At 41.9% G+C, this 72,089-nt stretch overlaps 1 protein-coding gene and 1 non-coding gene across 2 annotated transcripts; one reads left to right on the top strand and one right to left on the bottom strand.

The window, feature by feature from the left end:
- Positions 1 to 20,842: 20,842 nt before the first annotated feature.
- OTOL1 (otolin 1) lies at positions 20,843 to 50,500 on the bottom strand. The gene is made up of 7 exons (XM_048864469.2): positions 50,002 to 50,500; positions 46,078 to 46,958; positions 44,881 to 45,040; positions 30,363 to 30,734; positions 27,819 to 27,908; positions 24,158 to 24,229; positions 20,843 to 22,422 (listed from the first exon to the last, which is right to left on the bottom strand). Exons 1-7 carry the CDS (start codon positions 50,498 to 50,500, stop codon positions 21,524 to 21,526), a joined length of 2,973 nt encoding a protein of 990 aa, XP_048720426.1. The 3' UTR covers positions 20,843 to 21,523.
- A 10,150-nt stretch (positions 50,501 to 60,650) lies between these two features.
- On the top strand, positions 60,651 to 60,755 carry LOC125643233 (U6 spliceosomal RNA). The gene has a single exon (XR_007358632.1). It is a non-coding gene; the product is annotated as a U6 spliceosomal RNA (small nuclear RNA).
- Positions 60,756 to 72,089: the final 11,334 nt, after the last annotated feature.

Below are 72,089 nucleotides of genomic sequence, written 5' to 3' on the forward strand. Positions count from 1 at the left end.
GACTAAATGAAATTTTTCCCAAGATGTATCTGCTTTTCTTGAAGATGTTCAGTTGTTGATGGGAAAACCAAAAGCTGAAGTTTTCATTTTTCAGCGAATGAAAAAAAAATTGCCCCCTCTCCACCCCAAAATTCTGACCAACTCCTATAATGAAATTAGTTGTACCTGTGCAATCTAGGAAATAGACTTGCTATAGTTTTCCCAGAGGAGCTAAAGTAGGACAGTCAGATCAGCAAAATAGTCCAGAATACTGGACTATTTTTAGATATGGCTTGCTATTACATACAGCACACTCCTTTCCTTTAGAGTGCCATTTGAGAGCCTATCCCTCCCTCATTGCCAATTGTTGCGTCTGTCAATGGGTGACCAGAAACACGGTGTGCTAAGCCATTTAACAGAGTAATTTTTTGTAAGGAGGAGGCAGCTATGAGCTGTATAAGGCTCACACTAGAGAATCAGAGTACTGGCGTTCAGTTAGAAGCCTGCTGCTGGACTGCCGAGAGCTCTTGTTCTCGTTCTTTAGATAAGGATCCAGATGAACTGCGTGAAAACTATATCTATGGAATTTATTGGGGGAGTGGGGGTTTTATGTTGTGCTGGTTTTTGGATGTGGTAAATACAGCACAGTTTGCGTTAAGCTATCTTTTCATCTGACCAGTAGGTCTTTCAAAGAGCAGTTACTCAAGGAATGAGGTCACACAGACATGCAGCTGAGTTGTCCGAAAAAAGTTATGCCTAGGCCCCCATTCTTCCATCCACTTTTTATAAGAATAGGCACACTGATTAAAAATCTCCAGCTGCCAGCAACATTTCTCAGTTCATTATCCAGGAGCAACACAAGAGCAGCAGAGCTGACCAAGAACTGTCAGCATATTCAGTTCTACTTATGGTCATCTTCTGAAGAACTTCAGTGGCTATTATTAAGATATCCCAGCCCACCTTTGGACTGCATTAGCACACTGCAGAAAGCAAAGAAGCAGAGGCCCCCACATATTACCAGATATTCTCCTATGCGTCAGCAGTGACAAAACTGGGAACCAACAGTCCCTACCTTTTTCCTTCCAATCATTGTTATAGGCAGAAGTTCACATGTGCACCCAGCCACATTTTCCCATTTATTATCCAAGAGAAGCCAAACTAATTAAGTAATCAGCCTCCAACAATCTATTCTTTCAGCATGAGAGAATCACAGCCTCCCATTAACTTTCCATGAAGTACCAGAAAAGCTAAGTGAGAAACCACCAGCCTGAAGATATTTTCTCCTCCAATTTACATTTTAATGAAAGAGAAGAGAACTTATTGCAAAGTGCTAGGAGTTGATAGGGTTGTGTAGACTCTAAGGGTCTGACAAATACATGCACTGACCCACATTTTTACATTTGATAGGACAATGGGGGAAACTGTTGAAGAGCTCATTTGGAGCTGCATTAATTACACTTTCTATGTGAAAATAGCAAAACATGCCACCGAGAGCTAGCTTGCAGGCTGTATTTGTGGGACAGTTTAGACTAACGTTTAGAACAGATAACTGGGTGCCAGAAAGGTCCAAAGCTGCAATGGTGGCTGAGCCACTGATTGTGTGATCATCATGGTCAAGGCGCTTGACTTTCTTGTGCCTTACTCAACTCAGTTGTAAAAGCTATAAAAGCAGCATGACTTCACTGAAAGACAGATGCTGTGTCTGGGTAGAGCTTTCCTGGGTAATTAGATTTCCCCAAGTCATTGTCACTGAAAAACAGAGGAGTTAGTGACAGGTTTTTGGCTGTGGCATTTACTTTCTCTGATTTAGCACAGGCATTAATTAAGGCTACGGTTTGGGATTTCCTATTCTCTTATCACAGATGGAGAACACAGCAGAAGTGAAAAAGTCCTGCACTGCCATTCAGCTGTTTATCTCGTCCACTTTTCTAATAGGACAGTAGCAAAACTATCTGAGAAATTCCAGCTTGTATCCTAGACATGAGAGCACTTTGAATCACTTGCTATAGCAGAGGACTGGCAGAGACATTGATCCCAAGCCCCATAGTTCTGCCTACTTAATATGTAACTGCTGGGGAGTTGCAGCCTCTTATGTTTTGGTTTTATTACAGATCATAACAGTAGATTAAAGAGGAGTCAAGTTTGTCCTTGCTTACACTTACTATGCATGCGTAAGTGGTTGACCCTAACAAAGCTCTTCAAATATCATTGAACAGAATGATCAAAAAGTGCCAAAACTCTGTTCCTCTGTAGGAATTGCACACAGCAGCCTAGGCCTGGATTTATGGTCTCTTTCCTCCCTCCCAGTATGGGAGCTTCAAACATTTTCTTAAAAAAAAAAACTCACCTTCCCTAGATCTATCTAGATATACAGATGGCCCCCACCACTGTAGCATCTGTACAGCACCTCCCACGTTTGCATGGATTTAGCATCACAATACCCCTGTGAGGTAGGGAAATGTTATTGCCATTTGCAGATGGAGGCACAAAGAGACTAAAACATCTGGCAGAGGTCACACAAGAAATCTGTGGCAGAACCAGTAGCTGAATCCACATTTTCTGAATCCCAATTCAGCACCTTTGTTGCTCTCAATGGCAGAGCAGAAAGGCAACTGAAACACACGAGCCTGCTACAGGGCTCTTTTAAATGAGAGAACAATGGACTTGACTATGGTTGGCAGATGGGTAGCCATATTCTCCTGCTCACCTTCTATGGAGTACGAAGTTGAAAAGAAGAGGTAGCCAGCAAATGAATTCACCATTGAGCACTGAATAAGGAAAGCAGCATTGTTTAAGAGAGAGAAATACTTCCTGGATAAGACATCATTTTACCCTCCAGGGAGTAAGTGGCAAAGGCAGTTGTGAAGTGCCTGACCATTCACAAAAAAGAGATGGTGTTCAGAAAAGTAAGCTCAAGACAGTGACAGATATCATCGGCCAGTGATAAAGCAGCCTTGGGTGAATGAATAGCATTTCCCTCTCACTGTCACAGTGAGAACAGCAGAGCATTTAAGACATACAGACATTTTTTTCCCTGCTCATTTTTTAAAATGTGGAAACAGTGGGTCTCCTAAGCAGGCTCCCGTCTCAAGATGTGTGTTCCCTCATATTACAACTTCAGCAAGGCAGCACAAATTGTACTAGCATTAGAGCAGGGCACACCCTGCCTCGACCTCAAGGATATGCTTCCCCTACCTCATCTTGCAGAACCTGATGGATCAGAGCAAAAGAGTAATCCCTGAGCAGGAAGGGAAACTTGGGTAGCAGTAGAGCGCTTTAAGGGCTTTCATAGGAGTCTCTCAGTGTTATCAGGATATGTAGAATCTCGATACTGTAGGTCTTAACCCCAGCACATCACACGGATGAACTAAAGCCACAACTTAGACAAAGTTGAAGGAAAAGTATTCTAAAAGATACAAACAAAAACCAGAACTCACGAAGCATGTGGCTATCACCACCACAAGTACCTGGCTCGTTGATTGGTCCCTTTGCCCACATCCTTCATTTGTTTTTTGTCTGTTCCATTTTCACCAGGACAAGGACCTATCTTCATACACACCTGTAAAGTACCTGTGGGCATGCTCAAACAGTAAATAATAAAGTGGAGAACTTTCCACAGGCTGCCTTCTAGCCACATAGTTCATTATTCTCCTGCATAGCAAACGGACTAGAATTACAACACTCAAATTTCAATCTACCAAAACCAATCCCAAACCACATTAATTTTAAGACATCAGAGTTGTTTCCTTTTTGCAGGGTGGGGGCGGGAGACACAAGAAACCACCAATAAATATTTTGTATAGAGCTTTACATTTTTAAGAATGAGTTCTACAACTTTCCTCTAGTCTTTCCTATTATCCTAGAATTTCCTAATTTAGAAATAATTATGTATGTGCTAGTAACCGTCTGTAGAAATAGTCTGTATGTAATTCCATTAATTAATCAATCCTATATGCCATATCTGAATTGTAAGGGATGAGTTAGAAAAGAATTCTGCCAAGATCATAGGATGTACTGCCCTGAACTTATGGAATAGGTGTTTGTTTCAGGACCAGACGGTGAAGTCTTCCAGTTCAGACATTTCATCTCAGCTGGCTATCGCAGAGAAAGGAGAGCAGCAAGCAGCATCTGACGCCACAAGGGATCATATTCAAAAAGCTCAAACTGATCTGAAGTTCACTAAGAGGGTGGTGAAACACTGGAATGCATTACCTAGGGAGGTGGTAGAATCTCCTTCCTTAGAGGTTTTTAAGGTCAGGCTTGACAAAGCCCTGGCTGGGATGATTTAACTGGGAATTGGTCCTGCTTCGAGCAGGGGGTTGGACTAGATGACGTTCAGGGGTCCCTTCCAACCCTGATATTCTATGATTCTATGTGACTTATCCATTGCCAAGAAGATCTTGGCCTTGGATGTGCTAATAAATAGTGTTTGTTGGATTCTCATTGCAGATGTTTACTTTTTTAAAAAGTTATGTATGTCTGTATGGTTTCTGCAAGTGTTAGATAAAGTTACCTTTTCAAACACCTTAGCCCAAATTTTCAATCTTTATTCATGTTGGTAAGGACTTGTCAGAGTGTTTTTAAAGGGACTTATTGTCTACATATGCCTCATTATGAACAAAGTTGCGCAATGAGGCTGTAGGGAAAGAAGCATATGCCTGAAAGCTCTGATTATTCTATTGTTACTATTCTGTTGTTGCTTGGGCACTTGGAATGAAATCCCGGCCCCTATGAAGTCAATGGGGCGGGGATTTTACATTTATTTTTTGCTCAGTTGCAAGCACAGGTTTACAAGGGCATTCCAGTTCATCCAAACATTGGCCCCAATGATACCATAATGGAGGTGAGGCTGATTCCAGTTTGTGTAAAAGTCAGTTGGATCAAGCGAATATTTTGTCATTACAGAGATGATACCACTCGTTTGACTCAATTACAAATTTCCCATTGACTTTCATGAGAGCAGGATCAGTCCTTTTCTTACTGATAAAGTCACTGTAAGACTGACTGACTATATGTCCTGGTTTTCTGCAAAACGTACATTGCATTATCTTGCTAGTACGTGCGACAGGGCCTCTGAAAACTTGCGGGAAACCATTGACTACATTTTAGCCTATACTTTGCTTTGTGTCTAGTAACGAACTGTTGAAATTCTTGAAGGACAATTCCAATGTATTGGGAGACTTTAATTATTTTAATTTTCTACCCGAACCTCAGGAAAACAACACCTGTAAAGGTCTAGTATACTAGCAATGGAGTTGATTCTACAAAAGTAAAAACAGCTAAAAACTGAAATTTCAGAGTGGGGGTAGTAAATTGGCATATCTGGAAAAAAACATTTTCTGTCGATACTAAAATGTGAGTGGCTTTCAGGAGATGTACTCATGCTTCTTAGAAACATATGATTAGTTTAACAGTATTGTCCAACAACTTACATTTTCACTCATATTATAATACATCAAGATGGATACAGAGCTTTGATATTGTATCTGTAATTATTAGACATGTACTTCCTTGTCTCACCCCATTCTTCATTTACTAAAAAACATTTTAAGAACAGTAAAAAGAAACCTTGAAAATGGACTCTGATCATTTTGTTCACCAGAAATTGCTCTCTGTGGACACAACTTTCATGTTTAGATTTATCAGACTAATTCTATATAACCCCAAATTCACACCTATAAAACCAATTTACAGGTTTGTGATATATAGCTAAATACCAACAGAAAGAGGCTGAGAGTCAGAATGGATAAAACAACAATTTCATTTGTATAAGTAATGTGATTATATTATTCTAACATTTTATTGACTCTTTAAAATGAAATAAACTCTGAGATTAAGAGGGCCATAGACAGACATTTTTATTGACTAGTCTGGTGTCCTTTCAATACCAAATTGATGAGCAATCATGGCAGACAATCTTATTAAGCTAGTTTGCAGATTTATGAAGACCCTGTAGTTTAATAAACTGTTATGGGGCAATGAAAGTTTATGTAGATCACTAGAAATATCAGAAGAGTACTCCAAAAGGCACCATAAAATGGCGCATTACTCGTTTAATTCACGACCTAACTAAAATAAAATCAGTCGTTGTTTTACTAGTTTGTCCTCATCATAGCAAAATCCAGTTTTCCTGCCTAGAGTATCTACTACTTGGTGAACAGACTGGAGCCCTAGTCTGGAGAACAATAAGTTCAAGAGACCTGAATTTCACTTAATGAAAACTGTCTTCTCTTTGCGGGGGTGATAGGACACACTTAAAGTAAGGACAACAGAAAGAAAGATAAAGGTGGATGGGACGCAAGTACAGAGAAAGTAAATGACAACAAAAATTAAGCCGATGATCCCTTCCTCTGTCAGAGAGAAAAGGTACAATGGTTACATCCCCACCGTCTCTTCGGTGCCTTTAAGGAGAGAAGCTAGAGTTATATCCCGCCCCCCATTTTCCACCATCTGAGAGGAAACACATTTACACCTCCCCTTTTTCTATGCCCACCAAACTACATGGAAAGAAAAACAGTTCCTTGCAGTTCTCCCTTCTCCCACATACCCACTCTGCTTCCTTAAAGAGAAATGGGGAACCAGGCACACCTTTTGTACAATCCCATTTCACCCCCCTCCCGCTCTCTCTTCAAATGCTTAAACTGAAAGCTCTTTGGGGCAATGACTGTTTAAAAGACATGTGAATAAAAGTGTCAAGCATGGTGGAGACCTTTAGGTACTGCCACAATACAAATAATATTGTAAAAGTTTAGATTATATTTATGAGTAACAGGAGCTAAGAATAATTCTTTCAAGCTACACAGTATACCAGCTCTTACTTGTTACTCCACCTCCATCTGCTCTGGAATGACATTAACACACAGCTACTCCCCTGTTCCACACCTGACTTGGAAAATGCAGGTCACTTTATCCTCTGGACAGCATAAAACACATGCAAACTCAACTGGAAAATGAGACTAAAGGTTATGGTGAAGGCAGTTACGGCTACCAGAGAGAGAGAGAAAATGATTCTGTAGTCCAGTGGTTAAGGGCTCCAGTCCCCCTACTCCCACCACTCTTTCATTATTTATCCACAGTGGAACAGCTTCAATGGGAGAGACTGAGGAACCCCACATAGGAATTATCTGATAGCAGGGTGGGCAAACTTTTTGGCCTGAAGGCCACATCTGGATATGGAAATTTTATGGCAGGCCATGAATGCTCATGAAATTGGGGGTAGGGATGTGGGAGCAGGTGAGGGCTCCAGCTGGAGGTGCAGGCTCTGGGATGGGGCTGGGGATGAGGGGTTTGAGGTGCAGGAGGGTGCTCCAATCTGGGACCAAGAGGTTCAGAGAGTGGGAGGAGGATCAGTGCTGGGGCAGGGGGTTGGGGCATAGGGGGGAGTGAGGGCTCCGACTGGGGCTGTGGGCTCTGGGGTGGGGCTTACCTGAAGCAGCTCCCTGAAGCAGTGGCATGTCCCCACTCTATCTCCTATGCAGAGGCACAGTCAGACAGCTCTGCATGCTACCCCATCCGCAGGCGCCACCTCCGCAGCTCACTTTGGCTGCAGTTCCGAGCCAATGGGAGCTGCAGGAGCAGATCCTGGGGCTGAAGCAGTGTGTGGAGCCCCCTGGCTGCCCCTACACGTGGGAGCCAGAGAGGGGACATGCTATCTGCTTCCCAGGAGCCACACGGAGTGGGACAAGCCCCTGAGCCTGCTCCCAGGCTAGAGCGCTGGAGCAGAGCAAGGCCCCGACCCCTCTCCCAGGAGGGAGCTCCAGGACTGCATTAAAAGGCCTGACAGGCTATAGCATCCCCACCCCTGTCCCATAGTTCAATGGTTAGAGTACACAGAGTTGGGAGACCCCTGTTCAAGTCCTGTCTCCTCTTCTGGCAGAGAGAGGGAGATCAAACCTGAGTCTCCCACATCCCAGGTGATTGCTCTAACCACTCATCTAAAAGTTATAAGGTGGTCTTTGGGTTCCTATGGGTATGGTACTTGGAGGTAGGGTTAAGATTCCTATGGGTAGGGCTCCCCACACTAGGGTTAGGGTTCTTATGGGTAGGGTACCTGGAGTTAGGGTTCAGGTTCCAATGAGTAGGGTACCTGGAACTAGCCTTAGCGTCCCTATGGGTAGGGTTTCTATGGGTAAGGCTCCCCAAACTAGGATTAGGGTTCACATGGGTAGCTTTCTTCCAGCTACAGTTAGGATTCCTAGAGTAGGGCACCTGGAGCTAGAGTTAGTGTTCCCATGGGTATGGTATTTGGAATTTGGATTAGGGTTCCTATGGGTAGGGCTCCCTGCCATAGGGTTAAGGTTCCTATGGGTAGGGTACCTGGTGCAAGGATTAGGGTTTCTATGGGTAAGGCTCCCCACTCTAGGGTTAGGTTTCATATGAGTAGGTTACCTCCAGCTAGGGTTAAGATTCCTATGAGTAGGACACCTGGAACTAATGTTAGGGTCCCTATAGGTAGAGTGCCTGGTACAAGGTTTAGGGTTTCTATGGATAGGGAACTTGGAGCTAGGTTTAAGGTTCCTATGGAGTAGGGTTCACCACCTTACGGTTACAGTTCCTCTGCATAGGGTACCTGGAGTTAGGGTTTTGGTTCATATGGGTATAGCTCAACTCCTATGGCTAGGGTTCCAATGGATAGGGGACTTGGAATTGGGATCATGGTTCCTATGGGTAGGGCACCTGGAGCTACAGTTACGGTTCCCTTGGATAGGGTCCCAGCCCTAGGGTTAGGGTTCCTATGCATAGGTTACTTACTGAAATGTTTAGGTTTCCTATGGATAGGTTCCTTGGAGCTATGGTTAGGGTTCCTATGGGTAGGGTTCGTGGAGCTAGTGTTAGGGGTCCTATGGGTAAGGTAATTGGAACTAGGTTTATGGTTCTTTGGGATAGGGTAGTTGGAACTGGGGTTAGGGGTCCATTGAGTAAGTCTCCCCACTCTACGGTTCCTATAAGTAGGACTCTCCACTCTATGGTTATTGTTCCTATGGGTAGGGTACCTGGATCTAGCGTTTGGGTTTGTATGGGTAGGACTCAACGCCATAAGGTTAGAGTTCTTATGGGTAGGGCACTTAGAGCTAAATTCAGGGTTCCTATGGGTAGGGCTCCCCGCCCTAGGGTTATGGTTCCTATGGGTAGGGATCCCTGCCCTAGAGATAGGGTTCCTATGGATATGTTACTTGGAGGTAGGGTTTGGATTTTTATAGTTAGGGCTCCCATCCCTAGGGTTACGGTTCCTACGGGTAGGGCTCCCCGCCTTAGCGTTAGGATTCCTATGGTTAGTGTACTTGAAGCTAGAGTTAGGTTTCCTGTGGGTAAGATTCTTGAAGCTAGGGTTAGGGTTCTGATGGTTAGGTTACTTGGAGCTAGGGTTAGGGTTCTTACGGGTAGGGCTCCCCGCCCTCAGGTTGGGGTTCTTATGGGTAGGGTACCTAGAGCAAGAGTTAGGGTTCCTATGAGTAGGGATCCCAACCCTAAGTTTAGGGTTCCTATGGCTAGCATAGTGGGAGCTGGGGTTAGGGTTCCTTTGGGTAGGGTACTTGGAGCTAGGGTTAGGGTTCCTTCCTATGGGTAGGGCTCTCTCCATCCGTTGTATAGGGAGCCTAGCCCCTAATTCAGCTGTATGGATCATAGTATCGTTCCTCGACTTTCTAGGTGCTGTGACACTCAGCGTTGCAACACCAGTGCCTTTGTGGGTCCCACCTCTTCCTATATTTCTCATTAAATTGTTTACTCCCTATTAAGTGCTATGCACGTTACCTAGAAACAATGTGGATAGAAAGATAACTCAGCACCATGTTGTGGCTATGTATTAGAGGGTGTTTGGAGGATGCCACAAGTACTAAGTACTAAGGTGCCACAAGTACTCCTTTTCTTTTTGCGAATACAGACTAACACGGCTGTTCCTCTGAAACCTGTTTGGAGGATATGATTCTTAACTGTGAATTTCCATCCATTTGTTAATACAAGATGAACTTTCTTTTAAACAATAGCTTATCTCACCAACTCTTCTTTTGTAAAAATGTCCTGGTATTGCTTTTGGCTAGGACACGACCCCAGTCTAAAGGTATGAAGAAAACAGATCAGTTAGCAATGCTCTCTTAAATTCAATGTACTGTGGCTTACAACGGGATTCATTAAAATCAGCTTACTGATTTCAAGCTGAAGCAAACTGTAGGTTCCTTTAAAAACTGAAATGCTCCCTGAATTTCAATAGTTCTGTGCTGCATATTTCCTAAAATCATAGGAACAGACCTTCAGCTGGTGTAAACCATGGTAGCACCATTGGCTTCAATGGAGCGATGACAATTTACACCAGCTGAGGATCTGATCTGTAATTTTGTTAGAACCCAGAGAGAGACATAAGAATGAATTAGGGCATTTTAAAATAAGTCATTCAGTCTTTATTCCCTGTTTCTGTTCTCCTAGATAGGAAAAAGCAACAATTTGTATCTCCAAGATAATACCTACATTTGTATAGAAATATTGATTATTGCACTGCTCACAGTGAGCAACTGAGTTAGTTTAGCTGTCTGACAGACCATAAGACCCCAGTGATCAAAAAAATATGTGCCTAAGTGTGTGTGTGCCAAAGTTAGACATATCAATCACGCCTTCCCTCATGACCACCATGGCACACACATAATTGCATGTTTATATTTAGGGCCTGATATAAACCCACTGAAATCAATAGAAGATTCCCATGCACTTCTTTGAAAACAGGGGGTTCATTTTGCGGGAGAGACTGGATCCTCCCCCCACTCCTTAGTTGGTTTTAAGCAATTAGGGGTGGGAATTTCAGAAGTGCTCAGCATTGACCTATATCTGCTCTCATTGGCAATAATTTCAGCAGGAACAGAGTGAGCCCATTGCTGAACACTGAGGTTAGGGATTTGGGAATTTCTATTTGCTGTCATTTTTCACGCAAATGTTTTTTTTAAAAATTAGTTGGCCTGATGTAAATAACTTTATATGGAAAGCTACTCTCTTGCTGAATACCAGATGCATTTCATTTTGGTAAACAGGAATGTTTTCTCATTATTTTGCTTCATTGTGGTTTTTTAAATGTTATTGAAAGTGTTCAACAGTTTGCTTTTAAATAATGTTCACCCAGCTTGTCAAAACATAGAATAAGTAGTTCAAATACCATTACATGCGAGGAATGATATTATAATGCATGAGGTAGGGGAGGGAAGAAATCATTAAAAGAAGATATTTGGACCAAACGCTGTTTCTGTCCAACACTATGTTCTAGCATGTGGCTTTATTGGTCCAGTGGTATATTTAAATATGAAGATTTATCATTTGAATTCCAGCTAATCACTTTCTAATTACCCAATTAAGACCATACTATAATACAAGACCTACTGCATTAGATCAGCAAGTCAATCCCCTACCTGCAAATGAAAGATATAGTCTCCAACAGAAGACTTACTCAATATTAAATTGATACTACACTTGAATTTCGCTAAAGGCTAAGATGTAGCCAAATAATAAGTGCTTCTCATGCAACAGCTCACAGGTATTTTAGGGTTTGATATCTTTATATATCCCTTCCATCAGTCCAGACATAGAAAAAACTGTAGTTACCATAGCAGCACTACTAGCTGAATTGGCAGGAAAGGTCTTACTATCTGGATTAACACACCATCTCCCACAGGACAATGCCAGGAGAAAGAGAGTTTCAGTAGAGTCTTGCAAAACTGGTGCATACAGTTCCCCCACCTGCCACTGTCAATAAAAACAGCAACAGCCCTGAGTAATGGATTGTGAAGTCACATGCAGGGAGATATTCCCATAATTTATATCTAGTCCAAACCACTAGAAATGGAAAGTCCTGAGTATCATGAAGAACAATGAAGTCCTGTGGAACCTGAGACTTTAAACCAGAGACCCCATCAGAAAAGTTTCCCATCAAAATTATAAGATACTATTTTAACCTTTGGGTCAATGTTTTATAGCCTTCCATGCTTGATCTGACTGCCTGATCTCCACAAGCCAGTATCAAGGGCTATGATTCTTTAGCCACCTCTGTCTCTCACTTTCCTGTGTACAAATATGCTTATTTATAGAAAGAAAATCCTAGAAGTGCCAGCATTAGGACTATTAAGCCATTTTCTCTGCATCTTCACATGCTGGGAATTGAGCTAGGTGGGGACAAATTTAAACTGACCCTGATTTTGGTTTTGCAAAACTCAACCAAATGACAAGGATTAGCTAAGAGAAGACAAATTCAGTGTCCGCTCATCTCCAGTTTTATGTGTAATTAATTTGTATGTGAAAACAGTGGACAATACACATTGCTGAATAACGTGAGTAGGGCTTTAAGGACTTCTGCCGCAAGACTGGCTGCAACAGTATATTCAGCCTAGTTCTCCTCTCACACTAACAAAAAAAAAATAAATAGATAAACCCCACCAAGCTAACTTCACTTTCCCTATTTACATGCATTCCATTTTTTCAGACTGCTTGACTTCTTCAAGTTTAATATTACATTAACATTCCTATTTTGCAGAGTAGAGATGTAGACACATTGTAAAAGTATTTTGGGTGTCCTCTGGAGGAAAGGTGATAGATATGTGTATGTGTATATTTACCATCAGAGAGCTGTTGTGTAGTAACAACCTTCAATACCAGCCTTCATTGCAGTGTTTGAACCAGTGATCTAGAAGGAAACATATTATGCCCTATTACCGATAACCTCAGCCATCCTCCTCCCAGCTTCATCTGTACAACTCCTATTTCAGTAAAAAAATATCATTGAAATTGTTAAAGTATGTTGTTGGTGAATCAAAACATTTACTGTGCAAGGTCTCAATTCTGCAAACACTTATGTATGTGCCAACTTTCAAGCTTGTGAGCAGTCCCACTGAGGTTCCATTTTTATAAGTAATATTGAGCATTATGAACTTTGGCATTTTGCCAAAGAAAGCAACAGATCTCAGTGAGACCCACAAAACAAAATGTATTTCTAGCTCACATGCAAGTCATGTTTGCACAAACTTTCCAATCACAATGTATAAAATGAACTAATTTTTTTTCCTCCAGGAATAAATGACAAGAGAGCCACTTACCCAGGGATGAATTTTTCCCAGTTTTACCTATGAGCTGAAACCAAGAATGGAAAATTTCAGCCCAAAAGGAATTACTTGAATGAAGTTAGGAGCAACTCAAAAAGGAGACTAGAATGGAAACAGTTTTCTAGCTTACTGAGAGTGGCCACTGCCATACCTAGTATAAACATACAATGCAGACACCTCTGGATAAAGGGCACAGCAGTTGTTAAACTGAATCCAGCTATACTATACACCAATATGCACATGAGTATTCTGAAATGAAATCATTGCACTGTGGCATGCATTACCATTCCAAAAGGACTTCTTCAAGTAGTATTTCTGGTGCTCTAGTCTCATTCTCAGAGGTACAGCTCTCTGGAAAAGGCACATAAGATTATGGCAGTGCTCTGACCATGAACAAATAATAGTGAATATAGCAAAACAACAGTGCCAACCTCCCCACCATTTGATAAATATTCCCTATTAAGAAGCTTCTCCATTTTACAGACACTTCTGTTTAACTGAATGTGATAGCCCTTGAACACATTTTAATTTACATTGAAAGATTCTTCCCCCCCCGAAAAAAAAAAAAGATTTTTTTGGTCCACACAATTGACATTATAGCAAAGCTACAAATCTTTATGACACGTATCAGTCCTTAAAGTGAGATCATTTTATGGTGTCTTTGAAACCATTATGCATTTATTTCATGAAATCACTGTGCTTTCACTGAAACACATTCATTTTTGTTCAAACTGGTCTACAGCACTTGAGCTGCTTGCTTACCTGGCTGCTTCCTATGCACTTGCTGATTAGTCATGTCCGCCCTGATACGCCTAGAAGAAAGGATGAAAAAAAGGCCCCACTGAGCATGAATGTCTTGCTGATTTGCAGCTTAATGACAATAACAAATGGTATTTCCCAAAGGAGCGTGTGATTGGTGAGAGATTACATCAGCCAGTACATTAAGGAAACACCAGCAGTCAAAGGAGGCAGCTTTGCAGGTGGCCTTGGTCCCAGTGCAAACCAACTGATCAGGCTAGTGGGATGACATGTCTGAATGCAAACCGAATTACCCACAAATACAATCCCCCTGAACAGAGGATAAATGAGCAGCAAAGAACATTAGCAGAACCAAATTATTCAGTGTCACCTGTGAAGCCTCCCCCAGTGTGCAGAACAGAAATTACAATATTGCAGACAGGATATGGTATAACCTGCATATGGGAAAGCTGCATAGGGGCTGGGGTCAAATTCACCCCTCATATAACCCCACTGAAGCTAAAGGGGTCAAACTAGGGGTAAATTTAGCTCTTTGTATGGTGACAAGATTAGTATTGTAATATACATCATAATATTCATATTACCATTAAGTCATTAGGTTGATAACTGATGGGGGGAGGGGAGACTAAGAAGCATAAGCAAGTTAGAAGTAAAACATTTTCAAGTAAGAACTGAAAGAGTTCGGTAATCTCAGCATAGTGGATTGCTGACTCATCAGCATCAAGGGGTGGCATAATCAGGCCCTAACCTGTATACCATTGTAGTTTGTGCTGATGTGAAAGACATTGTATAAAATGAAACTGTTGCACAGAGGCCTGATTCCACAGACACATGAATAAATACAGTAAATGGAAAACTGGACAGTGACATGGACAAGGTCCTGGAGCACACATTCATTTCAAATGATTTAGGGCATTATTAATAGAAGAGCACAGAAATACAACTTGATTTCCATTTATTTTTATAAGTTTCTCTTTTTTAATGATCTAGATGTGCCCCGCTGTGATGATGGGGACTACATGAGAACCCAGTTTAGTTAGTTTAATGGGTATGAATTGTACCTAGCAGGTCCTACAAAACACGTTATGCCTGAGTCTCCACTTCCTTTTACTTCGTGTAATTATTCACATTAACACAAAGTGAGTGCGGAACATTCCCATTCGGCTTTACAAGCACTTGGCACTAGTGTAAATGACTGAACAAGGAGAATCAAGCCCACTGATTTTTTTCCCCTCCTACTGCAGCTTGTTGTAAAAGGCACAGTCATTTAAAAATAGAGACTGAGACATTAAGGATGATTTTCTTTCAGGAGAACTTGCGTTATACTGTGGGATGGTGGCAAGTCTTTGTTGTAAAGAGCCAGGAGTTGGGGTCAGGGTAGTATTCCTTGCTTGTCCTGTCTGCCCTGGGGTGAGACATTTCACCTCTCTCTGTCTGAGTTTACCTCCATTAAAATAGAGAGGATAATGATACCCCCTTCACAGAAGTGGCTTGAGGTCACGTTCACTACTGTCTCTAGAGAACATTGAGGTTCTCAGGTGGAGGGCACTACAGAAATGAAAACGATCATCACTAGAGGTCGTGATAGCCCAGAATCATTTTTCTAGGCTACTGAAAACAACTGCTCCTACATTAGTATACTGAGTACCTATCTTATTTTCTAGGTCAAAGAGTCAAACAGGAACATTTTGACTTAGAAAATAAGATAAGATGTTTCAGTCTGACTAAGTAGCAGCTGTCTTTACTATTTAAAAAATATAGAGAGAATAGAATATTTCACTATGATATGACTGAACTTGATACGCCAAGATGCAATACTACTGACATGTCATGACATAATAAAATGAAAAATTTAATTAACGTTTTGAAATGAAATTTTATTTTCCTAAATGAAATTTCAAAATAAAGAAAAATTCATTTCAAGATGTATGCCCCCATGGGAATTCTTGTCAGTCTACAGATTTGGTTAAAAAAAAAATCTGAAATGGTATTTTCCAGTGGAAAACTGTTTCAGCAAAAAAAGTTTTCTAAGCAGCTCTAATTATTATATATCCAGCCAAAATTCAGCTCTTCATAGAACTCCTCGCTCACCTTATCACAGAAGCAACAGATGTGAATGGGATTTATTTAAGAAAAAGGCAACAAAAAGGATAAAGCCTTGTTCTGCAGCAGATGTAAATAGACCTGCCAAGTGTCACTGATTTGCAGTGTGCAACACACAGCAAGACAGCAAATCTGCATATTTCTTTCCATTTCAGTCCTCCTTCCACTTTGCTTGGTTTAAAGAAATTAAGCCTTTTGATCAGGAAAGTTTTGCACGGCCTCTCAGAGAGAGGAAAATTCTAACAGGGCAAGAGCTCTGTGAATCTCTGCTTACAAAGGGGTGGGGAAGGGGTTAATGTGTGTATTTGTTTGTGTGGAAAATTAAAACTAGTTTGGGGCTATGTATAAGCCGTGCTGTAAGTTGATCTGATCAAAGGCACTTTGACTAATAAACAAACACTTGGTATGACTGAAATAAGAAAGATACTAAATGCAGAACAATACTTTTCAGCACATTGTTGTTAAGGTTATTTTATATTAGATAAGATCATTCCTTTTCTCTTTGAAAAGAGGTTTATTTTTCTCATGGGCCCCAGCTCTGATGAACCCTGACTAAAATCTATCAAGAATCCAGTTAGTTTATCTGAATTAAATCAAGTTTATACAAGGAAAAATAGAACGCACACAAACATGCCTCACACACACTTTTTAAAAGATCACCAAGCAGGCCAGAAGTTCTAAGTTACTTACAAGTATGAAATAGTATCTACCACCTGGCTGTAACTGATACCCAGCCTTTGGGAAAGCAGCTTGCCTTATCAGTGACCCATCCAGTGTTACTCTCTCCCTTTCCAGGAAGTGGTTCATTACAAAATTCATTCCACCTGCATAAAACCTGAGGCTAAAGACTCTAACCAGGTGGAATGCAGAGGGAGTGGAGAGGTGAGATCCACTACGTCAGCGAGCCAGGCTGCTGCACTGCCCCTGCCAATAACAGTAGCTACTATTGCCTACAAGCGGCAGTACCAGTCACAGTCCCTTTATCCCATTTGCACGGGGGTTTTGAGGGCCACTGGATTTGTGTTAATGTGCACCTGCAGGCCCTCCCTTGGCCTGGCCCAGCCTCCCACGTATGGCCTTCCATGCGAGCCCAGACCCTTTCCATAGCATGTACGGGTGCACAGCACACCTGCACAAATGCTCTGCTTGCAATTTCCCCGCATAGTGCCTTCTTCAGGGTTTAAATGTATTGAGGACTTGTGCTGCCCCTCTGCACCATAGGTGAATTCCACCCACAGAGTTTTGTAAGGAAGCAAAGGCTTCGTATCTTCCAAACCATTCACAGGTAACACTTGGCCTGCATGAACAATGAGTCATTTACCATTGCAGCCCTGCTCTCTTCAAAACTTGCATATAGAATTACTGGCTGCTGTTCTCCACAGAGAGCCAACCAATTTCTAGCGAGGACTATGTGGACAGTTTCTGCAGAGCCCCCAAACCCTGATGAGCTGTTTTCCCCAGAAAATGACATATAGTTTATTCATACAGAAAGTTCACAATTCAGAAGGAGAACAGAAAATTGTTGGATGTCCAGATACAGCCATCTGTTACGTGGACCGCGTGTATTGCCGTGGGCATGCACAAGTAACTAAGTAGTACTATGACCAGGGCCGGCTCTAGGTTTTTTGCTGCCCCAAGCAAAAAATTTGCCACCACAAGCTCCGAGAGTGCAACTGCCCAAATAAAAGAAAAAAAAAAAAAAGTGGCCGGAATGCCACTGCTGGAATTGTGCCGCCCCGAGCATGTGCTTGCTTTGCTGGTGCCTAGAGCCGGTCCTGACTGTGACAGCAGAAGTCCAAACTTATAATATTTTTTCCACATATTTAACAGTTGTCAAAGAATTTATAGACCATACCCTGCGTCCTTTATCTTGTTAGCACTCTGAATTCAAACCACACACTAAAATACTCAGAATAGGTACCAAATTAAGTTGCAACTACTTGAAAGCTGGTACATGTTATATTTGAATTACCAGTGTTTAAACTGAGCTGTGAGGCTGATGAGTTGACAGACATTTTTAATTTTGCAGGTAGATAGAATCAGTCTTTTAAAATTGGCTTGTCTTTTATCTTAGAATTTAACAGAAGTTCTCTGAAGTTAATTTTCTCAGTGAACATAAGAAGCCTTGCTATGCCTTAATCTTGATACAATATTAAAAAAAGTAGAAATGAAGTACATGATTTATGGTGGTATTTAAAGAAGATATTGAAGTCATGATGACAATTTAAGTGAGAGAACCGAGTATGAAAAGACCACTTAACCTCTCCAATTCACTGTATTTCTTTAAAGTCTGATCCAGCATCCATTGAAATCAATGAAAAGACTGCCATTGACTTCAATTTACATTGGATCAGGACTTTGTAATATATAATAATACCACAAGAAAACTTTAACCAACCACAGCAAGTGTCCTTTGCTGAGAGGGAGCACAATCCAGCAGATAGAGCTCTGAACTGGGAGTCAGGAGACCTGGGTTCTATTCCTTGCTTTGCAACTGACCGGCTGCTTGGAGAATTCACTTCAACTCTCTGTGGATGTTTCCTTCCTATCCTTTGTCGGATTTGTCTATTTAGATTGTAAGGAGCAGGGACTGTCTCACTATATGTTTGTGCACTACCTAGCACCAGGGGTCCCTATCGTGGTAGGGGCCTTTAAGTGCTACAGTATTACAAATAATAACAGTGTTAAAAATATATACAAAGTAAAGTCATAACTCAAAACTAGTTGGTACGTTACCAACTCCGAACATTGAAATAGATCCCCTTTTGGAGGATCGTAGTTGAACTGTTTGGGCCAAAAAAGTGACCTACCTGGAAATGATTGTAAATGGAGTCAGCAAAAAGTGTGTGCAACATTCCATCTATTTAAAAGACAGTCATCTGCTCCACAGACAAGAAACAGTGTTGCTGATTCAGAATGTAGCAGACTTCCTTCTGAGTCACTATTGAAACAAATCTCCATTTAGAGGGCTTTGAGGTGTCACCATCCAGATTATATGTGCACCAAGGTCTTGACCACTGGCAAAAATGCAAGAGACCCTTGTTGTCCTGGCTACATTCCATCTTCAGTAGCAACACTACACTGCATTTCTTCCTCTTTTGGTCTAAAATGGGGTGTTGTGTTGCTATGCAGTGTTAAAACGTTGCCTTGTTACACCCCAGAGGTGGCCATATTTTAATTATGGGTGAAGTGGTTCCTATGTATATAATTTGTATATCTGTATATAAGACACTTTGGACTATGAGGATGTACGTGACTAGTGGAGTTGCACATCTCTCCCAGAAACATTGCCTGTACAATTCTATTGGAAAGCTGACTGGGCCTGTTGCTTTCTCTTGGTGAAATGCCATTATGGCAGTGTTAATGTTGTTGGATGCGATTTCATGCTCCAGAGAATGCCTGCCTTGGGCAGAGAGTGAAGCTAAATTAATGTTTTGAAATTCTGTTTAATTTCATTAAAGCTGTTAGTTTTTAGTGGATCTTTGTATTATTCATACAGGATCTGTCCTGAAACCCATAAACTTAGTTTTCCATTCACTTCCATGGGTTTTGGAATCAGGCTTTCTATCAAGGTTGATCTCTGGGGGATTTTATGTGGTTGACGTAATATAGCAAGTACAGTTTTTACTACCACTTCTTGTCTAAGAAGCCATATGGGAATTCCCCTTTTTGATCATTGAAATAGTCATACTAAATCAGACCCAAGCTCCCTCTAAGTCCATGTCCTATCTCTGATAGTGGCCAAAACCAGATGCTTCAAAGGAAGGTGAAAGAAACCCAGATACAAGCTGCCCCTTACTTTGGTCTCTCCCAAGACTCTCACTCCCCCATCTACATATCCACTGATCTGGTGCCCTGGAAAATATTTTCCACAGGTTTGCTTTTGATGTTTTCCAGCTTTAGGAGGTCAAATCATTTTGTTGAATCTCTAATTCTATATCCTTTCCAGATTTGAGGTCTGTGTGTCCATAAAATATTTGCTGAAAAGTTCATAAGGCCCTGATCTGAGACCCCGGCTTCTAGCCTCCCAAACAGAGTCAGCAAAATAAAGTCTATACCTTAGTCCAGCTAGTTACCAGGAGCCTAAAACAGACCTTCACTAATGACTACCCCCTTCCTAATTAATCTGCTCTCTCCCTTCCGCATGTTCCTCTTTCTGATTATATAGGCCAATCCCAGGCCAGAGCAGGGAGCCTCCTTAATTACACACAAACTGTTTTGGTTGTGAGCTCCTAGCTGTGTCTTAAAGGGGTAGTGAGATTCATAGTGAGATTATGGCCCTCTGAATGGTTACTCTAGAATCCTACCACCCATGAACAAGAATGCTATCTTGGTCATTCTTTTTGAAGTATAATTTTGTCTGTGAGTGCAGGTAGCTGTTGAACTGTGATTTCCTAAGAAGTGATGGTTCCAATACCAAGAATCGGGAGAGAGGAATATGTGATGTCACTTTCATTGTAGCAAGAGAGTGATCAGAACCATTCCATTTATCATACTGAATATGTCCAATGTTGTTCTAAAGTTCTAAAAGGAATTATAAAGTTAATCAATGTGAGAGAAGGCATTGAATGGCCTCTGATCCAGTACTTTCTTAAGCTAATAAGGACCTAGATCAATTCTGGTATCCCAAGATTACTTCATTTCTTATTTTTACTTCCCTAAATTCAGGTTGGCTTTGGCAAAGGAATTCTTAAAAAGTTGTCCATGTGTTCATTAAACATTCACTGAGTTATAGGACCTTTCTGATCATACGATGATATGCTTCAGCCAAACACCATTTACAGAAGTACTTTTCCTCTAAATCATTTGAACTAATCGTTCCATCAGCTGCAATGTTGTCCACCAACACATTAATGTATTTTTCTCTGTGTATCATAGGAAAAAATAAATTAGATTAGGCAATCATCTTATTTTATTCTTTACTGTTCCAAAGATATTCAGTTCTTGTAAATACAACAATAATTTGATGAACAAAGAAGTTTGCACTGATTGAGTGATTATAATACAATTGCTAAGTCAACCTTTTATTCCATGCATTACTATGTATAAAGTAACACATAATACTGGTTTGATAGCAAACATTTTTAAATCTATTAACATGATTTGAAAAAACAGACTACTTGCAATTGTATCTGATTAATCTCCGAGTCAAATCCTGCAATCCTTAGCTAAAACTTGAAACTCCAACTAACTTCAATACTGACTCCCATGGACATTTTGACTTCTAATTACTGCAAGATTTGGCCTTATCTGAATTAAACTAATATATTGACTTTGTGTAATTTTAACAATTTGATGATCTAGCATGGGTCTGAAGTATAAATAAAATCTCTTTGGGATCTATATCTTCCTGAATGAATTTGTGTAATATTTCCTTATATGATCATGACAATTAGGCCTCAGCATAGAGGGTGGCTGTATCTTTTGGGGCTCCTTAGTTAAAATTAATCAGTTTATTACAAATATAAATATTTGTATAGAAAGATTATGACATCTATTTCACTAAAGTGACACTTTCTTTCTCCTTCACCCTTCTCCCTCCACCTCCTACTAACAATCAGAGTGAAATAAATGTTATGTTTCTTAGTCATGTGTTTATCATCATATATTTATGCGAGGGTCTCAAAAATATCATCTGGATACAAAAGAAACCCTGTAAATATGCTGTCATCTTCAGCACTGACATAGATCCCATTCCAATCCCGTCCAACCTCCAACCAAACCTGATCTCCTGCATTTAATTTCAAAATGATCAGGAAAGATGCCTGGTCTATCTCTTGACCATAAAGTGTTTCACGGGTTTTGACTATCTTCTTGTTTTGTGCCACAATGCTGATTCGAGCAGGCCGCCCTCTGATCGTCATGTGATAAGCAAAGACATACGCTCCAGGAATGCTACAATTGAACTTGCCTGTAGAAGGATTATAATCTTCCTGGTCATTGTACAAAATCTTGTCAAATTTAATAGGGACATTTGGTGGAGGGAAAGACTTTGACAAGCCAGCACTGAAAGCTGATCTTCGGACTTTTGAGTTATCACCCTTGGAGCCTTTGATACCTCTGGAGCCTTTCTTTCCACTAGCTCCTCGTGCCCCTTTACTACCAGGATTTCCCTTTGGTCCAAGAGGTCCCATCACACCAGCTGGTCCCAAGTCCCCTTTTTCACCCTTACTACCTGGCTCACCCTTTTCTCCCTGTTGTCCATTCATCCCAGGAATACCCTCAACTCCAGTGTCTCCTTTGCTGCCTTTTTCCCCTTTTATTCCAGCTTCCCCTTTCCCTCCCCTCTCTCCTCTCTCCCCTGGCTCCCCACAATCCCCCTTTTTGCCCAGGTCTCCCTTTTCCCCTTTATCTCCATTTTCCCCATCTAGCCCCTGTAAGCCCAGTTCTCCCTTTTCTCCCTTCTCTCCTTTGGTCCCATTCTCACAAGTGTCCCCCTTCACTCCCTTCTGTCCCTTCATTCCAGGAAGGCCAGAGTTTCCTTTATCTCCTTTAACTCCAGCTTCACCTGTTAAAAAAAAGATCGAAATAAAGAGTCACAAGAAAGAATAAATACCTCAAACCATGCAGCACTACTAGCCTTGGGCTGGTCACTGTGCTAAGTAGGGGCTAGCAGAAGCAGATGTAAATGCCATGTGCTTGTGGTTAAAAAGTAGACTGTATGTTCCATTCTCAATGTTTTCTTTCTGTTTTCCTCTGGAGTGGGTTGAGTGAGTGGAGGGAGTAATTTGTGTGTTGAGTGAGGGTGGCAGTGGATTTGAGGGAGGGGAATCATCGTGGGCTGAGTGGATTTGAACAAGTGGAACTGAGGCAAGAGGAGGAAGATGTTGAGAGGAGAGGTTAGAAAAGGGAAGAGGGAGGAGTAAGAGGCTAAGGAGGCTTGGGAAGGCAATTAGAAAACAAAAGAGAATAGGAATAAAAGATGAGGACAGAGAAAGAGACTGAGAAAGTGGAGAAGACCAAAGAGAATGCAACACTGAGTATGTGGGGAGGAAGCCAACTTGATGGAAAAGAGAGAAGTGATGACTTTAAAAATAGTGCCAAGGTATATGGCAAGAAAAAGAAAGTGGAATCAAAGAAGAAAAAAAGGCAGAAATAGTAAGTCCGTTTTTTAAATGCATTTACCATAAATTTGAGGGGCGACATACAATTGAAAGCACTAAATCCACAATATTAAAAGCAATTGATAAAATACCTGTATTCTATACAGGGCAAGACTCTCCAGTGCCATCTATCTGCTGGTGTGATCTGGCTTTAAAGCCATCTTAACCAAAGGAAGATTGCCCCAGTGTGAGGGTCATCCTCTGGTGGCATAGAGCCAGTGTAGCAACTCCTACACCACACACTCTCCTGACTGTCAAGGCAGCAGAGAAAAAAGGTTGTGGCTTCAGGAAAGCAGGTGGTCAGGACAACTTTACACTGAGCTAATTCTTGGATTGCACCCTCAGACTCCTCTAATGCAGCCCAGGGATGACAGGCCTGCACAGAGCAGCAGAGAGCAGAGTTTTAAACCACATTTGCACACACATCCCTGTGCATTCTGTCCCACTAGGCTGCACCAGAGAATCTGATCTGTCTCTGGTGGGGTTTTTCACACTATCTAAATATGGCTGAAAGTATCACTGCCAGGTGTGAATTTTATCTCTGGCTCATAAAGTTACTTTTCACTGAAGAATAACTTTTCTTGCCTTCAGAATGCTCCAGATTGCAACAAATCCCATCTCCAATACATTTTCCAGGTGGAACATACTTCCCTACAGGAACACTCTCTCTTTTGCTCTCTCTCTTACACACACACACACAGTCTCCTCCCCCCCGCCACCCCTCACTCCAAAAATTATTAGTTTGGTTGGTTGCTCAAAGATATTGACTGGGTGGTTTCAGTTTCAGTTGGGTGGTTTCCGTTGGGCCCTGTTTCTATCATACACTAGGACAGGCTACAGTTTATAGTATCTACACACTTAACAAAATGACATGATTCAAACTGCACCATAGGTAGACAGGAAGGTGACAGATAAACAACATAATTTAGAATGTAGACTGTGATCTAAATACTGAAGTCCACATTCAGTTCTTACTCACACATAGCTCCCACTCACTGTAGTGAGTTGTTCCTGAATGTGGACTGAATAAAAACTAAGTAGTGAATTCCAGATTGGGAAAAAACAGATTAAATATTAGAAAACCAGATTAAGAGGAAGATAGATCAATGTTCTTGAGTACTCTGGTGTAGCCTTACGTACCTTGTTCTCCAGGTTTGCCTGGATACCCTGGAATTCCATTTGTTCCTTGGTCACCATGTTCTCCTTTATCTCCTAAGACATTGTTACCATTAATATGCTGCTATGTATATTATTTGTAGCAAAACATTCTTTATGTGGCATGGGGCTTACACTATTTGTGTGTGTGTGTCACTCTCTCTTTCCTGTAGTAAAAATGAACTTAAAAAATGACAGTTCTAAGAAAGTTTCTTGGGACCCCTTAACTGAAAACTCCAAAACACCAGCACCCATCAAACTACCCATCGTGTTGTACTTCTGTAGTTATCCGGTTCATCTTAATGCCTAAGAAATAAGTAACTGTATGCAATCAGTAATGTCGGATGGGGAGGGCATTTACTGTCATTTAATGGCCCGAAAGAGAGGCTGACAGCCACTAGACTCAGTATAGTCATTTTAGTTTGACAGACCTAAAAAGCATTAATCAAGAGAGGACATCGTAGCAGAGGACATTGATTGAATCACACTCTGATGTCATCTTTTTTTTTTTTTGGCTGAAAAACTGTTCAAGTGCATTCAGTACTTATTGAAAAGAGAGATTAACTGCATTGGCTTTAGCAAAGTATGATGCATGCAAATGCTGTGCAAGCAACCACTTATAGCTCTGCCAATAGAATTCAGTCCTCATGCACTCTTCTAGTTTCTTTGGACAGAAACAGGCAATTGAGCTAAATTGTGTCCAGTGTGTGGTAGTTTAGTGACATGCAAAATGAGAACTCTGCGATGACCATCAAACTCATTTTCACTTGAGATTTGAACACAGGTTTCCAGGGCAAATGATTAATAGAACCAATAACCACAAAGACAAACCTCTTAATCAGAGGATGGCTTAGAAGAGGATGCACAACCTGATTGGGTACCTATGGTTAATGCATATATTCCGAATGGGACCATGCTTGACTTTTTCCTCTCTTTTGTATTGCATACAACTCTCTAAGTGGAGGTCAAGGATAATCTAGGCATGGCCCAATACCTAAACAAATACTTTGCCTCAGTCTTTAATAAGGCTAAAGAGGATCTTAGGGATAATGGTAGCATGACAAATGGGAATGAGGATATGGAGGTAGATAGTACCATATCTGAGGTAGAAGCGAAACTTGAACAGCTTAATGGGACTAAATCGGGGGGCCCAGATAATCTTCATCCAAGAATATTAAAGGAATTGGCATATGAAATTGCAAGCCCATCAGCAAGAATTTTTAATGAATCTGTAAACTCAGGGGTTGTACTGTATGATTGGAGAATTGCTAAAATAGTTCCTATTTTTAAGAAAGGAAAAAAAAACATGATCCAGGTAACTACAGGCCTGTTAGTTTCACATCTGTAGTATGCAAGGTCTTGGAAAAAATTTTGAAGGAGAAAGTAGTTAAGGACATTGAGGTCAATGGTAAATGGGACAAAATACAACATGGTTTTACAAAAGGTAGATCATGCCAGACCAACCTGATCTCCTTCTTTGAGAAAGTAACAGATTTTTTAGACAAAGGAAACACAGTGGATCTAATTTACCTAGATTTCAGTAAAGCATTTGAGACTGTGCCACATGGGGCATTATTAGTGGAAGTGGAAAAGATGGGGATCAATATGAAAATTGAAAGGTGGATAAGGAATTGGTTAACAGGGAGACTACAGCAGGTCCTACTGAAAGGTGAACTGTCAGGCTGGAGGGAGGTTACCAGTGGAGTTCCTCAGGGATGAGTTTTGGGACCAATCTTATTTAATCTTTTTATTACTGACCTCGGCACAAAAAGTGGGAGTGCGCTAATAAAGTTTGCAGATGATACAAAGCTGGGAGGTATTGCCAATTTAGAGAGAGACAGGGATATCATACAGGAAGATTTGGATGACCTTGTAAACTGGAGTAATAGTAATAGGATTAAATTTAATAGTGAAAAGTGTAAGGTTATGCATTTAGGGATTAATAACAAGAATTTTAGTTACAAGCTGGGGACAATTAGAAATAACGGAGGAGGAGAAGGACCTTGGAGTATTGGTTGATCATAGGATGACTATGAGCCGCCAACGTGATATGGCCATGAAAAAAGCTAATGCAGTCTTGGGATGCATCAGGCGAGGTATTTCCAGTAAAGATAAGGAGGTTTTAGTACCGTTATACAAGGCACTGGTGAGACCTCATCTGGAATACTGTGTGCAGTTCTAGTCTCCCATGTTTAAGAAGGATGAATTCAAACTGGAACAGGTACAGAGAAGGGCTACTAGGATGATCCGAGGAATGGAAAACCTGTCTTATGAAAGGAGATTCAAGGAGCTTGGCTTGTTTCACCTAACTAAAAGAAGGTTGAGAGGAGATATGATTGCTCTCTATAAATATATCAGAGGGATAAATACTGGAGAGGAATTATTTAAGCTCAGTACCAATGTGGACACAAGAACAAATGGAAATAAACTGGTCATTGGGAAGTTTAGCCTTGAAATTAGACAAAGGTTTCTAACCATCAGAGGAGTGAAGTTTTGGAATAGCCTTCCAAGGGAAGCAGTGGGGGCAAAAGACCTATGTGGCTTTAAGATTAGACTCGATAAGTTTATGGAGGAGATGGTATGATGGGATAACATGATTTTGACAATTAATTGATCTTTAACTATTCATGGTAAATAGGCCCAATGGCCTGTGATGGGATGCTAGATGGGGTGGGATCTGAGTTACTACAGAGAATTCTTTCCTGGGTATCTGGCTGGTGAATCTTGCCCATATGCTCAGAGTTTAGCTGATTGCCATATTTGGGGTTGGGAAGGAATTTTCCTCCAGGGCAGATTGGAAGAGGCCCTGGAGGTTTTTCGCTACAGAGGAAGGGCACGGGTCACTTGCTGGAGGATTCTCTGCTCCTTGAAGTCTTTAAATCATGATTTGAGGACTTCAATAGCTCAGACATAGGTGAGAGGTTTATTGCAGGAGTGGGTGGGTGAGATTCTGTGGCCTGCCTTGTGCAGGAGGTCAGACTGGATGATCATAATGGTCCCTTCTGACCTTAATATCTATGAATAAGTTTGTTTCATCTACAGCACCCATCGTCGGGACAAGTGATTATTCAAGTGTAGGTGCTAAGTGTTTAGGGATACCAAAAATCACACTGTTGCTAACAGAGAAGCATTGTTCTAAATATCAGTTAGTTTAGTGGACCAACTTTTTAAACATGTTTTTAAAAATATGTTTTCTCCATAAGCAAGAAACTGCTGGGCCATACTTAGAGTAATACATGATAGTAGAGTGACCACTGAGGGCCTGGTCCAAAGAATATTAAAGTGAATGGGAGTCTTTGCATGAAGTTATAGCTAATGAACTAAATTCCACTCTCTTGTTGCGTGCAGTCAATTTGGTCTGAGAGATTTAACTTTTAAAAGCTGCTTTTATGCGTGCCTGTTGCTTTCTTTACTACACATGGGCCTGATCCAAAGCCCATTGAGGTAGAACTTCAATGAGCTTTGGATCAGGCTTTTGTGAATATCCATTTTTATTTTGTGCTGTTATAAGTTATTGGTTTACGGTATTACAGGCTATGGGAATTACAAGGTATTAATTTGTATCAAGACATTTCAATTGCTTTAGAAAATATATGAGCAACAAAAAATCTCATGTGCTTTTCAAATGACAGCTACTGTTCCTCACCCTTGTCTCCTTTGAAGCCCTTTGGACCTTGAAGTCCAGGAATTCCTGGTAGGCCCTGAGGGCCAGTGTCTCCCATCTCTCCTTTAGGACCTGGAAAATGAGCATTTGCAAATTCATTAGGCAATGGAATTCTATCTTCACAGTGACTGAAAAGGATGAACTTTATAAAGTGACCTATGAACGTTAGTTAGGTAATAAACCACAAATGATGGGGGTTGCCACATACTGATGGGTGCTTTGTGGAAACAGAGAAGAACTGAGTATTTTCCTTTGTGTCATAGGAGTGATACAAAAGAAGCAGAGCAGGGCTCAGGACTGAGTCATATTTCCTTCACAGATGAAAAACAATGTAATTGTTCGTAGGCAATTAGGGGGGTTAGCCATACAGCTGGCACTGACATTAATGGGAACTGTGTGGCTAAACTCTCTCGTCAGCTATGAAAATCCCAGTTTATATTTCATGATACATCTATTGACTGGTTCATGGACCTTTGTCTTTCACATAGTGTACAAATGCCCATGCCATCTTTAAGACCTTGATTTTTGAGTTTGGAGGTCTCTTAGCTTGAAAAACAGCTTTCAACTGCTATACAGCTATAGAAGCCCAAACACACAGATTACATCAGAATTTGCGTATCCAGTATTTAAATGCATCTGAAGACATCCTATATCTAATTAACTCCTCCCCCTTTCTTTCTTTTTTTTAATCTGCAAATGCAAGTATGGTAATCGGGCAGATCAGACCCACATATTGTGAGAAACGTCAGAAAGACAAGCAAGCAAGATACTCGGTGGTTTAATTTAATTAAGCTTTAAAAAACAGGGATAGCTAGTGCACATCTGGCCCTGTTCATTGTCACAATACAAACAACTTGACATGAGCTCTTCTTCCATCCGTGCTCAGGAGATGTATGCATAGAACTCCCTCTATAGCTAATACAATGTTGTCCCTTATTAACAATGGGAGACTAGAGTCCCTTGAATACAGTATATTTAAAAGCTCTAGGTGTGATTCTACCACCTTTACTCCGATGAAAAGTATCTCTCTCCAAAAGTAGTTCCATTAAAAGAAACATGAATACTTGCAGATTAAGGTCCTGCTCAATGTAAAGGTGTCAGAATCAGGCCCTATCTGGGTGTGTATTTTAATAATAAAAAGTAACATTACATAATATATAATATATTAGGTTACAAAATATATAACTCTTATAAAAATATTTATAGGGTATTTATAGAGACTCCGTTGAGCAAATTAATCATATTTAAAATTTGGAGCCTTTATTGTCTTTTGCATTGAACTTCCCTGTTTCCAAGAAAGGGTCAGGGATTTTATTATTAATTATTATATAACCCTGTAGAAAAACACAGAACTACTTTCAGGTAGCATGAGGGGTCACAAAACCATGCTAAAGGGAATATGAAAAACAATCTGCAACTATTAGAAGACAGTAAACACAAAAGTGCAGGGAGAGGAAATGTCTGTGGGGTTCCAAGAGGATATGACAAGGACTAAAGGGATCAACATGAGCAAAGGGAAATTGAGACTGAACATTGGGAACATATTCCTAGCTACTAAATCATATTTATCTGTTGAGTAGTCTCCTAAGAGAGGTAGTAAAAGTCTCACTGCTTGGAAGACATAAAATCAGACTGCAGACAGCATGGAAGAAAATATTGCATTGGCTGGTGGAGGGATTGGGTAGACTATCAGGTTTTCTCTATTTTTAATTTCTATGCTCTAAGTGTCTGGCAAACCAGGGAAATAAGGAAAATTAAAACTGGGGGGAAGGTTAAAGCTTTTTGGGGTGATCTATCCTTCTCCAAATGGCCACTCTTTCTCTTTTCAAATCCCAGGTATAATTCAATTATAAAGCAATAAGAATGATGTAAGTACAACAGTCCTTTGTCTTAGTGGACTTTTTGTATAGTCTGTCTGTTACAGATTGTAAGATACCCTCAGTGCAAGGACATTGTTTTCTTCTGTGGGTTGCCTGGTGCCAGCTGATCTATTAACACTCAGTTAAAAAAAAAATAATAGAACACAATAATCATACCCTTCTCTCTGTAACAACAACATAAATGAAATGTAATATTGCACAGTTTTCTGGGATTTCTACAATACAAAGGGAGAGAGAGGCAGAGGAAGATGGAGTATTGTCCAGGAGTTTGTGTGTAACAGTAACTCTGATTCTCCTTAGTTTTGTGTGTAAACCTGAGTCCTGTAAGACCTCTACATGCAGAACACTGATTTTAATTGGAGTTCCACATGTGAGGGACTTACAGATTTGGGCCCTAAGTTAGCATTGTTTTAATGTAGCATTTAAGAATAATTAGATTTTTATCTGATATTATATGTAATATGAATCCATTATGTCCAATCCTCAGCTGGTGTAAATCACCATAGCATGATGATCTGGCCTGCAAGAGAATTTATTCAAGACTTAATAAAATTGGAGAATCATTGCCACTTTTCTCTTAGTTCATATGCTACAGCTGACACTGCCTCTTGAGAAATGAATAATGATAATAATTGCTTTCCCCTACCTGGCAGTCCATGCTCTCCTGGTTCCCCTTTCTCACCTGACACAGGGGTACAGCAATCACAGCAATTAAAAAAGAAATCGGCTGTGTCAAGAGTAAAGTTTTCAAAGGGAAACAGAGTGGTGGCCGTTCTGAAAGCCGAGTTCAGCGTGGATAACTCCACCGGCATTTCGCTTGTTTCCGATATTTCTGTGAACGGACTTTCTTCAGTGGGTGGCACAATGGATGTGTCAAAGCCATCAGTGACCTCTATCTCTGGAGACTTTATCTTAGTAAACTTTTCAGCCAGGGTAGCTTTCGCCTCTGTGCGAACAGCAGCAGCAATCAGTATAATGAAGGTGGCACTGTGCCCAGGTAAACGCCACATTTTTGTTGCTGTAAGAAAAGATTAATGCAATTATAAAGCATTGCACCAGGTTTCTGGTAGTAGCAATTTCCCTGTAAGGTTCATTTGTTTTGCATTCGTTATTGCTTTTCCTGCACTTCTCCCTGTGAGCCTTTTCTTTTTAAATCCGAGAGAAGAAGCTTGACATATAAACAGCAAAGAGTAAAAGAGCAAAAGTAAAATTTTTGTCAGATAGGCAGGTTTCTTCTTAATTAAAAACAGCTCACGGCCCTGATCTTGTTAGTTGATCTATGAGGAGAGACCCCTGTATCTGTACAGAGCCCCATTGATTTCAGTGCGGGCCCTATGCAGCTACAGAGGCCCTCTACCTAGGCCAACTTATCAGATTGGCATTAAGTGGTGTGGAAAGTAAAAGAAGTTAAGAGTTCCTGCTGTGCGACCCTGCATTTTATAATGAGTAGATACATTCCTGTTGTAAAGAGACACAAAAAGACAATACTGCTAGGTGCCCAGCTCTCAGCAATAGTTCCAGAAATCTCAGAGGTTTCAAGTGGGACACACTGGGAGGATGGTTTAGATTGGATATTAGGAAAAACTTTTTCACTATGAGGGTGGTGAAACACTGGAATGCGTTACCTAGGGAGGTGGTAGAATCTCCTTCCTTAGAGGTTTTTAAGGTCAGGCTTGACAAAGCCCTGGCTGGGATGATTTAATTGGGGATTGGTCCTGCTTCGAGCAGGGGGTTGGACTAGATGACCTTCTGGGGTCCCTTCCAACCCTGATATTCTATGATTCTATGATTCTATGATGTAGGCTTTGTCCTAATGCAAGACTTATCTTTGTAACACATGAAGAAAGCATAAATGCCACAAACAAAGTTAGAGGGGGGAATATTTGACATCCTGTTAGATACTTTCTATGCCATCTCTAATTTGAAAAGAAAGTTTATTGAAGGTTTTTACATCTCACTATTCTTCTGCTTAGCAACCTAACTGAAGCAATTAGAACACAGTGAAGTATCAGTAATTTGAAACTAGCAAAACCAGTCCTTTCTGCTTGAAATCTAGAGTGATCACACTAACAAATCTAATGCTGTTTCAAAAGATTCAACCGGAATGAGACATTCTATATTTAAAACAAGAAATATTGTCTGTGGCTAGCACGTTCCAGTAGCAACTTCCCCCCAGATGTCAAGTGGCATAAAGCTGGCATAATGTGGTACAGAACCAGGCCCTCTAAGTGTGACCATGGCTACCAGTGTTGCCAACTCTGCCAACATTTGGTGTCTGTCATAGAATCCCAGTTCCTGGTATCAAGAGATGGCATGAGAGTTTTGGCTTTTTAAGTATGTTTTCTAGCCCTCATTGTGGAGAAAACCTTGGAGGCAAGAAGGAGTTGGTAGTAGTGGTTTCAGAGCAAGAAGCTGAAGCCTGACAGATATTTCATCACAGCTGGAGGTAGCTGCGCCCCAGCTCCCTGTAAAGGAAAAGGAGAGATACTAGCAAGCAGTAGCTAGGAAGCTGCAAGAGGAGAGGAGGAAATATATGCAAAGCTCAGGTGGATCTGAAATTGTGACTTACCCCTGAAATGCTGACTCTCCTAGATGAATAAATACATTTTACTCTTTTAACTCGAATGGCAAATGGTTTTTGTTTTGAATAAGTGTACTAAAGCTATTGCATTCATAGGGGCTTCTGTATCTCTGCAGGTTGCTGGATAAAACAGCCTCCTTCAGATAACCAAGATGGGAAAGGCAAATGGAGAAGGAAGCAGACACCCAAGAACTCTGCTTTTGTGTTATCTGAGCACTTGGGACCAATTCTCTTCTCAGTTACACTAGTGCCCCAGTGACTTCAATGTGGGGTGTATGAGTATACATGAGAGCAGAAATTGCCCCTTGGCTTTTTGTCTGTAGAAGATAAATCCACATATTTACAAAGGACTCATGGGTACTCCCTTCCTCCAAACATCGAGTCAGATTCTGCAAAACACAATCGTTTGAGTAGTCCCTCTGATTTCAGTTGGGATTCCAATGGGACTGTTCTTGTCATTGGGGTTTTTCAAGATCTAACCCATAAACCCCTTCCCAAGTGGAGAGAAACAATGGGCTTGAGCCCCATTTCTCTCTGCAGCTTTTCCTCGACCTAATAACACTGCAATATTTCTTATAAAGCTTGAGAAACATCTGGTGCAAGGGATGAATGATCAAGACCATGCAGGGTGGCTCCAAAAATACAGAAAAGCCAAATTCTGAAGTGTGTGATTTACTGAAATGATTAGAGAGAATTCAATAATGACTTCAGAGTCAAGCACAATTACCTGCTTTGAAAGGCTTTGCTTTAAAGGAATAAGTGGAAACAAAATTACACCCTAAGTATTCCAAGCGGTCTGAAGTAAATGTTTCAAAGAAGGTAAGATTTTCCAATTACATACTCCATCTTGGTCTAAATTTTCATCTTGGTTTCCTTATCTTTCATATGGCTAATTGCTTAAGCAAAGAAGGGGAGCCTAAATAGGGGGGTGCAAATATTTTCATAGTGTGGACCACATTTCAAAAGAGGGATGGTCTTGTGGACTCCCTCTTTCCTTCCTTTCAACGATTGTGTTGACTACCTCACATCCAGCTGGTTAATATGAAGACTATCTCCCCTCTTGCTAACTAATTTCATAACATTGCAGTGGCAACTACAGCAGTTCCTTACACTGAAAGCTAACACTAGGAAAGCATTGACATATTTTTTGCTGTCCTCAATCGAATGAGTTCTGTCTACAGAAAATTCTGATGAAAACAAAAGCAAAATTCATTTTCATCTAAATTTTCCATGGAAAATTATAATTTTCAGCAGATATTTGAACACTGAATACTTCAGCTGAAAACCAAAATATTTCAATATAAAATGCTGTATGGTACCTTACCCATTCTCTTCTAGAGGCTGGGCTCCCCGGTCAGACTACAATGACCATGATTCACACCAACGGCCCCCCCTGGGGCGGGGACGCACTGCATCATGGGAGTACCTGTCCACAGTGCATCACAGGGCCTGCAGTTCAACTGAAGAATCTGGCCCATACAGAACAATGGAGACAGGAAGCAACTGAACTGAAATTGCCATAAAGCATGGCAGCAGCATCTCTAAATCTTGGTTTTCAGACAGACTCTTTCCATTTTTAGGTGTTTGGTTTCTGACAAAAAAAAAATCTGCAGAAAGCAGACACTTTTTATGAAAAAAAATCATTTCATCCAAAAACCCAATTTTCCATCAAAAAATAGTTTAGACCGAACGTTTTCAACCAGCCTTACTGTCTAGGTTGACAGGCTGTCTCATCCTTCCATTTGGTCTGTGTCTCTAGCTGCAAACCAGGAGAAGAGCCAGCATCACGTACGCAGTTAGCACCTCCCAGACCACCAGGCATCCGCCAACAACAGTTTAGGAGCTTCTGGCCTACGTGATGCAATTCATGCAGAAACCCTAGGCCAATTACACTTCAATATTATATTAAGGGCAAGAAAGAGACTTTGGGTCTCACTCTAAGGACTAGTGTGTAGCTGTACTGCCCCAGAAGCAGCCAAGGAAGGAATTGTGAATCAGACTCTGTAGCCCACGAAAGCTTATGCTCAAATAAATTTGTTAGTCTCTAAGGTGCCACAAGTACTCCTTTTCTTTTTGTTCCTTCCTTGGTTCCCATTTCTTCCAGAAGGGCAGTAATCTGTTGCTGGTTTAGGTATGCTGGCTGGCATGTGGGCAGGTGGATATCAGAGCCAAAGCTCCACCCATGCCCCGCTCTGCCTGTCCACCTGATCAGGTGAAGGATTAATAAACACACAGTACCCACTTCGTCCTATGTGTCACCCTCAGAGGTTTAGTAGGGAAGGATTTTTACTCCACCCTTACTTCCCTGAGTGTTGTCTAAAAAGAGAAAACAGATTAAATAATGAAATGCTCAGAATGTTTATTTGGTGCAGTGAGTAAATTTCATATTGTCTGATCATGCAACCAAGGCTAGCATGCATACCTCAAGGGGCAGTCACTGTCTAATGTGCGAGTGTGACCTGATCTGACAAGGTACCCTAAAACTGACATAACTTCAGCACAACTTGGGACCACTCTTCACCTTACAGAAGGCACTCTGCAGCTCCCGTCCCATAGTTACTGTTTCAAAACTTGCTCTGATCATCCCAAGGGAAATAACCTAGAACTGCAGAGCATAAGTATCTCTTAGTGCCCATCTAGTCACAATGCGGTGAGCAGCTTTTGAGCCAAGAAGCTGATAATAATACATCTACCTCAAAGCAGCAGGTTCAGCACCAGCCAAGAACAGAACAGAGGGCGACTGTTTCTAAGATGTTAGCAACAGATTAATGCAAGATGTGAAAGGTCATCAGCCACTTCCTTTTTCAGGATATCCTTGCTCCTTTATACTCCAAATGTCTAAGAACAATCCATGGCTTTGTACAGAGCACTGTAACTCAGGCAATTAGCAAAGTAAGGGCTTGTGTGGTTCATTAGAGCAGAACGTCAATTTAAACACCTGGCAGGATGCTTTGGAAAACCCATAACTTACAATTGCTACAAACCTGCAACCAGAGCAACAGAACAATAGCATTTGCACTGTCAGGTTACTACTAGGAGCTAGCAAGCAGAACAATACAGTAGTATCTGAATTGTCAGTTCATTTCCGTGCACATTATAGGATCATAAATAAAATATGCAAAATAATATCCGCAGGGCCTATCTTCATCCCACAAAAGTGAAGAAATACCATGTCACTTGCTGACTGTCTGTCTCTTAGGCATGAGTTTGGGAACACAAAGGCTACAATGTGCATAAAGCATAAAGCATTTATTTTAATTTTTAATTCCATTACTTTTTTTCAAGTTAGACATTGGATGACTTTTAATGTAGTTATTATAACACGAAGAGCAAGAGCTATTATAATAAATATTAAAAACACCTAACATGAAATCCTGGCCCCCTGAAACCAATGGCAAAACTCCCATTGATTTCAATGAGGGCAGATTTTTACCCCGTAGAGTGTCAGAAGGTATATAAACCTTCATGTTTCAGCACAAAGCCAACTTCTAGCTATTGGACATTAGGAGGAAACTTTAACTTAGATGGGGGGTTTTCCATAATTGCTTAAAGCAGAATTTCCTGCACCTTCCTCTGAAGCAGCTGGTTCTGTCCACTGTCGGAGCCAGGATACGGGGCTAGCTGGACCATGAGGCTGATCCACTATGGCAATTTCTGCTTTCCTATTAAATGTCAGAAGTAGTTGTGTTTTATTTTTATTTCTTATTTAAAAATCTGAATGGCATGAAATATATTTAATTCATTGCCAAAATAGCTTAATTATGCCAAGTTGCCAAATTGTAGCCTAATTATCTTTAGAAAAAAAATGTAATTTTTCAAATCAAAATCATTTGAGAGTTTGACAGGCACAAAGAGTTTCTGTGACTATTTCTAAAAACAGAGCTACTGTACATTTAAGTGGCCAAATTCAAATGAATGGATTTACATGATAATCTATCATAAAATAAAATACAAATTACAAAATAAAATACAAATAAAATAAATTGCCTAGATGCTCTGAGCTTGTATATGTTTCAGCTAGTGGTGAATTTTAAAGTCCGAGTTTTATACCCTTGAAAATAGGGCTGATAATTAGACTGCTGAACCCTGTATTACAGTGGGCAAAGGTGTTACTAAAATAAAGATGTTAATATATGTAAATACTTTTTAATAAATGTGAAATTGTTCGTTTTTCATTATATTAGATTTCTTTCCAATTGCTCTAAAATAATTCACTCTAATATACTCACTTGACGTTTATATTTCACAATAGACCCAAACTGAGAGCAATTATTCTTCTCTGTAATGATATCAAGTTTAGCACATCTATCCTTTATTGGGTCTAAATGTCCATGAAATGTTAGCATATATCTCACAGCTGTATACTCGTAATGCAACTGTACTTTTGTTTTTGTCCCTGAATAACTGAATTCAGATATTCTAGTTCACAACAGAAGTTTATCCACAACCAAAAGACTTTAAATAATGGGCAGATGGCTGTGTTTCTTTATTGTTTGAATAACATTTTGCGCTTTTATTCTGGGGTGGGGGAATAGAACAGTCTTCTTACAATTACACATTCATTAAATACACTCGGATTTTTTGAGGTTAAATTATACTAATAGCACCTTTTAAACTCCATAATTTCATTGCAAAAGCCATACTGAAGATAAAGTGAAGCAATGTTTGTTATCTCCTACCTTATGAATGTTCCCTTTATCAGGAATACCCGCCCAGGATGGCACATTGGAAAAGCCAATCTTATTCTCAATCAGGCAGTAATCTGTTTTATTTCTTTAATTACTTTTATTGTAACCAATGAGATGGGCCACTGTGACAGAGAGAAAGTGAGATTGGTGAATTCTCCTCAAAGTAACTAGAATGACACTGAAATTTGAGGAAATGCAAATGTTGCCCGCAGGCTGGGACACTGCTCTTCACCTGGCCCTTTCCTGGCTACTCTCCAGGTCCCTACTACCAGCCTGCCGAGCATAAAGGACTCTCCTTGCAAAGCAATGCTTTTCAGAAGATGCTTACACAATCCTTTATGCTACTCCAGACAGATAGGAATTTATGGCATGCTATTTGCTGCACCCCAGGGTCAGATGAGAAGAGCAGAAGGGAAGAAACACTTGGAGATTGTTCATGATGAGCAGTGTGAGAGATGCATGCCGCTCCTCACTCAAGTCCCAGGCTGCATTGAAGTCAATGTGAATTTTATCATTCACTTCAGTGGGACCAGGATTTCACCCCCAGGATTTAACAGTCACTGAGATTTTCTACTTAGGTATGTGTAGGGTTTTGCAAAGTAAGGGAATGGTCTTGTTTATCTTAACCCCACCATCTTTCAGTGTCTACAGGAAAGGTGAAGAAATAAACTGTAGCGAGTGTGCATAAGTGTAAGAAAGCCAGTGAGAATAAGGCAAAAATCTCACATTTCCTAATGTGTTGGCAAGTCTGGGCTGGTGAAATGTTTCAGATTGACAGCTCTAGAGTATGAAGTACGCACCACAAAACAGGTGGGGTCTAGGCAAGCCCCTTTCCTAGTGTCTCATGGCTAAACCAGGAGCTACTGAAATCATGAAACCTGGGTTCTATTCCTGACATTCCCACAGACTTGTTGTATGACCTTAAACATGTCACTTCACCTCTTTGTGGCTCAGTGTCCATGTCCATAGACAGTAATTATACTTACCCTACTTTGTAAAGTGCTCTGAGATTTAGAGAGGAGAAGTACTCTATAAATGCTAACCAAGTTAAGTGCTTTTGCCCTTTAGCAAGAGGGATCACCTCTAGGGATGGAATGGTAGTATAGTTTTCACACCTTGACCCTTTCCTGTACATATCCAAGCCGGAAATATATTTCCAACATCCAAATTGTGTAGAAGATCCATAGATAACTGTCATAAACAGGGCCTCTCACTCTATTGTAATATTTGGAAAGTGTCATTTACAGCAGAAGCCACTTAAATGTTAATATTTGCCAATTGTCATCATGTAGTAATTGCAGATATATTGTTAAGTATATAGCAAAACTGTGTATCTCAGCTACCGCTGTATACTCCCATTAACAAATGGCGACTACTATAAATGCATTCACTTGAACACTTTTATATTTGATTTTGGATCAATTCCAATTCCTGAAACCATTTGTTTTAGTGGAATTTGTTTGGATTTCTCATAGAGTACTATCCTCAAAGAGGTTTTTTAGATGGGGAGTTGTGAGATGTTTTTGTTACTTTGGTTTGTTTTGTTTTTTGCCTTTAATCCCCTGAGCCTTCTGACTTTCATTCTGATAGAAGAAATTTCATTTGTTTCTTGGTATATGTTATGTTCCATCAGAATCATTTTACTTTGGAGCAGTTTGGAAAAATTTAACTTGTGTTTCTGTACTGGGATAAATTATTAGATATTTTTGGTCTAACGAAGTATGGAAAATGTAATATACAATATATTCACTTTGGATTCCTTCTTGTACCCTCCTCAGCTTCCTCAATTCTTATATTCACATATATTTCCACTTTCTCTCTATAACCACAGGTTTCAGAGTAGCAGCCGTGTTAGTCTGTATCCGCAAAAAGAAAAGGAGTACTTGTGGCACCTTAGAGACTAACACATTTATGAACATAAGCTTTTGTGAGCTACAGCTCACTTCATCGGATGCATCCAATGCAGTGAGCTGTAGCTCATGAAAGCTTATGCTCAAATAAATTTGTTAGTCTCTAAGGTGCCACAAGTAATCCTTTTCTCTCTATAACCAGCTTTCATCTATTTTTAGCAAAATGCATGATTCTAATATAATCATTTTCCTGCTTTAGACTCTTTCATGATTTTCCCCAATAACACTTGGCAAGCTGCCAAATAAGAATACCAATTATAATAGCAATATATTTCATTGATTTAGGACCAAATTCCTCTATTGCAATAGGAGCGGGATTGAATGTCAAGTCAAACTGAGTGAAGTGTGTAGACAATATTCGATTGTAAAAAATATGTATTTTTGGTCATGTCAGAACTCACATTTTTCCTTTATTATCAACCTTCAGGGCTCAATCCTGCTCCCATTGTATGAGCTGAACATTTTGGCATTCACCTAGAATATTTGCAGAGAAAATTAGTTTTGAACTGGTTTAAAGATGTTTAATTCCTTTTTGTTTTTCCTTCTCCACACCCAAAACTGCCTTTATAAAGAGTGGTTTCCCTTTCCCTTAACACAAGGTCCATTTTGGTGCTCTCATTGTTTTAAATTTTGGAAACTGCATAGTTCACCAATCATGTTTGTTCATTTTAAAAGGGAAGCTAAAGGTGGTGTCTCAGTGATATTATACAGCACTGTGCCTTTAAGTAAAGACAGGACAGACTTAGCACAATGGAGGGTTCAGTGTGACTAGGCCAGGAGACTCGAAGTTGGAAACAAACTCTGGCAGCAAGAATTTTTAGTTTCTCAGCAATGCTTTTCAACTGGAAAAGTCCGACTGATAAGAGATGTAATTTACAGCCAGGATCCCAAAGGTTATTGCTTGTCTCATGATGTTTAGATTGCATGTGATTCACTGTCTTCCATAAATACACAACTAAAGTTCATATAATTTTACATGCTAATTTTCGTATTTTATTTGAATGTTCTCACTTACCCTCATTGCCAAAGCCAAAAAGTGAGCTACTGATCAGACACCTGTTCTGGAAATAAAATGGTGACAGTGAGGAAAAACCTCACCAGCATACATCCAATACAGGGCATGGAACACTCGATAATTGCACTGTTCTGTTCAGTCCCTCAGAAGCATCTGGTACTGGCCACAATCAGAAGACAGGATACTGGGCTAGATGGACCATTGATCTGACCAGTATAGCATTCTTATGTTCTTTTTACCCCTTTATCATTGCTTCTAGCAAAGGAAATTAAACAGCCAGAACAACACACTCACAATTATTGTGCAAACCATGGGTCTAATTCTGTTATGCTTATTCACTCTGAGCAATACCAATCACCGGGGCAAATTGACCCTTCCCACATTAAAAATTGTGGGACAGTACTTTTTTACAAGTAAATTCTCATGTGAATTCCCAAGTGAAGATTACTCCCCATTGTCCCATCAGACAGACCCCATGGGATCCATGCAGAAGCCCTCATCCCCTGCTTCTGCACCACCTGTCCACTCCACAAACTTTCTGGCTGCATGGTTTCTATTGGAGTCACTCTACACCAGGGAATAGTGGCTCCTGGGGATCCTCAGTGGGGCCATAGCCTTGAAATGTATTACCATAATCAGGTAAAGATCTGCAGTACTGGCAGAGAGGATGTTCTGCCTACTCTCCAAGCCTGTGTGGTGTATTGAAAATTGTGTTAAAATTACATTTTTAGAAGAGATTTCCTGGTCCTGCTTGCAGGCTAGGGAGCTCAGTATGGAAGTGTGCAATCTGGGTTTTGTATAGTCAGTCTGCAAAGAGTCAGCCTAGAGCAAGGCCAGTCTTGTTATGGAAGCTGAGTTAGGGAGCAGCCTGTTTTGTCTCAATGTGTTGATGGTGTTTTTTTCTTGCGTGTTAAGGTTCTGGATTCTAAGAAATAAAATAGTGTTATATTGCAACCTTCCAAAAAGTGTATTTTATGTTTTACCATGTGTGTGTGTGAGAGAGAGAGAGCTGTGAAAATAACAGCCTGCACCCTCCTTTCACCAGTCCACATGAATAGGTCTCCAGCAGGTCTAGCTGGTATGGTGCCAAAAAAGGTGACTGAGATCCACAGCAGCGTGGAATGAGGTGACCTGCAATCTGGCCCACTGGTGCTGCCCTGGAATACAGAACTGCTCAATATGAGTATGGGTGACAGGATATTGTGTCTAAATTTTTATCTACAGCAATAGCTCTTTGGATTTTTGTCCAGAGAGCATAGCAGGTGAACAGAGGGTATGTCTACACGGCAAAGAAAATCCCGCAGCTGGCCCATGCCAGCTGACTCAAGCTCACGGGGATCAGGCTAGTGGGATGTTTCATTGCTGTGTAGACTTCTGGGCTTGGGCTGGAGCCCAGGCTCTAGGACCCTGCAGGGGTCCTCATCCTGGTGAAAATAAAACCAGAAATTAATTTCATTTGATGATTCAGCATTTACCATGTTACAGTACATTCAAAATTCAGTTTGGCCATTGGACAAGAAAGAATTAGTTTGTTTCAGACCTTCTTAAAGTTAACAATCAATTCTCCTTTGATAAAAGGTGCTGGAACGGTAATCTTCCTCTATCTATTTGTAATTTAAACATTACCTTTTCTCTCCCCAACACTCACACTCTATGACTTTCAGAAATAAAAAAAGCTCAGCACGCTATTAAACATACCAGGCCATATTGATTCATCAGTTTTTCAGAACACCCAGTTGATTTCAAAGAGGAGTTTTGATGTAAAATCCATTATAGCCCACTCTTAGCCCACACATCCTGACAATATCATGGAATAATAACCACTCAGAGCGACACTAAAAGTTAATGCTTACTAAGCTGAAAATAGGACTAAGATCCTCAACCCAACAAGGTCAGTTCATTTTTAATAATATTGGTTTGTGTATCCATTAATCAGTCCCAATTCTGCATATTTTAAATTGAAATTCAAAATATTTAAAACCTGACGAGACAAAGGAGACAAGCTGCATCGTTTCACAGGGGATTAGGCCTTTGTAAAGGGATATATTCTGTTCTCAGTAACACTGATGTAAATCCAGAATGACTCTACTTAAGTGCTTTTGAAGGCAACTGATTTACACCAGTATAATAGAGCAAAATTTGGCCCAGAGTCTGCAACAATTTGCGATCTTTACATTCTACTTTTTTTGCTATTCAGTTTTTAGACTCTTGTTCTGCTTACGGACAGCAGTGAACAAGAAGAGGATTGACAACATACTATGGGCCCAATCCTGCCAACTCCCACATGCCTCCTGAGAGATGCTGAGCATTCTCAACTTTCATGGAAGCCAACGGGCAGGAAGACCTCAGCCCCTGACAGAATGAGATAAGACACCTGGCAAGTTTTTAATTTCTTTTTAATATGTTGTTTGTTTTAACATTTTTTAATTGCACTCTATTGTATTCTTCTGTATGGAAGGACCAAAAATAACAGGGAACCAACAAAATGAGACTGTTTTGCAAAGTATTCTCATTAACCACAATGATAAATTTCCAGGATTAAGGAAGAAAATTACTGGTGTTAATGGAGTTCCATTCTACAACTGGAAGCCAAATAAAATATGATAAAAGATACAAAAAAAATACAGTGTTGGTACAAAAAGGGTAATTTGCACTTGTAATTTGAAATGAAATTGTGTGCATTAGTTTAATCAACTGCATTACAATTACAATGAGTATTTGGGTCAAAACATGTAATTGTTTCTTGAATGCTACCAAAGTTGCTCATGTATTTTAAATGTCTTGGAAAAGGCTAGGTTCAGCTGATGACTCATTTCTTTCTGCTTCCTTTAAAAAAAAAAAAGCTACTTAGTGCAAATAACCTTACGGTGTCAGTGTCTAAAGGAAGGCAGGAGTTATAATTGTTTCCATTGTTTAACGACTCAGCATTGTAATATCACATGTATAATAGTAGAACAGCAAACCCTTTCAGAGCCTTTTACATATTATTATGAACAGGCTGCACAGTACAATGGTCATAAGAGGTTGCTTGGTCTATTGCAGCCTGAGCTGCACCAGTTGCTCTCTATTCTGTGAATTATCATGGACCAGCTCTTCCAATCCTTATTCTTGCAAGTAGTCCCACTAATATCAATGGCTCAGATCAACACCAACACCTGGATTTTGAATGGCCCTGATCCTCTAGATGTGGGTCAGAGCATGCCCGACCAGGTCAGACCCAAAAGGTAAGATATCTTTCCCTCGTTTGATGATCACGCTGGGGCTTACGGCTCTGGAGATAGGCATCCAGTGAGGCATTGTGTTCGTGCCCAGAAGCAGAAACATAGGTGCTTAGGGAACTTTTACCACAAAAACGTAGGCACCAAGTGAGTTCAGGCACCTACAGAATTATGCAGTGGCCAAGCATGAGATTTTGCAGATCTCAGCAGTGCCTAAATCCAGGGTTTAGGCACCTAAATTCCTTTGTGGATGTGGGTCAATGGGACTGCTTATATGAGTAGTAGATAGCAGCATCAGGCCTACACTGGAGAACTTGTCACATCTGTTCAGTCAGGAGCTACACATCATGAAACGGCTATCAAATTGGTTGTACTGTAATAAAATCCTAATGCTGGTTTCAAATCAGAACCCTTCAGAAGCAAAATAACTTATTCAACAGTGCAACTTTTTAAATCAAGATTATTGCCATTCACAATGCTACCTGTGTATTCACCAAAGCTACTCTTTCCTGGCTTCCAGTGTAATGCCATATTTGTGCCTGGTAAGGTTAGAGCATTATCTTTGCTACAAAGACAGCTTCGATCTCTTGTTGGTATTTGCGTAAATGACTTGAATGCTGTCTGTGTGGGAGCTGAAAGACTATTACTTGGTTCTGTGAGAATTTCAGGTGGGTCAGTGAATGGGAGATTTTATCTGTAAGTCGACTGCACATGATGGAAAACTCAGAATGTGTCTTTGTTTTCACGCTAAGCAGTAATTATTGAATTTTAGGCACAGTTTGGAGCGCCCAAAGGCTGGGCACGTAAATGAATGTTTATCTTCACTTAAATCACTTTCTTTATTAATATAATTTAGAATTCACATTTAACTGATATAAATGAGGCATGCAGGCCATGAAATGCCTTAAAGTATATACCCACAGACATTGCTAGCATCATGCATTTCCACAGGGAAAAGCTGAGATTTGTAAAGCTGACTAGGAGATTTAGGAACACAATTCCCATTTAAATGAGTAGGAGTTCTGTGGCTAAATCACCTATTCATCTTTGAAAAATCTCAACCTATAGCTCTGTTTAATCCCAAACATCCCAATAAAGAGCCTTTGTGAAGAAAACTAAGGCTACCGCAAAACAAGAAAAAATAACTTTTTCTTATTTTACCTAGTATGAAAAGAAATGTTTCTCTTTTTTAGCTAGTTGTGTGACTCAGTAAGAATCCAAGGCGGGAAAAAACAACTCAAACTATTGTTTATTTGCCCAGCTAAATAAAGATCAAATAATGTACATAAGGTTATGCCAAAGTAACATTAAGGGCCACTCTGCCTTCCTTCCAGCCCCTAAGAGTTTTTGGTGCATCAGGAAATCAGGATCAGGTTAAAAGATTGTGACAGACCAATAAAAGCAAGGAAACACAAACCTAAAGGCAAAATCAACTCTTTGTGAGCCCTAAATATGCAAAGTTGTCCACCCCCCTTGACTTTCAGACAGGAAGAGAGAAAAAGGGACACCCCTAGCAATTCCCTATTCTCCCTCTTCCTCCACGAGTAGATTTTTTTTTCAGAGGTGTTTGGCGTTGGTTGAACTTGAACAAGGTTTTCTGGATGCTCTTTCTTCCACTACAACCTCACACCTAACCCCTGTTAGGAGACTTGTGGGGGTAATTTATGCCTTTAGGGCTGAGAGGAAAGGGCAGGATGTATGTTGCTGTCTGAGGCAGGGAACATAACTATCAGGGCTATTCACAGTACTAACCACTATGCCAAAGAGGAGCTGTTTGCAAGAGCAGGCCTATGGGTGGCATTTTGGAAACATATTTGAACAGTTTGAGTATATTTGGTATAATGCCAGCCGCCAGTTCAATAAAGGAGACACAGAAAGTTCCTCTAGAGGTGGTTTCACTTCCACTTGTTACCTAAATGTAAAAAATGAAATTGGAAAATTGCATTTACAGGCACAAAGACAGACCAAAAAAATAGCACAAAAAATAGAAAAAAAGGTGAATATCTGAACATTGTAGAAAATAGGCCAGGATTTTGTTAAAAAGAATTAAACAAAATGGATGCTAAATGGACAAATGGAAAGAAACAAGTAAATCCATCAGGATAAAAAATTCAAAGGAAAATAGGCAATGAGATGAAATAACAAAGAAAACCAAAAAAAAGATGTTTAAGGTAGAGCTGGGTGGTTAATTGTTTTTTGCAGAAAACTTTGAAATATTTTCATTTATTTTTTTCAAAATTTCCCACAAAAATGTATTAAATTTTTGACAGAAAACCCAATTTCAGTTTTCACAAACTGAAACATTTTCTGTTTTTTCTGCCTTTCCCACACACACACTTTTTCCTTTTACACACCCTTTTGCAGAGGCAATGTCACGAAAATGTTTTCTCTTTTACATTGAAAAACTAAAACATTTTGATGGAAATAAAAATTTTCTGCTAAAATGTTTGATTAGAAAAAATACTCATTTGGACCAGCTCTCATTGTGCCCTTTCTCCCACTGCTGTCCATATTATAGTATAGTATCTTTTAAGAATCTGATCCTAGATTCTGTGATTGTAAACGTCTTGGGGCAGGGACCAGTGCTTTTAAATTTCTGTAAAATGCACAAGACACACTTTGGTGCTACATAAACAATTCACAACAGTGATTATAATGCCCTTGCTGAGGTAGAAGAAAAAGAAATTACACCCATTCATAGATTCCATAAACAGAATTTGAAGTTAAATGAAATAGAGTGAAATGTACAAATATGTAACATATTACAAACAAGAGCAATTTGTCTTTGTGATCTGAGTTGAAACTGTCAATAATTGGCAGTTTATAATCACAGCATATGTGCCTTATCCTGCAGAGTGCTGGATGTCCCCCAGCTCCTATGTTTAAGTACTGCAGGAACCACATCTACAGTATTTTATATGATTTTGAAATTTTCTAGTCAGGGAATACCAGAAAACCTGAAAATACAGAATCAGTGGTTTCATCAGCTATCAGGCCATTTTGAGATGCGTTCAAAATCTGAAGCCAAACTTTATCATCTTCATTAAGATGAATCAATATAGATCCAGAAACCTGACACACATTATATGCAGCTTGTTTGACAGGTCTTACACTGGACATTTGCAGAATTCTTTTACCATTGTGGAAAAGTGCACCCCTCAGTGATTTGCTAGAAACACTCACGTGGTAACTGAAAGAGTAGATGCCTCCAGTACTGGCTACAAACACACCTGACTCCACATTATATGCTTCATTTTCATTAAGGAAAATTTTATCAAATCTCACTGGAGACCCTGGTGGTGGGAAGCTGTTTCTTTTTTGAAGACCAACGGAGAAAGCTGTGATGTCACTTTCTTTGCAGTCTCCTTTCTGTCCTTTTTCTCCTTTCCGTCCTGGAAGTCCAGATGGTCCATGTTTTCCAGGATGACCCATTTTTCCATAAACCCCAGCATCTCCTTTAAGACCTGGAGTCCCCCGGACTCCTGGTGGCCCTGCATATCCCTTTGGTCCCCTCATACCTGTTTGCCCTCTTTCTCCTCCATGACCCTTTTCTCCAGGACTCCCACGCAGTCCAACATCACCTTTTGGACCCGATTTTCCACACTCGCCTTTGTCTCCCTTAAGTCCTTGAGGACCTCTAGAACCAGTGCTTCCTGCATCACCTTTATTGCTGTTTGGACAGGAAGAAAACCGACCTTGTTCTCCTTTCTGACCAGGAGGCCCCGGTTTACCTAGATCACCTTTGGATCCTTGATTACCCTTTTCTCCCTTTCGTCCTTGTTGTCCAGTTTCTCCCAAGAGCCCTTGTAGTCCTTTTTTTCCTGGGTTACCTACAAAGAAAACAATTGTATTTCAGACATTACCATCCTATATATGCTCTTTATCAAGTGTGGAATGTCCCAAACAAACATAAAATTCCATATCAGAATGTTCACTTGACATTTTCATTTTATAATGGTCATTCTATAGTGTGTGATTATAGAAAGCTAAGCTGTAAGTTTTCTATGTGAAAAATTACCCATTTGATATATTTTACAATAGACAAATATTTAAAAGAATGAAAAGTCTTATCACCTCATGCTATTTGTCATTTATACATTACCCTGCCTTTAAAAAAATACAAAAAAATTGTTAAATTAAGGACATATATTTTTTAAATTATGTGTTTATGTTTTTAAAGGTTCTGAAGATGAAATTTAAATTATGTAATTTAGAGATGGGTCAACATTTAAATCTGGATCTAAACTTCTCCAAAATTTAAGTGTGCCAGATCCAGAGGTGTGGTTTGGAGCCATCTCTAGTCTGATATGCTAATGTTTCATGCGAAATAGTGAACTACAGTGTTTAGGAGTGGTCATCATGCCATCTCAAAAGAACACATAATTGTGGTGCTACTGGAAGAGCTACACAATTCAAGATGGTCAGCCGTTCCACTCTGCAATCATTTGCAGACTTTAATGACCTATATAGGATTTCAATCAAAACTAAGGGGCCTGATCCTCTAGAGGCTTACACACATTAGTAGTTTTATACATTACCTACTCATGGGATGACACATATGAGTAAGTGGTTGTAAATTTTTAGAGCCTGGTCTTGCAAACATAGGGTCATCCTTGATTTTTCTTTTGAATACAACATTAGAAAAAATTGGTATATTGGGGTGACAAAAAAGTTACATTAACTTTACAAGTTTACAAGTTTTACAAGTTTTTTTAGAAACATTTTTTATTTAGAAAAGAAATTACTGTTCATGTGGAGTAATCTTTAAAAACAATTCCAAAGGGTTTCTTGTTGGCTGCAATAAGGATAAATCCTCTCATTTTTTATGCTATCGTAATTGATATATCAAGGGGAGAATAGAACCAGTACAAACACTGCACTGATACAAAAGAATATGCCCAGATATTATTCTGTATCATGCCGAAAATTTTCTAAATTTGCTTCATGGCACCTTAGTTGCTCCTAAATGTGGATTTATTACACGTGTTAAAATGTAATAGCTAGGAAGGTCCAAAAGCTACAATCTAGTAACTCCCTAAATGCTTGTTTACATGAAAGACTATAAACACTTCATGATAGCCATTTCAGTCTATTGAATAATAGCTCTTGTCTTGAAGAATCCTTAAATACATACGTAAAGTATCTGTAAAGTGTGTTTATTTATACACCAGATAGCAATGATTCCAAATGAGCCATTATGACTCATCATGCTGAATCTCAGATACTTCTAGAAAGGTTTGCACTTTTCTTAGCTACCATTAACAATCCTAGGTGTGCTATAAACTAACACGTGCACATACATGTGATCAGTAACATCATGAGTTGTGACACAAAAAAGCCAGTGCAATCAGGATGGTCCTCAGCTTGTCCGAAGTTGTCTATTGCAGGTACAGCAAGAATACCAAATTAGCACACAACACTGTGTGTGACATGTGTTACAGTGGCTAGGCACAATTGGACAAGGCGGGTTTTGTTTTGTTTACATTCTGTAGTCAGGGGTGAAAGTAAGTTAGAGGACTTACCGGTACACTGGAGTCCTGAGCAGGGGGCATGGGAGCAGGACAACCGGAAGAGGCATGGCCTTAACCGGAAGAGGCGGGGCCTTAAATCCCCTGGCCCTTTACATCTTGATTTAAAGGGCCCAGGGCTCCAGCTGCGGTAGTGGCAGCTGAGAGCCCAGGGACCTTTAAATCACCCCCGAGTTACCAGCTGCAGAGGCGGCTGGGAACCTCAGGGCTCGGGCGCGATTTAAAGGGCCCAGGGCTCCAGCTGCTGCTACCACAGCGGAGCCCTGGGCCCTTTAAATCACTGAGGAGCCCTTCCTGGCTGCTACCGCTACCCCGGGGCTCTGGGCTCTGGCAGAGCTTTAAAAGGCCTGGGGCTCCGCTGTGGTAGCAGCTGCCGGAGCCCAAAGCCCTTTAAATCCCCGCCTGAGCCCTGCTGCCCGAGCCCTGGGGTAGCGGCAGCCAAGCTCCCTCGGGGATTTAAAGGGCCCCGGGGCTCCAGTCCGCCGCTAGCACCCCAGCCCTTTGAATCCACTCCGGAGCCCCACTGCCGCTACCCCAGGGCTCGGGCAGCAGGGCTCAGGTGGGGATTTAAAGGACTTGGGGTGGTAGTGGCGGGCTGGAGCTCTGGGGCCCTTTAAATCCCCACCAGAGCCCTGCCGCCGCTACCCCAGGGCTCGGGCAGCAGTGGAGATTTAAAGGACTTGGGGCTCCAGAAGCCACTACCACCCCGGCCCTTTAAATCCCCTCTGGAGCCCCACCGCCGCTACCCTAGGGCTTCGGCAGCGGGGCTCAGACAGGGATTTAAAGGGCCATGGGGGGTGGCGGTGGCTGGAGCTCCAGGGCCCTTTAAATCCCCACCAGAGCCCTGCTGCCCGAGCCCTGGGGTAGCGGCGGCGGGGATTTAAAGGGCTGGGGCGGTAGCGGGGGCTGGAGCTCCGGGGCCCTTTAAATCCCCACCAGAGCCCCGCCGCCGCTACCCCAGGGCTTCGGCAGCAGGGCTTAGGTGGAGATTTAAAGGGCCGGGGTGGTAGCAGCAGCTGGAGCTCTGGGGCCTTTTAAATCCCCACTGCAGCCCTGCGGCCGCTACCCCAGGGCTTTAAATTGCCGTCTGGGAAAGCTGGTCCCGGTACAGCTTACTTCTAGCTTACTTACAGCTTACTTACTAGGGGTGTACCGGCTTACTTTCACCTCTGTCTGTAGTTTCATGCACAGTCAGGGCATAAGCAACATGTCCAACTTAGAATTGCACATAGAATCCAGAGTTGTGGTTGCTCAGCATGATACTGATGCATCTGCTTTTACCTAGGAAATAATTGAGCTCATTTGAAAAATGTAGCTGACCAAAGGCATTAAGTGATAAAATTACCTGGATCCCCTTTTTCGCCCCGTTCTCCCTTTTGTCCTTCAGGCACAGGACTGTCACAGAAGCACTGTTTTTCTGTTGCACTTCTGTTTTCCTTTGGTGTATTAATGGAGAAAGAAGCAAAGTGATCATCAAATACAATGCTTTCACTAGCACCAAGTAATGGGATTAAGATGGTATCGTTTTCCTCCTCTCCTCTAGGATCAATTGTTACTGAAAAAGTGTTCTCAGTGTTTGTGTTGGTAAATACTTCTGAAATGACTGGTTGTATAGGGCCAGTAGAAGTGGGCTTCAGCTCTTGAAGGTTAATGTTATTTTCCACTCCACCTGCCTCATTGTTAAAGAGAGAGGTTGCTGGGGGTGTTACAGCATGCTGGGAACTTACTTGAGTTCCAACATCTGCGACTGGATCAGTTTCATTTCTCCCCAGGTCTGGACCAGGGGGAACAGTAGATGCTTGTTTGGGATCTTCAGTTTCAGCAGCACCATTGAGGGCATCCATTGTGAATAACTGGTTGGGAGCTAAACTGAAGATAGTTGTAGATGCCACAGGACACCAGACACTGCACAGCAGAGCCTGTGTCAGGAGTGTAGAAATCATTCCAGCAATAGTCAGAAAGCGCACTGTAAAATAAAAGTGACCAAACTATAGCCATGCTCTTATGAAAGACAGAGGTCTGAATGGATAACCATGAACATGCGCATTTATAGGAACATAAAGTAATTAAAATGACAGTCTATATGATATCTGAGTGTATTTCAGTGAAGTAACTTGCACTCCTAAGTCCTGCCACAGGGCCCAGTTATCTAGGACTTCATTTGGGGGCATAAAGGCCAAAATTTACATGTTTCTTGTGTATTATAAGGAGGCAAAAAGAGGGGGGACTTCTGTCTCTCTCTCTCACACACACACACGTGAAATGTGAAGGGGACAGCTCAGAGAGGGGAGGGAAAGTGCCAGTGTAGTGTAATACTATATGTAATGGTCTTCACACAGCACTGATCTACATGGCTAACACCCACAAAGGAAGGAAAGAGTGGCTTGAGATCGCTTCCCACCCCCCCACACCCCCCGATCCAGAAGCAGTGAATATGTCCAGGTAACATGAAGTATCTTCGAGCTTCTTTCCAATTTGGGAGTTAGAATCTCTTCAGCTTCCTGGGAGCATTTGTGGGTAGATTCAGAATGGGGCCCATAGACCGCAACAGGTAACCAAGTCTCAAAATAAAAAACACTTAGTGTTTATAAAGCATTTCCACTCAAAGATCTCAAAGTACTTCACAGACATTAATAAATTAAGCTTCACAACCCCTCCTGTAAGGTAGGTGTGGCCATTTTTATTAGCCCCATTTTACAGATGAGGATACTAAGACAAGTAAAGCACAGAGAGGCAAAGCAACATGTCCCAGGTCACACAGCAAGCCATTGTCAGAAACATGATTAGAACCCAGGTCTCTGGAGACTCAGTCCCATGCTCTAACTGCTTAGACCTGGCTGCCTCCAACAATTAATCCAAATTTGCCTCCCCAAATTTCTATCTTCTTCTCTTCCCAGTGCTAAATGCAAGAGAAAACTATCTGGCAGATTTCACCAAGTAACAGAGAGATAAACTTGAAAAAACACAGACTTAATGAACTTCCAAGTATCTTTCTACAGTATGTTTATCTGGAATCAGAAAACAAAATTAAAGATTTAAATTGAACACACTGAAGAAACTATGATGAAATTAAGGTTTTGGTTTAACCATCAGTACAAAAGCAAAGGAAATTTTGCATTAGTTAAGCATTGAACAGCACTCTCAAATGAGCCTGTAGGTATTATTATGTAAATCATTTATATCTAGACTTAGGTATATTTTTAAAACATTTTAGTTAACATACTAGTATATTTTAAAACCCTGGTGTAGACATGGGACAAGCTGTATTTTAACATGTGTTAGCTGGTAGAGATGAACCCTAGCAGTTGCGTTGCCTACACTATGGTGTTAAACATGTTTTCCAACATGTTTTTAAAAGACACCTTTCAGTCTAGCCCAGACACACCCTCGGGGGTTAACAAGCCCAAGGCTTGAAAAATTCACTTGCCACTGAAGATGGGGAAGCTCTCCTGGGTGAATATCAGCATCTCCGCAGCATCTAAGCTCACACATAGAAAAATTATATTTCTAGCCCTTATGGCTGTGATTAAAGCCTTTTAAACAAAAGTCATATGCACTAATCAGTCCATATGCAGTGAAAATTCCCACTGCAGCTAAGAGGATTAAGACAGACAGGATGAGTCCTTTCCTCGTGCACACATAGTTTTCCCCCCATTGATATTAATGGGAGCTCTTCACATGGATGAAGAGGAAATACAGATCGCATAATATGTTGAATTGTAGAAAAAGAGTGGTAAAGATACACAGATATACAAATTCATTGCAAGCTTCTTACCTGAAAGAAAATCTGCAGATATATAGGCTTTTTCAGCATCCACAAAACTGAAAACCCAAACTGAATTAACAGACTTAAATACCAAAATGAAGAACAAAGACCATGTACACAGTACAATAATTAAAGACACACATACAGGAAGACCAGTATTTCTCCATAATAAATAAGCATCTGCAGGAAAGGCTGCTGAAGGCAATGGTTTGTTCATCCTTGTGCCCTCATAATTAAATTTTTTTCTTCACAATTTCTTTTTTGATGTATAAAATAATACCTCAGAACTCAAAACCTATTATTACATCCAATACCTGTTATTTATGGGGATAATAGACAACCAGCCAATGGAAAATGCATTTAACTGTTGAAAGGAACAAAGGCCAAATCCTGAATCAGGCATAGGTCCCACAGAAGACTGAGTAATTTTGCCTGAATAAGGACTTCAATCATTTGGACCAATGTTAGAAAGTAATTTATAAGAAAACTCTAGAGCTTAAAGGGCCAGTTAGGTCAAATCTGGACAAGATGCAGCTGTTATAAAAACAAGGTGTTAGATCAATAGAAATATTTCAATGACGTGAGAGTTTTATAATTTCAGTAGAGACAGACACTGGGACAGATTGATTGTCAGCTGGTTAAACCAGCATGGCACTATAATTATGCTGATTTATGCCAGCTAAGAATCTGACCGGGGTTTAAAAACATATTATTATTCATACCTATGTCTCTTAGCATGCCCCAAGAGCAAACAGTTCTTTTCACCCCCTGGGTAACACTATTAGGTGTAAGATTTCAGAGTAACAGCCGTGTTAGTCTGTATTCGCAAAAAGAAAAGGAGTACTTGTGGCACCTTAGAGACTAACCAGTTTATTTGAGCATGAGCTTTCGTGAGCTACAGCTCACTTCATCGGATGCATAACTGAGGCACACATAGGATTCATAAAAATATTACAAAAATGCCTACTTCAACTCACCTCTATGATACAGACCTCCCCATGTCAGGCCCTATGGAGGACTCGCACAGTTCAGGGTGAGTGCTAGGGAAGGGAATGAGACTAGGTGAGCAGGGAAGGGAGTCATGGATGGGGCAGGGATGCACATCATTTCCCATCAGATTGCAGAAATTAGACAAAATGAACATAGAGCCGAGGCCATATTATCTTTTACCCTTTCAAGGGTCTCGGGGACAACTAGGACAACAAAGGGGTGCTCCTGGCAGCCTGGCTCCCATGCTGGCGGGGGGGGTCTGTTGGAGCTAGAGCCATTGAGGACGAACCAGGGATTCCACCAGGTTTGGGATCAAGCCCTACAGCCTTTTCCATGTGATGGCAATCTGCCCCTGACTCCCTGAAAGGGGACACTGGGGAAGAGAGGAATCTCTGTTAGGAGATCTTCACAGAGGTTCAGTCCTTGTAGGAGGTGTTGTCCTGGCCCTTTACTCTTTAGTGGCAGTTTCCATCCTGATACCGTTTTAAACCATTGCAGACATTATCTATTCCACTAGAGAGCAACGTTAGACCACCTAGTTTTCCTTTGTTCCACACTGTTGAAGGAAGTACCTGTGCATTAGCACAGACAACTATGCTGCAATCGTTTGCTGTTAGCAACACTGAAGATATTTGCAACCAAGGTAAACAGTAACCAACAGCCTGTTCATCATTTGATTATATAGGGAATAAAAACAGCATGAAAGTTTTTTTCCTATCAAATAATAACAATTCAGTGACAACTTATATTAACAAGCATTTGGTGTCCATTTGTGTTATATTACAGCACTGCATTTGAAAAGAAAAAAGAAAAGAAAAGAAAAGAAAAGAAAAGAAAAGAAAAGAAAAGAAAAGAAAAGAAAAAGCCTAGCAGAAAACTTGTATTATTATCCCTAATTTTCTGGAGATGATGGAGTCTTTAACAAGCCATGCATTATGAAGTTTTTAATAGTCTTTAATTTTGGTTTTTACTCCAAACTATCAGAATTTTCTCTCCTGACTGGTCTGTCTGTTGACTCACTGATTCTCACACTCAGTTTGCTTTAGGGGCACACGCCAGCATGGATGTGCACTACTATCTCCTCCCAGATTTGTTGTCAGCTTCACAGATGCAGGTATTAGTGAATAGCTCCACTGGCTCTCCACCTACCAAGGTAGCCCCCTGGACTGTGGATATTTCCAGGGCCAGGAGAAGGGTTATGACTGGATACATTCCCCACCCTCATGTTCTGATGTGAGATTCATTAGATGGTGAAATAGTTCCAGTCCATTTCCTACATATCCCTATGACAACAGGCACCCTTGTTACAGTCTCCACACAGAGGCCATGCAGTTTTGTTTTTGAAAGAAACTTATTCTACAAACTTAAAAATTCCTAAAATTAAAGGTTGATTTGACTTATGTCACCCATAGTTCATGCTGTCATCAAACTCCTCGTTGAAATTAGAGACATAATTTACAGCTACTTCACTATTACTATGGGTATGTCTACACTACAAAATTAAGTCGAATTTATAGAAGTCGGTTTTTTAGAAATCGGTTTTATATATTCGAGTATGTGTGTCCCCACAGAAAATGCTCTAAAGTGCATTAAGTGCATTAACTCGGCGGAGTGCTTCCACAGTACCGAGGCAAGCGTCGACTTCCGGAGCGTTGCACTGTGGGTAGCTATCCCACAGTTCCCGCAGTCTCCGCTGCCCATTGGAATTCTGGGTTGAGATCCCAATGCCTGATGGGGCTAAAACATTGTCGCGGGTGGTTCTGGGTACATATCGTCAGCCCCCCGTTCCCTCCCTCCCCCCCCCCCGTGAAAGCAAGGGCAGACAATCATTTCGCGCCTTTTTTCCTGAGTTACCTGTGCAGACGCCATACCACGGCAAGCATGGAGCCCGCTCAGCTCACTTTGGCAATTAGGAGCACATTAACCACCACACGCATTATTCAGCAGTATATGCAGCACCAGAACATGGCAACGCGATACCGGGCGAGGAGGCGACGTCAGCGCGGTCCCGTGAGTGATCAGGACATGGACACAGATTTCTCTGAAAGCATGGGCCCTGACAATGCATGCATCATGGTGCTAATGGGGCAGGTTCATGCTGTGGAACGCCGATTCTGGGCTCGGGAAACAAGCACAGACTGGTGGGACCGCATAGTGTTGCAGGTCTGGGACGATTCCCAGTGGCTGCGAAACTTTCGCATGCGTAGGAGCACTTTCATGGAACTTTGTGACTTGCTTTCCCCTGCCCTGAAGCGCATGAATACCAAGATGAGAGCAGCCCTCACAGTTGAGAAGCGAGTGGCGATAGCCCTGTGGAAGCTTGCAACGCCAGACAGCTACCGGTCAGTTGGGAATCAATTTGGAGTGGGCAAATCTACTGTGGGGGCTGCTGTGATGCAAGTAGCCCACGCAATCAAAGATCTGCTGATATCAAGGGTAGTGACCCTGGGAAATGTGCAGGTCATAGTGGATGGCTTTGCTGCAATGGGATTCCCTAACTGTGGTGGGGCTATAGACGGAACCCATATCCCTATATTGGCACCGGAGCACCAAGCCGCCGAGTACATAAACCGCAAGGGGTACTTTTCGATAGTGCTGCAAGCTCTGGTGGATCACAAGGGACGTTTCACCAACATCAACGTGGGATGGCCGGGAAAGGTGCATGATGCTCGCATCTTCAGGAACTCTGGTCTGTTTCAAAAGCTGCAGGAAGGGACTTTATTCCCAGACCAGAAAATAACTGTTGGGGATGTTGAAATGCCTATATGTATCCTTGGGGACCCAGCCTACCCCTTAATGCCATGGCTCATGAAGCCATACACAGGCAGCCTGGACAGTGGTCAGGAGCTGTTCAACTACAGGCTGAGCAAGTGCAGAATGGTGGTAGAATGTGCATTTGGACGTTTAAAGGCGCGCTGGCGCAGTTTACTGACTCGCTTAGACCTCAGCGAAACCAATATTCCCACTGTTATTACTGCTTGCTGTGTGCTCCACAATATCTGTGAGAGTAAGGGGGAGACGTTTATGGCGGGGTGGGAGGTTGAGGCAAATCGCCTAGCTGCTGGTTACGCGCAGCCAGACACCAGGGCGGTTAGAAGAGCACAGGAGGGCGCGGTACGCATCAGAGAAGCTTTGAAAACCAGTTTCATGACTGGCCAGGCTACAGTGTGAAAGTTCTGTTTGTTTCTCCTTGATGAACCCCCCCGCCCCTTGGTTCACTCTACTTCCCTGTAAGCTAACCACCCTCCCCTCCTCCCTTTAATCATTGCTTGCAGAGCCAATAAAGTCATTGCTGCTTCACAGTCATGCATTCGTTATTCATTCATCACACAAATAGGGGGATGACTACCAAGGTATCCCAGGAGGGGTGGTGGAGGAGGGAAGGAAAATGCCACACAGCACTTTAAGCACAGCACTTTAAAAGTTTACAACTTTAAAATTTATTGAATGACAGTCTTCTTTTTTTTGGGCAATCCTCTGTGGTGGAGTGGCTGGTTGGCCGGAGGCCCCCCCACCGCGTTCTTGGGCGTCTGGGTGTGGAGGCTATGGAACTTGGGGAGGAGGGCGGTTGGTTACAGAGGGGCTGCAGTGGCAGTCTGTGCTCCAGCTGCCTTTGCTGCAGCTCAACCATACACTGGAGCATACTAGTTTGGTCCTGCAGCAGCCTCAGCATTGAATCCTGCCTCCTCTCATCACGCTGCCGCCACCTTTCAGCTTCAGCCCTGTCTTCAGCCCGCCACTTACTCTCTTCAGCCCGCCACTTACTCTCTTCAGCCCGCCATCTCTCCTCCCGGTCATTTTGTGCTTTCCTGCACTCTGACATTATTTGCCTCCACGCATTCGTCTGTGCTCTGTCAGTGTGGGAGGACAGCATGAGCTCGGAGAACATTTCATCGCGAGTGCGTTTTTTTTTCTTTCTAAGCTTCACTAGCCTCTGGGAAGGAGAAGATCCTGTGATCATTGAAACACATGCAGCTGGTGGAGAAAAAAAAAGGGACAGCGGTATTTAAAAAGACACATTTTATAAAACAGTTGCTACACTCTTTCAGGGTAAACCTTGCTGTTAACATTACATACATAGCACATGTGCTTTCGTTACAAAGTCGCATTTTGCCTCCTCCCACCGCGTGAACGGATTTTGGTTGAATGCCAGCAAACATACACTGCATGCTTTGTTCTACAGTGATTCCCGAGTACGTGTTACTGGCCTGGAGTGGTAAAGTGTCCTACCATGAAGGACGAAATAAGGCTGCCCTCCCCAGAAACCTTTTGCAAAGGCAGAACCGCAAATGCCAGGGCAAAGTAATCCTTTCACATGCTTGCTTTTAAACCATGTATAGCATTTTAAAAGGTACACTCACCAGAGGTCCCTTCTCCGCCTGCTGAGTCCAGGAGGCAGCCTTGGGTGGGTTCGGGGGGTACTGGCTCCAGGTCTAGGGTGAGAAACAGTTCCTGGCTGTCGGGAAAACCGGTTTCTCCGCTTGCTTGCTGTGAGCTATCTACAACCTCATCATCATCATCTTCTTCGTCCCCAAAACCTACTTCCATATTGCCTCCATCTCCATTGAAGGAGTCAAACAACACGGCTGGGGTAGTGGTGGCTGAACCCCCTAAAATGGCATGCAGCTCATCATAGAAGCGGCATGTTTGGGGCTCTGACCCAGAGCGGCTGTTCGCCTCTCTGGTTTTCTGGTAGGCTTGCCTCAGCTCCTTCAGTTTCACGCGGCACTGCTTCGGGTCCCTGTTATGGCCTCTGTCCTTCATGCCCTGGGAGGTTTTCAGAAAGGTTTTGGCATTTCGAAAACTGGAACGGAGTTCTGATAGCACGGATTCCTCTCCCCAAACAGCGATCAGATCCCGTACCTCCCGTTCGGTCCATGCTGGAGCTCTTTTGCGATTCTGGGACTCCATCATGGTCACCTGTGCTGATGAGCTCTGCATGGTCACCTGCAGCTTGCCACGCTGGCCAAACAGGAAATGAGATTCAAAAGTTCGCGGTTCTTTTCCTGTCTACCTGGCCAGTGCATCTGAGTTGAGAGTGCTGTCCAGAGCGGTCATAATGGAGCACTCTGGGATAGCTCCCGGAGGCCAATACCATCGAATTGTGTCCACAGTACCCCAAATTCGAGCCGGCAACGTCGATTTAAGCGCTAATCCACTTGTCAGGGGTGGAGTAAGGAAATCGATTTTAAGAGCCCTTTAAGTCGAAATAAAGGGCTTCATTGTGTGGACGGGTGCAGGTTTAAATCGATTTAACGCTGCTAAATTCGACCTAAAGTCCTAGTGTAGACCAGGGCTATGTCCCTCAGGAGACTATTTTTAGTAGGATCCCAGTCATATTATTGTACTAGGTTTGTTTGTTTGAATAATAAATAAGAATAAGAATAATACAAACAAACAAACAAGGGAATATGATTCAAATGTCTCATCCCTTCACAAATATAAAAATAAGTATCCATTTCCTCTACACTAAATTCTGAAATCACAGACAAGTTCTGTAAAGATTACACCTTAATCAAGACCACCACATGGTCCTGCGATGGATCATACAATACTTGTTTTTTAAATAGCAGTTAGTGTAATTCACAAATTTGTACATACGCCTATATCCTTTGCAATTCAGAACACTTTACAGGAAAATGTGGAGCTATTTTCTATATCTTTATTTAGATCCTTGATTATAAACCAATGCACTTATGTGACCAAATTATCAAATCTGAGTGAAGTCTCTATCAAGTACATTTAGAACAAGAAAGAATGCACAAATGAACCCAGATAGGTTAAAATGGGAAGACATTCATGAAGGCAACTATAATATTATATTTCTCAGGAATCAGAAAAAGGATAGATTAAAACTTTAATGATCCTGAAAAAGAAGATCAAAAAATAAAATATCTTGAGAAAGTGATTTAATATAGTATAGTCTAAAACAATTCAATACAAGCTATAATTTAGTGAGGAATGGGTAAGACTAGAACCACAGAGAGCTAACATATCTCTGTTTATCGTCGGACATAGGTTACATATGGTGTAATGAGCCAGTTGCAAGTGATGGAGTCAATTCACTTCACTAGGAGAGTGAAGACAGTAAATAGGAACAAGTTTGATTTCTCCCTTCTTACCTCTCCCATCTCAAACCCCACCCCAAACTTTAAAGCATGGGTTTGTTTAGATTCAGATTTCTGCTAAATTTTACAAATTAAGGAACGTATCTACACACAACTGTCATTGTACTTAGGTTATGTAAAGTTATTTTCATATATTTGGTTCTTAGAAAATCCCACAGGTGTGGATGGCTGCCAAGTTTTAAGAGGTTTTAGATTTAAAATAGGCAATATTTACAAAAGGTAAGCACCAGGATTACTTACACAGCAGTGCCCTATTAATCAGTACAGGGCAGGTGTTGTTATTTAAGACTCTTTATTCCAATTTTGTTGACTAAGCCAAATATGATCAGTTTTCACCTAATTATTACACACACCAAAGAAGGTCTCTCTATCTCCATATCCCTGCCACTTTCTGCTAGGAAAGCCGGATTTTAATTAAAATTAGGAGCCTATATCTTTACTAAGAAAGATACAGTGTCAAGGACTCAGTGCAGACATCAGTGCTGCCAACTTTCATGGTTTTATCATGAGTTTTGGGATATCTGGTGTTTTTCAGGAAACCACACCTCCTCGAGTCCTGTGACTCTCAGTTTTCATTGAAAAGGTAAGTTTCTAATCATCATATTGTAGAAAAAGCTTAAAAAGTGAGCCCTAAAGGCTCAACCACAAGAAGGTAAATAAAATATCTCTAAATTTATTATTTTTTAAAATCTCATTATTTTTATGCTAAACTAATGATTTGGGGGCCTGATTCATGATCTTTGAACCCCTAGAGTTGGCAATACTTAGACATCTAGAATTTTGATGTGAAGAGATAATAAAGAATGTTTGTGGGTCTGATTACAGCAAACTGTTTCCCTAGCCAGAGAAAGGAAGGAAAGCTCACAACATGATCAAGCCCTTTTTAAGTTTACTGACTACCACAAAGGTCACAAACACCACAGAATAGACAACTTAGCTGAAAGCAATGCTTGTATTCTACAGAGATGCCTCTACCAGGTTGGGGGGAGAAGGGATAAAGAAGGTGGGCAAACCCTTCCACTGACGCCTCCTCATACCCAACTTCCTCTTCCTTAAAATACCCCATTCAGCCATACCAGGAGGCAGGGGATCCCTTAAATCTTTCCTGGCTGTTGTGTCTACCTACCATATACTAAAATTGGAACGATACAGAGAAGATTAGCATGGCCCCTGCGCAAGGATGACACGCAAATTCATGAAGCGTTCCATTTAAAAAAAAATAAGCACTACGGCTCCATACTGTAACTTCAGATCTGAACCACCACCAGAGTTTGGGGATGTTCAAATTCAAATCCCTGGACCAGACCTACCCCTGTAGTTTTTGAAGCTGGATCAGACCTGATTTCTGGATGTGGAACCCTAGATTACAGAAGCCTCTTGAATGATGTCTCAGGAGATTTCAACCCATGATCAAATTGTAGGCTGAAATCTTACCAGTAGAATGAAAACATGAATAATCAGTCACAAAATCTTTGACTGTTTGGTATGACAAAGCTATTTTTCTCTGTTCAGCTAATGAACACGTATGTGTTTCTATATTCCTTCCTTGAGATACAGAAATAACTCTCCTCTACCCATTGGACAAGTGGCAGTGCATTCACACAGATGAACTTGTGATGACATGAAATAATAAATACAAGCTGAATTAATGCATAGTAACTAGAAATATGTCCAAACAGTTCAGTGTTCTCCCACTATTAAAAAACAAAATCTAAGAAAAGGCACGGTCTTGACATCAGTTTTCATGTCCAGTCTGTTTTGCCTCTGTGGACAACTTCCTTTAGTCCACACACACTTCGCTAGGTGTTATCTGTCCAATCAATGGCAATGTTCGACTGTCAGGCATTGCCTCGTTGTTCAAGTCAGCCTTGCCCTTCACTAGCAAAAGCTATAGTGCTACACTTATTCCATATTAAAGGGTATGTCTACACTACGAAATTAGGTCGAATTTATAGAAGTCGGTTTTTTAGAAATCGGTTTTCTATATTCGAGTGTGTGTGTCCCCACAGAAAATGCTCTAAGTGCATTAAGTGCATTAACTCGGCGGAGCGCTTCCACAGTACCGAGGCAAGCGTCGACTTCCGGAGCGTTGCACTGTGGGTAGCTATCCCACAGTTCCCGCAGTCTCCGCTGCCCATTGGAATTCTGGGTTGAGATCCCAATGCCTGATGGGGCTAAAACATTGTCGCGGGTGGTTCTGGGTACATATCGTCAGGCCCCCGTTCCCTCCCTCCCTCCGTGAAAGCAAGGGCAGACAATCGTTTCGCGCCTTTTTCCCTGAGTTATCTGTGCAGACGCCATACCACGGCAAGCATGGAGCCCGCTCAGCTCACTGTCACCGTATGTCTCCTGGGTGCTGGCAGACGCGGTACTGCATTGCTACACAGCAGCAGCAATCCATTGCCTTGTGGCAGCAGACAGTGCAATAGGACTGGTAGCCGTCATCATCATGTCCGAGGTGCTCCTGGTCGCCTCTGTGAGGTCGATCAGGAGCGCCTGGGCAGACATGGGCGCAGGGACTAAATTTGGAGTGACCTGATCAGGTCATTCTCTTTAGTCCTGCAGTCAGTCCTATTGAACCATCTTATGGTGAGCAGGCAGGTGATACGGATTGCTAGCAGTCCTATTGCATCATCTTCTGCCGGGCAGGCGAGAGATGAGGATGGCTAACAGTCCTATTGTACCATCTTCTGCCGAGCAGCCATGAGATGTGGATGGCATGCAATCCTTCTGCACCGTCTGCTGCCAGCCAAAGATGTAAAAGATAGATGGAGTGTATCAAAACAAGAAATAGACCAGATTTGTTTTGTACTCATTTGCCAAACCCCTCCCCGACCCCCGTCTAGGGGACTCGTTCCTCTAGGTCACACTGCAGTCACTCACAGAGAAGGTGCAGCGAGGTAAATCTAGCCATGTATCAATCAGAGGCCAGACTAACCTCCTTGTTCCAATAAGAACAATAACTTAGGTGCACCATTTCCTTTGGAACCTTCCGTGAAGTCTTGCCTGAAATACTCCTTGATGTAAAGCCACCCCCTTTGTTGATTTTAACTCCCTGTAAGCCATGTCGTCAGTTGCCCCTCCCTGCATCAGAGCAACGGCAAACAATCGTATATCTGAGTTGAGAGTGCTGTCCAGAGCAGTTACAATGGAGCACTCTGGGATAGCTCCCGGAGGCCAATACCATCGAATTGTGTGCACAGTACCCCAAATTAGACCCAGCAAGGCCGATTCAAGCGCTAATCCACTTGTCAGGGGTGGAGTAAGGAAATCGATTTTAAGAGCCCTTTAAGTCGAAATAAAGGGCTTCATTGTGTGGACGGGTGCAGGTTTACATCGATTTAACGCTGCTAAATTCGACCTAAAGTCCTGGTGTAGACCAGGGCAAAATGCTGTAATCATTATGTTTTTTAATACTGTGAAATCCAGGCTACCAACTGTTTTATGAGACAATGGCTTTATAGATCTATACAAGACCAAATTTCATTCAACGTGGATTCTTGTCCTGCTCCTTCCCAGAACCATGTTGATAGGCAGTGATATGGTTTCCCTTGTAGTTCATTTTTTTTACATCATAATGATAGATAGGCCAACCTTGAAATGAAATAAGGAAATGGGAATATTTTCCTTTCTCTATGCCACCCACTTTGGAGGAAAAACAAGAGTCTGACTCATTACAAAGCAATTTTGTTTTAAAGCTATGACTTCCAAATAGAAAAACACCCTAATGAGAATTTTACTTTTTAAGTTTACAAGACAGTTTAATGTGTTTTATAATAATAATGTTGTCTGCTCCACAGTACGGTCAAAACATGAGAGATCCTTAGACCAGAGGGTAAACAAGCTCAAAAGAAAAAGGAAAGAGGCAGCTGAAAAGGAAAATTCACCAGCATCAATGGCTGATGGATGGATGAAGCCCAGTAAATATATTTTGCTTATTGGTTTGGTGATTTTATGAAGTTTTGTATTTTAACCAAATACATAAGTGTAGGTGAGAAAGATGGTAAAGTTAAATTTTGTAAAATCTGTATTTGATGGTAAATTGGAACATCTCTGTTTTTCTTAATCAGACATGGGCAGCTCTCCTGATAATGCTGTACTCGGAGCTACAGAGACACCTCCACCAGAACCACCAAAGAACCAGGAATCTGCTCTGAGACCTTTAACAACAACAACAATGCCAACGCAAAATAGCAAAAGAGCGCAGACGAAGCATCAGTGCAGTTCAAAGCTCATATACGTCAAACCCAAAGACAAAACAAAAGACTCTGGTAAAAAAACAACCACACAAACACAACTCCAGTTCCTCAGTGGTCAACAGCACAGCAAACGGTGAGAAAACTATGAGTGAAAACACACACATTCACAAACCCGGAGCACACTCTTTAGGGGTAAAGAACATAAGAACGGCCATACTGGGTCAGACCAAAGGTCCATCTAGCCCAGTATCCTGTCTTCCGACAGTGGCCAGTGCCAGGTGCCCCAGAGGGAATGAACAGAACAGGTAATCATCAAGTGATCCATCCCTTGTCACTCATTCCCAGCTTCTGGCAAACAGAGGGTAGGGACACCATTCCTGCCCATCCTGGCTAATAGCCATTGATGGACCTATCCTCCATGAATTTATCTAGTTCTTTTTTGAACTCTGTTATGGTCTTGGCCTTCACAACATCCTCTGGCAAGGAGTTCCACAGGTTGACTGTGCGTTGTGTGAAGAAATACTTCCTTTTATTTGTTTTAAACCTGCTGCCAATTAATTTCATTTGGTGACCCCTAGTTCTTGTGTTATGAGAAGGAGTAAACAACATTTCCTTGTCTACTTTCTCTACACCAGTCATGATTTTATAGACCTCAATCAGATCTCCCCTTAGCCATCTCTTTTCCAAGCTGAAAAGTCCCAGTCTTATTAATCTCTCCTCATATGGCAGCCGTTCCATACCCCTAATCATTTTTTTTTTGCATTTTTTCTGAACCTTTTCCAATTCCAATATATCTTTTTTGAGATGGGGCAACCACATTTGCACACAGTATTCAAGATGTGGGGATACCATGGATTTATATAGAGGCAACATGATATTTTCTGTCCTATTATCTATCCCTTTCTTAATTATTCCCAGCATTCTGTTTGCTTTTTTTGACTGCCGCTGCACATTGAGTGGATGTATTCAGAGAACTATCCACAATGACACCAAGATCTCTTTCTTGAGTGGTAACAGATAATTTAGACCCCATCATTTTATATGTATAGTTGGATTATGCTTTCCAATGTGCATTACATTGCACTTGTCAACATTAAATTTCATCTGCCATTTTATTGCCCCGTCACCCAGTTTTGAGAGATCCTTTTGTAGCTCTTTGCAGTCTGCCTGGGTCTTAACTATCTTTAGTAATTTTGTATCAGCTGAAAATTTTGCCACCTCACTATTCACCCCTCTTTCCATGTGAATAAAAAAAACGAGGACTGAAAGCTCCTGAATTGCTGGGGTATCTCCTATGAAGTATCTGAAAATCATTATGAACCATTCTCCCAACACAATAAGCTCAGCACAGCTCTTTGGTATTCTAAAAAGATTTGAGGAAAATATGACGCTTCGTAAAGGGGGGACAGCATTTGGGGGATAAACAGATGGCTGCCCAAAAGTTACAGGCCAGGGTCACTGTAAAAAAATTTTAAAAGGCTAAAGATGTGATAAGGAGAAAAAAAACAAAAGAGATGCCCCCTATTGGAGGCTCTCAAACTGATGTGTCTGAGAATGGGGAGGTGGAATCTGACCCGCGGGGTGATGGTGACTCTCACACAGAGTCTGATTTAGAAAATTCCCCAGAAAGCTCTCTAGACGGGTCCCTGTCTACTCCTGATGATCCTCACCGTGGCCCCTCAAAGTCTGACTCTCAAATAGCGTCTCACATAGAAGACGCAGCTGATGGTCATAGAATCATAGAATCATAGAATATAAGGGTTGGAAGGGACCCCAGAAGGTCATCTAGTCCAACCCCCTGCTCGAAGCAGGACCAATTCCCAGTTAAATCATCCCAGCCAGGGCTTTGTCAAGCCTGACCTTAAAAACCTCTAAGGAAGGAGATTCTACCACCTCCCTAGGTAACGCATTCCAGTGTTTCACCACCCTCTTAGTGAAAAAGTTTTTCCTAATATCCAATCTAAACCTCCCCCACTGCAGCTTGAGACCATTACTCCTCGTTCTGTCATCTGATACCATTGAGAACAGTCTAGAGCCATCCTCTTTGGAACCCCCTTTCAGGTAGTTGAAAGCAGCTATCAAATCCCCCCTCATTCTTCTCTTCTGCAGGCTAAACAATCCCAGCTCCCTCAGCCTCTCCTCATAACTCATGTGTTCCAGTCCCCTAATCATTTTTGTTGCCCTTCGCTGGACTCTCTCCAATTTATCCACATCCTTCTTGTAGTGTGGGGCCCAAAACTGGACACAGTACTCCAGATGAGGCCTCACTAATGTCGAATAGAGGGGAACGATCACGTCCCTCGATCTGCTCGCTATGCCCCTACTTATACATCCCAAAATGCCATTGGCCTTCTTGGCAACAAGGGCACACTGCTGACTCATATCCAGCTTCTCGTCCACTGTTACCCCTAGGTCCTTTTCCGCAGAACTGCTGCCTAGCCATTCGGTCCCTAGTCTGTAGCTGTGCATTGGGTTCTTCCGTCCTAAGTGCAGGACCCTGCACTTATCCTTATTGAACCTCATCAGATTTCTTTTGGCCCAATCCTCCAATTTGTCTAGGTCCTTCTGTATCCTATCCCTCCCCTCCAGCGTATCTACCACTCCTCCCAGTTTAGTATCATCCGCAAATTTGCTGAGAGTGCAATCCACACCATCCTCCAGATCATTTATGAAGATGAACCATAGAGGAACCTCCAAATAACCCTGAAGATGCAGACCCCCAAACAGACGTGTATATGATGCGAGTGAGAAGCTGGCAACGGGAATTACCTAGACTTGGGGGTTCAGTGTATTATGAGGAATTTTGTTTTGTCAATCTTGAGTGAATGAATTCAGCTCAGCAGGTCATTGAAGCCATACACAGGGGAATACAGTTAGTTCTCGATGACCTTAACAAGAGGGTAGCCCCTGACGATTATGTTCAGTTACGTTTAGAGAGTCGTAATTTAACCAACCTTTGTTTTCAGTAAGAACTAGAGATGAGCTGTCTGCTGAAAACTTCTTAAATCAGAACTCAAAGCTGTTACAGAGTAATAGGGAGATGCATGTCGATGGGACATTGCACCTCGTTGTGACACGGTAAAAACCATGGGCGGGGGTGGCCACAGAGTTTTAAATTCTATCCTCAGTAATCAAACCATCCATAAAAAGAGACAGTGCTTAGTAGACCTGACTTACACCGGTACCAATCTGCGTTTTGCGGCCGGGTTCTTGGCTGTCATGTCCGACTGCAAACCCACAGATGGGGAGTTCTTAGACGGGGCAAGAAAGTTGCATGAGAAACTGGGGTGGGCAGATAAAAAAAAATTATGCTCAGCAACCTAGCGGCGTTTTAACAGCATTTAGGAGTCAACATACAGGTGATGCTTTATGCGGCAAAAGGCAGGTAGGTTTTTTTTTAAACAGGAGGCCCAGTGTACCCCAATACTTTTTTCATCCTGTTGCACGATGAGCATTATTATGGGGTTCTCGATGTGAAAAAGTTGTTCAGTGCGAAAAATTATTGTGACATTTGCCACATAGTGTACAGTCACGACCACTCTTGCAGGTATCGTTGCCACCTCTGCTTGAGTGCGACGTGCTCTGACAGTGTGGGCGTGCAGCTGAGGTGTCCTAGCTGTAGACTGTATTGTCACTCCAAAGAGTGCTTAGACAGACACGTTGACTGCACATAGAAAAAACAAGTCGAATGCCTGTCTAAAACGTTGTGTGATAAGTGTCAGTCTTACGTGGACAAAGGGCAGAGGTGTAAAGGGAGGCATTGTAAGCACTGTCAGGGTTTGATCATCGATGATGTAGACAGCCACCTGTGTTTTATGGATAGCATTAGAAAGCCTGAATCATCAAAAAAGTATATTTTTTTACAATTTTGAATGAATGCAGGAGACGGGGTTGCATGTGCCCAATTACATTTTTGCTATGTCCCTAAAGCCATAAAAATCCTGGGAATTTATGGGCTGTGAGTGTCTTTCTACCTTTGTTAAGACCTTCATTGGCAAAAAGTTCCAGGACTACATGTTCCTAGCACACAATTCCAAACGTTATGATGCGTACTTCGTTGTTAGACAGTTACTGAAGGAAAAGATGGGCATAGAACTGATAACTCAGGGTAGTAAACTAATGTGTATGGAAGTTAAGGCCCTAGGCATTCATTTTATAGACTCTTTAATCTTCTTCATGAAACTTAGCAAGCTCCCGGAGGCGATGGGGTTTGAAGGTTGCAAAGGGTATTTCGCACATTTTTTTAACTCTTTAGAAAACCAAAATTACATGGGGCCTATGCCCGGGGTGAAGCTCTATGGCGTAGATAGCATGATGCCCAGGGAGAAAGCAGAATTTCTTGACTGGTATCGGGACAACAGATTTGAGACGTTTGACTTGCAGAAAGAGCTCGCACATTATTGTCAGCAGGATGTCCACATTTTGAGACGGGCCTGTATCCTGTACATAGAAGAGATCATGAAAAGGACAGAGATGGGAGTTATTGTAGAGAGAGGCCCTGGTAAATTCACAGAGGTAAAATTGTGTATATAATGCTGGCTTCTGTCTGCATGGCTATGTACAGGTTTATGTTTTTGCAGCCTAACACAGTAGCTCCTCTCCCACCAGACAACTATCACAGGCAGAAAAAGAGATATTTGACCCCCTCTATTCAGTGGCTCTTGTATACCTCTTACAAAGAAAATATATAGATACGGCATGCTTTATAGGGAGGGGAGTTACAGGTAGGTGCCCTACTTTCTAGACCATTACACCATCGTTAAGGGGGTAAGCACAGCCTTTGAGTTTAATGGGTGGTTTTTCCACGGCTGTGTCACCTATTGTTGTGAAAAAGCACAGAACCCTATGACGGGGACAACTTTTGGGTTTCTTTATTACAAGACGCAGCTCGAGACCGACTATCTGAAAAGACTTGTTTATGTAGTGAGGACCCTCTGGGAGCACGAGCGGGAGGTGATGATAGAAACAGAGAGGGAGACTGCAGATTTCTTAAACAAAGCCCAGTTGCCTCAGCCTCTCATGCCTACGGATGCTCTTTTTTGGTGGAGGACTAATGCTATCCGCCTATATTACAAACCTAACCCCAGTGAATAAATCCACTATTATGATTTTACCAGCCTGTACCCTTTCATAACAAAAACCAAAGAATACCCTATCAGAAACCCCCATTTTGTTCATGACAAATTTGGACCCTTTCCAATTTTGGAATTGCAAAAGTTAAAGTGTACCCCCGCAAGGCCTCTTTTTCACATTGTTACCTGTCAGAGTGGGTGGCAAACTTATGTTTCCGCTATGCCGAACCTGTGCAGAAACTGAGCAACGGGAGACATGCACCCATACTGACGAGGAGAGGGCCATTCTGGGGACTTGGTGCACAGTGGAATTGAATGTGGCCATAACGAAAGGGTACATGGTGGCTAAAATCTATTAAATCTGGCATTTTGAAGAAAAATCTGACAAACTCTTTTCAGAGTACATAAAATTACACCTCCACCAGAAACAAGAGGCTTCAGGGTATCCCAGCTGGATTTTCCTCTTGAGATCGGTGTCTCAGACACGAGCAAAAACAGCTGATGCATGATAAATTTACTCCCACAGGGCTATCAATGTGTGAGTTCTCAAAAGCCTCTAGAAAGACATCGTTGAGCTGAGAGATTTTCAGAAAAGAAACACTGTAAGCCCCCCTACTGCTTGTTTTTAGATTTACACAACCCTGGGTCAGTTCGTAACCCCATTACACCCCATCCTCGACCATCACTTCTCAATGGTTCATTTACCTAAGTGATGTCTTTTCCATTCACCTTGCCACCAGTGACTCCCTTGAGCTGTGGTCACCTTCCTCCATAGGGGTAGACAACGAAAGGCCGTCACACTCGTCGAGCTGCCTCACAAGAGCTTGGGTTTCAGGATCAGGTTACAGTGTATCCATCAATGCGATACAAAGGGCTCCCCATGGCCACTCCCTCCTCCTCTTCAGAACTGTTGCTGATGTAGTGCTTCCTCTACGGGTGGTCTAAGGTCTTCAGAGCTAAAACAAAGTCTGAAGTTCTCATGGGGTGGTGAAGGAGTCCATGTTTCCTCTCATTATTTCCATGATCTCTAAAACACACATTTTTAGAACAAAATGGCCTCTTCTGCACAGCACTGGGACTTCTGGGGGCAGTGCTGTGCTCTTATTGGTATAGGGCGGTGGGGGGAATTCTTAGAGGGGTCACATGACACCCTTTGCTTCTGGTCATGTGTCCATCTTGACCCTGGAATTAATACCCCCAGGGGGTGGGTCTTAGGGTGACAGGTGGGTGTGGCCTGAGGGATCAGGGGGCAGGGCCTACATGTGATTGACTGTAGGTCCCTCAAGTAAGTGAGGGACTGATCAATATTGCTTTGAAGATAATGGAAAGACTCCATTGACTTCAGCAGGCTTTGGATCAGGCTCCAAGAATCTAATTTTTAAAAGCATTTAACTGCCTTATGATGCAGATAGCCACTTAGTGGGATTTTCAAAAGGGGCCAAGTACCTACTTGCATCTTTAGATTCCACTGTCACCACCACCACTGTTGCTTTTACCATCAACCTCCCTTTTCTTCACCCCCTATCCAGCTGTTTTTCACTGGTCTGTCTGTTTGCCAGGTTTGGTTTTGGTAGGATGTGAAAACCAAACACATATTTATGTATAACAATTTTGCATTACATTTTCTAATAGAAAATCATTTAAAATATTAATGTACTGCATCATACTTGCTACTATTCTTCCTTCTCTCACTTTCCTCCAGTTTCTCTCCACTTCTTTTTTTCTCCTCCTCTCCCCTTCATTTTCACTCCCTATGGCCGATCAGCACTGCAGAGGCCTATGCTATTTCCTTCTCCCCCTCCCAGGGGAAGTGAGAACAGCACCTGGAATCCCTTTCTCTCCACAAGCCCACACAGTTAGGAGAAGGGGTCACCAGCCACTATTTTCTCTTCCTCCTCCCCCATGGACAAGAGGCTGGACTGTGGATCTTCAGCTCTTGACCACTGGGGAGAAAAACCCACCATACTGCCACCCAACAATAGCTGTAACCGTCTTGTACTCCCCTTCCCATGACTCAGAAGAGAAAAGTGCAATGTCAACAATTTAAGGATCATGAGGAAAAGGAGAGGACATGGAGGGAAGCCAGGACTTTTGGCCAAGTGCAGAACAGGTGAGCATGATCTATGCCAGGGGTCTCAAACTCAAATCATCAGGAGGGCCACATGAGGACTTGTACGTTGGCCCGAGGGCCGCATCACCTCCGCCCCACGCTGCCTCCGCCCCTCACTCCACCCCTGCACACAGGGTGCAACAGGGGGCTCAGGGCAGGGGTGCAGGAGGGAGTGCGGGGTGTGGCAGGGGGTTGGGGTGTGGCAGAGGGCTCAGGGCAGGGGATTGGGGTGCAGGAGGGAATGTGGGGTAGGGCAGGGGGTTGGGGTGCAGGCAGGGGGCTCAGGACAGGGAGTTGCAGGGTGCAGGAAGGGTTTGGGTTCCGGCCTGAGCGGAACCTTACCTTGAGCGGCTCCGGGGTGGCAAGGGCGTGCACTAGGGCCTGGGTAGGCTCCTGCCTGCCCTGGCCCTGGCCCCGTGCTACTCCACTCCAGGAAGTGGCAGGCACCGCTTCCCTGCGGCCCCGGGGGAGCAGAGAACTCCGTGAGCTGTTCTTGCCTGTGGGTACCTCCCCCTAAGCTCCCATTGGCCGTGCTTCCCCATTCCCGGCCAATGGGAGCTTAAGGGGAGGTAACTACAGGCAAGAACAGCTCACGGAGTTCTCTGCTCCCCGCCGCTTCCCGGAGTGGCGCGGGACCCTCAGCACCACGGGGTTGGCAAATGCCCGGGCCGGATCCAAAGCCCCGAGGGGCCGGATCCGGCCCGGGGCCGTAGTTTGCCCGCCCTTGGCCTGGAGGTAGGCTGGGGACACAGCGCACTGGGGAGGGGATGGCGGGGGCTGTGGGGAGCTTGGCGGGCAGCAGGGAAGAACAGGCCATGTGTTTGAGACCCCTGATCTATTCCCTGGCTCCTTCCATACTCCCTGTAGATTCCTAGGAGGAGCCACTCCCCAGGTCATTACATTCTAGCTCCAACTCTGCAGCTGGTCTGCAGAGAATGGTGAGAGCAGTTGATATGCCTCCAACGAGAATACCATGGTGGCTGTGCTCTGTACCACCATCCCTTTTGAGGATCCTGATCAGGCTGGGCTCAGGATAATTGTCCTCCCTTGGATGGCAGCTGCTGAGAGGGGACAAATGGAGAAAGTGGGCCTTTGTGAAAAGGATTTCGGAGGTAGTAGCCATTATTGTGGACCCCAAAAGAATGGTGGCAGCAATCCATTTTTTGAT

The sequence above is a fragment of the Caretta caretta genome, chromosome 9, assembly GCF_965140235.1.
Source record: "Caretta caretta isolate rCarCar2 chromosome 9, rCarCar1.hap1, whole genome shotgun sequence".
NCBI classification, from domain to species: Eukaryota; Metazoa; Chordata; order Testudines; family Cheloniidae; genus Caretta; species Caretta caretta.

Bases quoted from the DNA above. Each gene is read 5' to 3' on its own strand.
- OTOL1 (XM_048864469.2), bottom strand. From the start codon at position 50,500: ATGGATGCCCTCAATGGTGCTGCTGAAACTGAAGATCCCAAACAAGCA. The intron at 27,909-30,362 runs GTAGGGGAAAGC...CTCATTTTCCAG, and splicing joins AGGAGAGCATGGACTGCCAG to GTCCTAAAGGAGAGATGGGA. The intron at 24,230-27,818 runs GTGAGGAACAGT...ACAATGTCTTAG, and splicing joins GGGCTTCAAAGGAGACAAGG to GAGATAAAGGAGAACATGGT.